At 42.4% G+C, this 58460-nt stretch overlaps 1 protein-coding gene across 1 annotated transcript; it reads right to left on the bottom strand.

Annotated features, from left to right (window-relative positions):
- Positions 1-23039: 23039 nt before the first annotated feature.
- On the bottom strand, positions 23040-47110 carry LOC143100197 (zinc-binding protein A33-like). Its single transcript, XM_076263167.1, has 6 exons — positions 46571-47110; positions 46035-46130; positions 45557-45787; positions 30999-31021; positions 30793-30911; positions 23040-24645 (listed from the first exon to the last, which is right to left on the bottom strand). Exons 1-6 carry the CDS (start codon positions 46961-46963, stop codon positions 24104-24106), a joined length of 1404 nt encoding a protein of 467 aa, XP_076119282.1. The 5' UTR covers positions 46964-47110; the 3' UTR covers positions 23040-24103.
- Between the last annotated feature and the right edge of the window lie 11350 nt (positions 47111-58460).

The following is a 58460-nucleotide window of genomic DNA, read 5'->3' as shown; positions in this document are numbered from 1 at the left end:
GTCAAGATATAGGACATTATCCTACATAATTGTCATTCAATGCAGACATGCACTAGACACATACCATAATGCTCTTTTCATGAGATTTGTTTGTTTTTAAATCACACACACACAAGGTTTGAGTAAATTATTGATCTGTTCCGATCTAAAATATAACACTATGCAAAGGCAATTAGGAAATATGGTTATGGTTATGGCAGACAACTTCATCCAAAGTGACTTATCATAACAAGAGACATGAGTAAGCATGGAAAGTGAATAGAGAATGGGCAAGCAAATTTAATGTGTTTTTTAACCGATTTGATGCTGCCCCCCCTTTCATCCCAAACCCAGTTCACCAGAGTCCAGACCAGTCGGTGCTACTCCCCCCCCCCCCGTCTCCCTCCACTGGGGCCCCACTGCCACCAGTTACAACCCCCCCACACACACACGCACACACTACCCTACCCCCTTACACTATATGCACCCCCCCCACACACACACACTATCCCCTTACACTATATGCACCCCCCCCACACACACACACACTACCCCCTTACACTATATGCACCCCCCCCACACACACACACTCACACGCCCACACACACACACACTACCCCCTTACACTATATGCACCCCCCCCACACACACACACTACCCCCTTACACTATATGCACCCCCCCCCACACACACACACACTACCCCCTTACACTATATGCACCCCCCCCCCACACACACACACACCCACACACTATCCCCTTACACTATATGCACCCCCCCCCACACACACACACACACACTATCCCCTTACACTATATGCACCCCCCCCCACACACACACTACCCCCTTACACTATATGCACCCCCCCCACACACACACACACTACCCCCTTACACTATATGCACCCCCCCACACACACACACTACCCCCTTACACTTTATCACCCCCCCCCCCACATACACACACACACTATCTCCTTACACTATATGCACCCCCCCCCCACACACACACACTACTCCCTTACACTACTGTATATGCACCCCCACACACACACACACACACTACCCCCTTACACTAGATCACCCCCACACACACACACACACACTACCCCCTTACACTATATGCACCCCCCCCCCACACACACACTACCCCCTTACACTATATGCACCCCCCCACACACACACTACCCCCTTACACTTTATCACCCCCCCCCCCCACACACACACACACACACACTATCTCCTTACACTATATGCACCCCCCCCCCCCACACACACACACACACACTACTCCCTTACACTATATGCACCCCCCCCCCACACACACACACACTACCCCCTTACACTACATGCACCCCCCCCCTACACACACACACACTACCCCCTTACACTATATGGCATATAATCGATGCTCTCTCCCACCGCCCAGCCTTCATGAGTCTCGCCACAGCCCCCCTCTCCATAACAGCAGAACAGGGGAGAGATGAGCTTAGGAACACAAAAGCAGGAAAGGCTACGGGCCCTGGCGGTATCAGCTCCAGGCTGCTCAGGGACTGTGCAGATCAACTCTGCAGGGTTTTTGCACACGTATTTAACTTTAGCCTCAGGCTGGGGAAGGTCCCAACCCCGTGGAAGACCTCCTGTGTGGTTCCTGTCCCCAAGACGGCGCACGATAAGGAGCCCAACCAGTTCAGGCCGGTAGCTCTGACATCCCATCTGATGAAGAGCATGGAAGGGATCCTTCCCATCTGATGAAGAGCATGGAGAGGATCATTCCCATCTGATGAAGAGCATGGAGAGGAGCATGTAGAGGATCATTCCCATCTGATGAAGAGCATGGAGAGGATCATTCCCATCTGATGAAGAGCATGGAGAGGATCATTCCCATCTGATGAAGAGCATGGAGAGGATCATTCCCATCTGATGAAGAGCATGGAGGGGATCATTCCCATCTGCCCATGTAACACCACCGACTACCTCACTAACAGACTGCAGTATGTGAGACTACGTGACTGTGAGTCGGATGTGGTAATCTGCAGCACAGGGGTCCCACAAGGTACAGTACTCTCCCCCTTTCTCTTCACCTTGTACAAATCCAACTTCAGATACCACACTGTCAAAAGTAAATCTTCAGTTCTTCTGGTTCAGTGTAAAGAAATTGAAGTAATTAATCATATTGGCTATTCGACATTCACTCAACATTTAAAAAACAATCAGTTTAAATGTATTCTTAAACTCTATACAAACTGTTTTCTGAAGTTGGGACAAACTATCTTTTTAATTGGCCCAATTTAAAAATACGACTTGTCATCATTCATTCAATGTAAATAATCCATTCTCATCAACTTGAAATACTTACTCCATGCAAACCAATTTTAGAAGTTTGAAGGTTATAGCAAACAAATTATTTGAAATGGCCTCAATTAAAATAAAAAAATAATTAATCATTACTTGAAATTTATAACAAATTACATTCAAACAATAATTTAAATCTGTTTGATAAATGACGCACTATTACAAAAATTTTATATATTCTAAATGTATTTGATTGTGTTGAATAATCATCTCATATCATATAAAATATTGTTAGTGTAGCAACCGCAAATATTGTTTTTGTTAAAAATGTTGATTGTTTGTTCATGACAGTAGAAAGGGTAAAATTACAAATAGTAGAATGGATTAGGAAAAGAAAGATTACTAACCTGTAATAGAACAAGGGGAAAATATTTATTTTTGAAAAGTACTTTCTGACCTATGACCTCTGTGGGAACGTCAACTGTGCTTCACTCCTGCGCTATTCAGATACATAGCTGATGGAGATTGGAGTGAGCACGATTTATTCACCTGTTGCCATTTTCATATATGTTCACAGGTAAGGGGCTTGAAACCATGTTAGAAGTCAATAGTAAGTAGATAACTAGATGAGATACAGATAAATACTCATGGTTGTTTTGGTTGTTGCTATATTTTGAGTTTAATGCAGGTGGGAAATGCACTGTGTTGACATGACTAAGTGAGATTAGACGGTAAGGAATATGTTGTTACCAGCGTGTCCGCTAGCATGTAATATCTTCTAGAAGCAGGTATATGTACTACTATTGTGAGGTTTCACTCTTTCTCTTATGTTATTACCGTTTCTGTTACAATTTGTATAAATGATTAATGAGTGTCCTGTATAGAAAATGTGAATAAGCTCGCGTGAGTTCGCTACTAAGCATGCTATTCCAGTAGCCCACTATTAACGTTACTTGAAGCTACAACGGTAGCAACGTGGTGTGTGCTATAAGTGCCATGTAGCTTACACTCGCACTACACGTGCAGGCCCACGCACACACAGACATGGTACACAATAATGTTATGATGTTTGACTGTTTTCTTTATGTCTTGGATATGGGCATTAATAACTAGGCTACTGTAAGATGTTAGTGTAAATGATACAATGCATAGCGTTATGATGCAAGGGGATGATTTGGATGACTGTACTGAACTTATCAGGTCTAGTACCTTTGTTCTACACACACACGCAGGCACCCGTGTGCACTCATACATGTGCACGTGTGCACATATACACACGCACGCGCACACACACACACACACACACACACACCCACACAGTTTAATGACAGATATGCAGTTTAGTTTTGTGTTTGTAGGATTGCATATGTTATGATTCAGATGCATAGCTGATGGAGATTGGAGTGAGCACGATTTATTCACCTGTTGCCATTTTCATATATGTTCACAGAATAAAAGAAGTAAATGTGTTGCCGCCTCCTGTGAGTCATCCTTGGGGTAAAAGTGTAACATATTTTGGTGCCGAAACCCAGGAAAACAACTGACAAGATGGGCCTTGCTGAACTCCAAGATGAAGTGGGCATGAAGCTGCGCACCCTGAAGAGAGAGAGCGTCATTCAGGTATGCTTGCATGCTAAATGCCTTGTGGATGAGGATGAGGCAAAGAGCAAAAACAACTTTACATTGCTGAAGCTTCTTGATAACAAAGTGGTTTCAGTATCAGAGGCCGAAGAGACTGACAACGCATGTCAATTCATTGTTGATTTGATCGCTATCATTGACAAAGAGGCAGGTCGGGCTCCTTCTAAAAATAAAACTGACCCGAGTAAACCCTCCCCTAGTCCCATGCCTGAAGTGACGATAAAAAAAGATTACAAGATCTGGGGACAAATTGGTGACTGTGCACAAAAAGATAAGTTGTCATACACAAACCTGCTGCACCAAATTAATGCTGGATTGCGAAAGGGATACTCAGAGAATGACATTGTTGAAGCTGTAATTAGGGCCATAACGCCTGGGCTGCCATTGAGGAGTATGCTTGAGACAAAGAGTAATCTGACTCTAACTGAGCTAAAGACGATCCTAAAGGGCCACTATAAAGAGGAAAACACATCAGATTTATATCAGCAGCTTGTTAATCTGTCACAGGACACCAGAGAAACAGCCCAAAGTTTCCTCTTCAGAGCTATTCAGCTTAAAGACAGGCTTCTGTTGGCTTCAGAGGATGAAGAAATAGAGCAATACAAACCTGAGTTGGTAAAAAAGAAGTTCCTTCGCACAGTATTCACTGGGCTACTCAGTGAATCACTGAAAACACAATTACGAGAGGTCTTAGCTAACCAGTCAACTAGTGATGGGCAGCTGATTGAAAAGTTAAATGAAGCTACACAGTTAGAAGATGAATGTAGTCAAAAAATGAAGTCAAGCTGAAGGACAGACAGAGTGGCAAGGTAAACAGAGGGAGCCAGCCATTAACAGCACCAGTAGCTCCACCCAAGTAAATGAAAAAAAAGAGAGGAAAGAAATGGAGTCTATCCGAGAGAGTCTACTGGAACTCAGGGAAGAGATAAGAGCGGAACGCAGAGCAGAACGTGCAGAGATGGCAGAGCTGAGAAAAATGGTTGAAGCCTCCATGCACATGGGTTTTGCACGGCCACAACAATCAGCAATCAAAGCATGCTATACATGTCAGCAAAAGGGGATGGAAGTTACCTGTCAACATTGCTTTAAGTGTGGCCAAGGAGGTCATTTCTCCAGGGGATGTCTGGGGCAGATACAGCAACATGGAACAGAGGCACCAGGGACGAGTGCTCAAACTAGCAGCCCCTACCAGATACCCCCAAGGGATAGACCAAACACTGCAAAAAGAACAGACAACCACCAACCCAGGCCTTCAGGAACACAAAATGTCACCTTATCAAAGGTAGGATATCTGGGACCAAAGAGCCAAAAGAAACTGTTGAATGTCATTGGAGAGAGATGCTTGGTCCAGTGCTACTTAGATAATGTCCCTACAGCGGCACTATGGGACACTGGTGCCCAGGTGAGCATAATCAATGAGGAGTGGAGACAAAAACACTTACCAAACACAGCCGTCAGACCATTAGCAGAGCTGTTAGGGTCCTCTACGGTGAGTGGGCAAGCTGTAAACCAAACCGAAATCCCGTTCTGTGGGTGGGCGGAAGTGATGTTTAAGTTGGAACCAGAACCAAAAGCGCAAAGACTGTTAAAGGTCCCCATACTTGTCTGTCCTGATCCAAGAGTAGCTGAGGAGCCCATTATTGGCTACAATGTCATAGCAGAAGTGATCCGACATTGTGCTGAGAGTGGAGAGCCAGCTTCAGCAAACCAGTTGGTGCAGGTGTTAAGCTTGGCTTTCTCCCTGAATAGGGAAGGCGCTGAGACATTGATACAAGTGGTAGAAGATGATGGTAGCAGCGTGTCAACGAAGACAGTGAAAGTTGGCAAGGTAAGCGTACGTCTTCCACCAGGGCAGATCACCTTGGTGCCTGGCCGCATACACACTGGGACACAAGAGAACGACAAAGTGATGCTGTTCATCCCTGAGCGTAGACTAAACTGGCCAGAAGGTATAGGTGTGGATGAAGTGCTGATAACCCTACGGAAAGGTAACTCATGTCGCACACTTATTCCCATTGTGAATGACACCAAACACGAGGTTGTGCTGGAGAAGAGGACTCCATTGGGATACCTGGAAGCATTAAATGGGGTCTACCCAGCTGACAGGGAAGAGGAAAAGTGGAACAAGCCTCATGTACATAGCACTAAGCTGCCAATCGAGCGTCAGGAAACTACTGTGGGGGAACACATGCCTGTTGAGGAATGGGACCCACCAGTACCTCTAGACCACCTGACAGAGGAACAAAGAGAAAAAGTGAAGCAGGTACTAAGAAAGGAATGTAACGCGTTTGCTCGAGACGACTATGATATTGGCTGCATACCCTCTCTACAAATGCGCATCACCCTCAAAGACCCAGCACCAGTGCAGCGAACATATATATCAATACCCAAGCCACTACACCAGGAAGTGAAACAGTATGTTCAAGACCTGCTCAACAGAGGATGGATCAGGAAGTCAAGGTCACCATACTCTTCGCCAGTGGTGGTGGTAAGGAAGAAAGATGGGGGACTGCGACTATGTTGTGATTACAGAGAACTAAACCGGAAATCTGTACCAGATAGACACCCAATACCCAGAATCCAGGACCTCTTAGACAGTTTGTGTGGGAGTGCATGGTTTTCCGTGCTGGATCAAGGGAAAGCGTATCACCAAGGATTCCTGAATGAGGACAGCAAGCCGCTCACAGCCTTTATCACACCCTGGGGCCTCTATGAGTGGAATCGCATTCCATTTGGGCTTAGCTCCGCACCTGCCGAATTTCAGAGAAGCATGGAGGAATGTTTGATAGGACTGAGGGATGAGATTTGTCAACCATACCTTGACGACAATTTAGTCCATAGCCGGACATTTGAAGACCACCTAGTCCACCTTCAGATGGTACTTCAAAGGTATCAGTGGCATGGGGTAAAATTAACAGCAAAAAAATGTGAGGTATTCAAGAAGAGTGTGAGATTTCTAGGGAAGTGGGTGTCAGAGGGAGGCTACACCATGGACCCGGCAGATATAGAACCTGTACTGGCATTAAAAAAGAAAAGACCTAACACTATTGGGGAACTACGACAGTTGCTGGGTTTCCTGTCATATTATCGTCCATTTATTCAGAACTTCTCCAGACGTGCCAAGCCACTGTATGATCTCCTGGTAGTGAACATTCCTGACAACCAAGCAGAGACATTGCAGAAGGGTAGGCCACAGGGAAGAAGAGGCAATACCGGAGTGAAACAGGTCGGCCAGTTGTCAAGTCGAACACCAATCGAATGGTCCTCCGTACACCAGCAGACTGTTGAAGAGCTAGTAGAGTGCCTCACCAACCCGCCCATCCTCGGTTACCCCGACCTCAACTTACCTTTTGTCCTACACTGTGACGCATCACAGGAAGGCCTAGGGGCAGTCCTCTATCAGCGGCAGGAAGGGCGGATGGTGGTCATTGGGTATGGCTCCCGCACGCTGACACCTGCTGAAAAGAACTACCATTTACACTCAGGGAAGCTAGAGTTTCTAGCCCTCAAATGGGCTATCTGTGAGCGGTTTAGAGACTACCTGTTTCATGCAGAATCTTTTACTGTATACAGACAATAATCCGCTTACTTATGTGCTCCACAAAGCCAAACTGAATGCAACTGGACATCGGTGAGTGGCAGAACTGGCAGATTACCGATTCACGATCAAGTACCGCCCAGGCCGGGTAAATGGGGATGCTGATGGCCTATCAAGAATGCCTCTGGATAATGAGCAGCTGGAAAAGAAGTATACAGAAGAAGCAAACATGGATACTGTGTATGCCACATTAGAGGGAGTGTTGATGCAAAGGGAGCCCATACCAGTGTGGATCAATACCATGACACCTTCGATGCAAGATACCCCTCACCAGTTTACTGAGAATCAATCCCTTTCAGCTATTCCCCCTCAAGAAATTAAACATGCACAGGAACATGATGAGGTGATTGGATGTGTCCTAGAGTATTTAAAAAGAGCTAAACCACCATCGGAGAAGGAAAGAAAAGAAGAGGGCAGGGAAGTGCTGGCACTATCCAGAGAGTGGGGACGGCTGAGGACTGATGCACATGGTGTCCTATACAGGAAGACCCCAACCAGACTGCAATTAGTTCTGCCCCGGGAATACAGGAAGCTGGTGCTTGAGGAGCTGCATGAGAAGATGGGGCATGTTGGGGTAGAACGAACATTGACATTGATTAGGGACCGGTTCTTCTGGCCAGGAATGCAGCAGGAAGTAGAACACTACGTAATGCATGCCTGTGTGTGTCTGAAAAGAAAAAAACCGACTCGGCCAACCAGAGCTCCAATGGGGGTAATTACATCAACATACCCTTTCCAATTAGTGTCAATTGACTTTCTCCACCTTGAACACTGCAAAAACGGATATGAGTACATTCTGGTGATCATGGATCACTTTACTAGGTTTGCACATGCCTATGCAACAAAAAATAAGTCAGGTAGAACAGTAGCGGAGAAGCTATTTGAAGACTTTGTGCTCCGATTTGGGTTCCCTACAAGACTGCACCATGACCAAGGACGAGAGTTCAACAACAAGTTATTGCAACGGCTGAAAGAGTTGAGCGGCATTCACAGTTCCAGGACAACTCCCTATCACCCCCAGGGAAACGGCCAGGTCGAAAGGTTCAACAGGACACTCCTGGCAATGCTGCGAACGCTGACTGATGAAGAAAAACAAGATTGGAAGAGACATCTGCCAAAAGTGGTTCATGCGTATAACTGTACGCGGCATGAGGCCACAGGATTCTCACCATTTTTCCTGTTGTACGGGCGTTCCCCTCGACTACCTGTTGATCTGATGTTTGGACTGAACCCCAACACTGAGGAGGAGACACTTGACCAATATGTGCGAAAATGGAAGGAACGGATGAAGGAAGCCTATCAAGTAGCTGCAAAGACAGCAGCTAAAGAAGCAGGAAGAGGGAAAGCACACTATGACAAGAAGATGTTTGGAGCAGCGCTCAAACGAGGCGATCGAGTTCTAGTGAGGAACCTCCAGGAGCGAGGGGGGCCTGGGAAATTAAGGTCATACTGGGAAGATAAAGTGTATGTCGTGGCTGAGAGGAAACATGAAGGTCCGGTATATGAGGTCTGGCCGGAAGATGGGAAGGGTCGAAGAAAAGTACTTCACCGAAACTTGCTTTTGCCGTGTGACTCGCTCCCCCTTGAAAGAGCGGAAGTAGGAGAAAGAAGGCAGCCTCGATACAGAAAAAGATTGAGAAAAAAAGAGACAACAGCTGTGAGTGAGTCAGAGGAGGTAGAGGGAGACATCGTAGTAACCTATCGATTCAGGCCTCATGAGCAAGAGTGGCCACTAACACATGAAGAGTCTACTGCAGAGCTTCTAGACCCAGCGCCAGTAGAGGATGAAATGGCAAAAGGCCAGAACAATGAATCAACAAATGATGTAGTGACTGATGATGCATTGTCCACTGAAAGAGAATGTGAGAGTCTGGAGGACACCACAGGATCAGACCAGAGTATGGACGAGCAAGAGGAGCATGAGACTGGGAGGCCACGCAGAGAAAGGAGACCAACTAGAAGGTTTACATATGAGCGTCCCGGAGAGCCTTCACTAGTCAGCATCAATCAGGTGATGTTGGAAGGAAAGTTGGGAATGAGGTGGCTCTGTAGGCCTTTGGAGATCGGGCCCATAGTAACAACAACAGTTCTCAACCCGGAACTGTCCGCCAGAGACTGTTTGCTACTGGAAGCCGGGGTTCCTGGACAGCCAATGACCACATGGACTGTGGGGCAGCCATGGTCTGAGAGACCATGTGAGGCTGCTGTGCAGTCGTGGCCCGCAGAACCACTATGGACAGTTACGCAGCAGTCATGGTCCCAGGGACCATTTACAGCTGCTGAGCAGGCATTGCCTGAAAGACTAATATGGACTGTTGAGCAGCCATGGCTACAAGGACCATATTGGTCTGTTTACCAGTCATGAACTTACATGACTGTAATGGACTGTTGACCATGGACTACAGAACTGCATAACTGACTAATTGAATATGCTATCTACGGACAGCCAATGCCCTCAAGGACTGTTTAACTGCCATGGTCCCAGGGACCATGTTTGGCTGTTGGGCAGCTGCAGCCCAAAGGACAATGCTGGACTGTTAAGCAGCCCCAGTCCTAGAGACTTTAAAAAAAAAAAAAATGTCTGGGCAGTGAAAGCCCAAAGGACTACGATAGACGGTTTTGGGCCATGGTCCTGACTTGGGACTATGACTGCTTGGGGCCTAAGTGGTTCCTGAGTTTCTGTGCCAGCAGCAGGAAATAGACATTGTAACAAGTTTGTATACACATTGTCACAATTGTAAATGTCGAGGGCGCCATTTCTTTTAGTGGGGGCGAGTGTAGCAACCGCAAATATTGTTTTTGTTAAAAATGTTGATTGTTTGTTCATGACAGTAGAAAGGGTAAAATTACAAATAGTAGAATGGATTAGGAAAAGAAAGATTACTAACCTGTAATAGAACAAGGGGAAAATATTTATTTTTGAAAAGTACTTTCTGACCTATGACCTCTGTGGGAACGTCAACTGCGCTATTCAGATGCATAGCTGATGGAGATTGGAGTGAGCACGATTTATTCACCTGTTGCCATTTTCATATATGTTCACAGGTAAGGGGCTTGAAACCATGTTAGAAGTCAATAGTAAGTAGATAACTAGATGAGATACAGATAAATACTCATGGTTGTTTTGGTTGTTGCTATATTTTGAGTTTAATGCAGGTGGGAAATGCACTGTGTTGACATGACTAAGTGAGATTAGACGGTAAGGAATATGTTGTTACCAGCGTGTCCGCTAGCATGTAATATCTTCTAGAAGCAGGTATATGTACTACTATTGTGAGGTTTCACTCTTTCTCTTATGTTATTACCGTTTCTGTTACAATTTGTATAAATGATTAATGAGTGTCCTGTATAGAAAATGTGAATAAGCTCGCGTGAGTTCGCTACTAAGCATGCTATTCCAGTAGCCCACTATTAACGTTACTTGAAGCTACAACGGTAGCAACGTGGTGTGTGCTATAAGTGCCATGTAGCTTACACTCGCACTACACGTGCAGGCCCACGCACACACAGACACGGTACACAATAATGTTATGATGTTTGACTGTCTTTATGTCTTGGATATGGGCATTAATAACTAGGCTACTGTAAGATGTTAGTGTAAATGATACAATGCATAGCGTTATGATGCAAGGGGATGATTTGGATGACTGTACTGAACTTATCAGGTCTAGTACCTTTGTTCTACACACACACGCAGGCACCCGTGTGCACTCATACATGTGCACGTGTGCACATATACACACGCACGCGCACACACACACACACACACACACACACACACACCCACACAGTTTAATGACAGATATGCAGTTTAGTTTTGTGTTTGTAGGATTGCATATGTTATGATTCAGATGCATAGCTGATGGAGATTGGAGTGAGCACGATTTATTCACCTGTTGCCATTTTCATATATGTTCACAGAATAAAAGAAGTAAATGTGTTGCCGCCTCCTGTGAGTCATCCTTGGGGTAAAAGTGTAACATTAGCACAATGTAAAAAGAAAATATTTTCAATTTTACATGTTTCTTCAAATTTACTTTTTACAGTGACAACACCATTATTTGCACCACTGAACATTCAGGGAGTGGAGATTGTGGTGGTATCAGTCTACAAATACCTGGGTGTTCACCTGGACTGGACACACAACATAGATGCCCTATGCAAGAAGGACCAGAGTCGTCTCCATCTACTTAGAAGACTGAGGTCTTTCAGTGTGTGCAGGCCACTGGTAAGAACTTTTTATGACTCAGTTGTAGCTTCTGCACTTTTTTACCGTCTGTCGGGGAAGTGAGAGCTCTGAGAGGGACAGAAAGAGGCTAAACAAGCTGGTAAGGGGCGCTGGCTCTGTTATTGGCTGCTCTCTGGACTCCATTGAGGTGGTGGGCAAGAGTAGGATGTTGGATCATCCATCACGGCCAATTCTACTCTCCCCCTGTACGGGCCAGTGCTAAGCAGCTCTTTTAGCAACAGACTGCTGCCCCCATCTTGTAAGAAGGAACACTACCGCAGGTCTTTCAGTCTATCTGCCACCAGGCTCTTTAACACCGCTGTCATGAAGCACTGCACTGTTATACCACCATCATGAAGCGCTGCACTGTTATACCACCATCATGAAGCACTGCACTGTTATTATTTAGACTCTATAATACCACCATCATGAAGCACTGCACTGCTATTATTTAGACTCTATAATACCACCATCATGAAGTGCTGCACTATCATTATTTAAACTCTCTCTGTACTATTCTATTATTTTCTACATTTTATTTTGTTATTAATTTAATTTAATAATTGTTTAATATATTTATTAAAGTTTTATCTTATCTTGTAATGTCAGTGTATGGAAAGGGAATATTACCGACTTGATTAAGCTTAATATGGGAATATGAAAATCCAGCACTGCATCAACCACATTTATTGGCACCCCTGGTAAAGATAAGTAAAATACAAAACAATCATCTCTTGGTGTTTATCTTAGTTTCACAATAAACCTAAGAGGAAAAGTCCAGTTTTGAAGGGAAGCAAATGTATTCTGAGAAGAAAAAGTAGAAATATAAATCTTTGGTTTATATAGCCTACTCCACAAAATATAAAATACATTTGTTTTTAAGACATTCCATCTGAGGGTGTTTTTTGTTTGTGTACATATTTTGGGATGGGGGAACCTAATGATATGGGTGTCAGCTGCACATAGAAGTGTGTGTGTGTGTGTGTGTGTGTGTGTGTGTGTGTGTGTGTGTGTGTGTGTGTGTGTGTGTGTGTGTATGTGTGTAAAGTGACATATTATGGGATGGGGGACCATATGGGCGTCTGTGAGCTGCACACAGAGGCAGCTGAGGACCAGGAGGGGACGAGGGTGATGTGGGGACCTGGACACAACATGGGGCCTGATCAACCTGGACACAACATGGGGCCTGATCAACCTGGACACAACATACACAACATGGGGCCGGATCAACCTGGACACAACATGGGGCCTGATCAACTGATCAACCTGGACACAACATGGGGCCTGATCAACCTGGACACAACATGGGGCATGATCAACCATGGGGCCTGATCAACCTGGTGACGTGTTGCCAGAACACCGACCGTATGGACCACAGAGCAGTAGCACAAAATCAATACGTCTTACAAGGCGAAAACGCAGAAAGGCTAGATTCAGCGCTAGCTATCAAGGTAATCTCTCTGATCTAGAAAATATGATTAGACAAATTAGGAAAGAAACTGACCAGGAATTGAATCGTAATGTTAAACCAATTACTTTGCAACCTACTCTTGAATTAAGATCACCTGAAAGCGTGGAAGTGAATGAATGTGTTGAAGCAGATGTTGAACAATGTGCAGGATTACTAAACCAGATCACCCTGACCTCAGAAATAGTTGATGATTATTGAATATGAATAAAAGAATGGAAAATGAACCATAACTGCAAACGATGACCTCATAATAAATAATAAAGTGCGATGAATGAAATGTATCATTACAAGTATTTTAGTAGCCTGACCTTGCAAAGTCTAGGGAATTATGCATGTAAAGAATTGTATGTGTCAAACTGTGAAATGGGTAAAGTGCCTTAAACTGTTTAAATGGATAGCATTGTGTGAAGAGTTAATGCTGTAAGTGTTTGTAACCTGTAAGAATGTAACCGAACTTTCTTGATGACTGTAAAAGTTTATGTTGCTAAATGTAATGTGTCACATGGTTATAAATGCCATTGAATGTAAACTGTTTGTGTAACCTCTGGAAACTATCTGTAAACCTGAATGTAATGTATCATCTCCGAAATGTAACACGGAGAAGTATGTTAATGCGTGTCATCTTAAATTGTTGGGTAAGATCAGTGACTTCTAGAATGTATTAGCTGCCGTGAGAATATTCCCAGCTATATTCCCAAGCTGCCGTGAGAATATTCCCAGCTATTGTGGGAACCTACTAGAAGGTTCTAAACTGTCGTGGGAAAATAGGATTGATTTGTCTCAGGAATGTGTGGGGGAGGTCAAGTCTATCTAGTATAAATAAGGGTCGTACTAAACGAACGAGGTTGCTTCTTCTTTTTTTTCCTTCCTTCAACTCGTTGGGTTTTTGCTTTATGATGTCGCGTGCGGTTGTTAGAATTCGTCCTCCGAAATTCGTTGAGAAGCAAAGTGTTGGACGTCGTGCCAGGCTGAGTCGTGGACCGAAACTCCATGGAACCTGTTGCAGATATCAGACCTGCTACTCCGACAGAGAGTGACTGCAGAAGACAATCAGCTGACTTTTTCCCTTTTTTGAGGACTTACTTTTTTTCCTTATATTCTCTTTTTTTCCATTAGTGGATTTACTATTTTCCTATTTTGTGGATTTACCATTTTTTATTGTAATCTCTTCTCCATTTGTGGATTTACTATTTTCCTATTTTGTGGATTTACTCTTTTTACATTTTCTACAACATTGTAACCTGCAAGTGGATATTACGCCGCATTTTGTTAACATCACCAAAGTGCTGAAAAGTAAAGAACTCATTTAACCTTGGCATCCTACGGAGCCCTCCGGGTGACATGGGGAAAAAAAAAACATGGGTTAGAAAAAAAAAAAAAAAAGTAGTGGGGAAAAAAAACATGAGGAAGAAAAAAAAAACAATGCACTTTTGCGGGATCTCATTTCGGGATCTCGCAAAAAGTTTTGCGAGATCCCGCAAAAGTTTTGCGAGATCCCGCAAAACTTTTTGCGAGATCTCGCAAAACTTTGCGAGATCTCGCAAAACTTTGCGAGATCTCGCAAAACTTTTTTTCTACTTTTGGAACTTGCTGGGCTTCCTACTTGACCCCAATAGGCCCACAAACCACTACCGCCAGATGGCAATCGTATCATGATACTATGATTGCTCTATCACTGTTGCGTGTTGTGGGTTTTCTGGACACATTACATAGGCCTATGACACGAGGGAGAGGGAGACACCTGCGTGCAGACATGCACACACGCAGGCGCGTAGCAAGCGTGGGGGATGTGGGTGTTATAATGTACACAGTTTTGCTGGAACACGATTATATCCCCCACACTTTTTGTCAGATTAAATTGAAAGTAAAATATGGAAATAAACGCTCCCGTAAAGAGTTGGAACCGTATCTATAACGAACACACAGAGACACAAATAGGTCTGTTGATTTGATTGAACGGTCATCCAGCCAATCACACCAAGTTAGGTGAAGAACCAGAGCCGCTCTGATCAAATTCAAAGTGTACGTCTTTCAAGGCTGCTGCTTGGGTCTGCATTGTAACGTCTGCAGTGAGCAGATTTCAGATAGGATAGAATTGAAATGATAATTGTTACCGCATTATGCTAATTTAGTAAATCAAAATTCACTGTCTGACTGACAGTTTTTGCCACAATGCAGGGAGTCAAAGTGAAAGCGGGGTGCGTGCACCAAGGCACCTGTTTCTGCAGGAAAACCTTTGGCTACTGTTCTCAGAGCATTATGCTTTCTCTGCCTATGATCTGCAGCTTTTCTCAAACTATGGGCCTCCTCAACAATGAACCTACTACTGCTCCACGTAGCCGCGAAATTAAGTTATGCCCGGTGCTTCACACATCTGCTCATTTGCAGCATATAGTGAATGGCTACTTGCGAACGTTGTGGATTACTTGCGAACATTGTGGATTACTTGCGAACACTGTGGATACTTGCGAACTCTGTGGATTAGGCTACTTGCGGACTCTGAATTATCTCTGGACACTTACGGTCAGTCTCATAATGCTCCAGGCTGGAGCTGCTGTACGGACTAAACCAGTACTTTCTTAAAGCCGGTCATAGGACCCTGTGATCTAGCTCAGTCTATTGATTGCCTTGTTATTGCAGTCTAGTGTGGCCTACTGTGTGTGTGTGTGTGTGTGTGCGCGCGCGTGTGTGTGTGTGCGCGCTTTGAGTTTAGCCCCCGGCCGGGGTTAATGGCCAGTCCCTTCCCCTAGTTTAACTCGGCCATAGAGAGGGCTAGTTTAAGCGGGTTGTATGAATGCGGGGTGGTTGTGTGTGGGAGGTAGTGGTGTATTAATTAATTCTTGTGAATAAACTGTGAAAAGTAAATCCCGAGTTGTGTGTGTGTGTGTGTGTGTAACTCCTCCTCCGACTACCAATAACATAATTACAATACTTATTCATTTGGTGCCATCAACTATATAGACATAGCCCAGTCAGCACACATACAGTACGTCTCCAAGACGCTTGGAAAGGAACAGCTTACATCGCGTTCCATTTAGAACGTTTTATTTGATCTGATCTTACAAACGGCGGCGTCAAGACACATTTGAGTTCTACATCGGAGATAGAACGCTTATGATCGATCATGCAATGTGTGCGTCCCTGCAGCAAGTGAAACTGGAGGTAACGTGGGCTAGAAGCAACACTAGTTTAAACAAAACGTGGCTTCCTGTAACTATCAATGGAAAAATACATAGAAACTGCTAATCATAATCTTTAAATTGACATTAATTAAGCTGGCTATATGCAACACAATTTATATATATTCCCTTTGCATATGTTTGGGTAGACTTCAAACGTTTTTGAATTTGAGCTTACAGTTCTGTGTCCTTTACATTTATTTAATAGGTATTAGTGATACCCAGGGTGCGATTTTGTGTAAAAAACAGAGGGGGGGGATTTTGAATATGTTTGTAACCCCCACCCCCCCCCAAAAAAAAAAAAAATGAACGAACGAATAATTTCATAGCTAATAATAGCCTATATTAATTTTGCCAACTTTGTAACATTTACCTTTAGCTTAGTTTTAGTTTACCGTTGTGTATGACTTTAAACAGCGAGTGTGCTCAGCTCCTCTAATGCAGGGTTGGACTACGTTTTGAGAAACATACAAATTCACCTTGTTCTTGACCCATCTGAAATGACTCCTCTACTTTTGCTGCCTCCATCCTTTCTGTATTTGTTATGTAAAATGTTGTATATGATGACACTGAAGTCTTGAGTTAGTGAATTGGCTAACAGTGTTAGTTGGTATACAAATAGCCTACACATTGCGCTACACGCTGCGTAGGCTGCGTGCATTCTCTCTCCTGCAGATTTGCGTTCAGTAGCCAAGTGCGTAATATTGTAAAAGTTGAAAAAATAAATGTGTTTATTGAAGCCTACAGAAAATAAATAGCTTACTATCATACTGTCAGTTAATTGGCTACAGTGCAGTGAAGAGTTTGGAGAGAAGTTATAGGGCAACTTGAAGTTTTATGAAAATAATTTACGAACCAGAATATATGGGCCATAAGCTTCTATTTCTTGCAGCTGTTAAAACACCCGCTAGATAGTTTAAATACCCGCCACCAACATTTGTTTTTGCTGTACAGATTATTTCTGTAAGTTATTTGTCTACTAGGCCTAGCCTACTGGCTGATTTATCAAACGAGTGCTTTCTCGTTCGTCCTCCGCAAACTACTAGGTGTTTAAAGTAAGACGATATGCTGCTCTGAGCGCGTTTCATGTTTGGTTCAGCGCTGTTTTCCCTGCGGAAGTTCCCGCACTAAAATGTTGAGAGGGACTGAAAATGTTACAATGTTTTTGTGTTCGATGACATTCAGAAATGTCGTCTGCCCGAATGCTACTGAATAGCCTACTCTGATGTATTGACACTGAAGATCGCTAGATTTCAAGAGTTTAAGTAGGCTAGCAGTTAAGTTGCATTCATCGCTATCAAGGGGTTTAATCCTTGTCCCCACCAGAGATAAAAATAATTTAGCAGAGGTAGGGATAGGAAAACCAGAGTTGGGGAAATCCTCACCATCCCCCCCTACAAATCGCACCCTGGTGATACCTCGAAATTAGGCTGCTGTCTGTTAGGCAATTTATTGTAGCCTGCTGTGTGTGCGTGTCTGCACTCAGGTGTCTCCCTCTCCCTCCCTTGTCATAGGCCTATGTAATGTGTCCAGAAAACCCACAACACGCAACAGTGATAGAGCAATCAGAGTATCATGATACGATTGCCATCTGGCGGTAGTGGTTTGTGGGCCTATTGGGGTCAAGTAGGAAGCCCAGCAAGTTCCAAAAGTAGAAAAAAAGTTTTGCGAGATCTCGCAAAAGTTTTGCGGGATCTCGCAAAAGTTTTGCGGGATCTCGCAAAAGTTTTGCGAGATCTCGCAAAACTTTTTGCGAGATCTCGCAAAACTTTGCGAGATCCCGCAATGAGATCCCGCAAAAGTGCATCGTTTTTTTTTTCTTCTTCATGTTTTTTTTTTCCCACTTTTTTTTTTTTTTTTTTTCTAACCCATGTTTTTTTTCCCCATGTCACCCGGAGGGCTCCGTAGCATCCAATTCTTCAAGCAGTATTTTTTGTCTTTTCTAGGTTTTTCTACGAATTCCCGCAGGAGGGTAAGATAACTGGTTTCTTCTGTGGTTATTCATCTGCTCTTTCTAAGACTTGGGTTAGTTGGACTTGTGTGCTGCTGGACGGTAACAAAATCTCCATCCTTATAAAACCTGAGCAAGAAGTAGCCTATAACCTGTGTCTCTAGATAAATTCTAGGGTCAAACATCTTCGCACGTTAGCCAACTGTTCTAGACCTAGGCGTAGTCGCTCCTTATTTTATAAACATCTCAATAAATCCACCACGGAAGCCTGATCAACTTCCAAGGGGGATATTTAAAAATAGGAGTAAATAGGTTATCTGCGCCGCAGAGGGAAGACGTGCGACTTCACTCGACAGTAGGTCCCTGCTATCTACAATAACCTCAAGGGGGTATCGTGGGTCTTAACCAAAGATTGTTAAGGCGGAGCAAGATACTTCGTCGTAGTTCATGTCTATGGGCGCGAAATTGGGATTGAATCCTGTCTGCATAAAGAGGCGTGTCAATGACGTATTGATGAGTGTACGTTGCAAACTGCCAAGAGCAGCAGCATAAATAACCGGCCACACCTGCTATAAAGTCGATTTTCTCCAGACTGGAATGCTCAAAAATGCTACAAATGTACCTGAAATGTTCACAAGAGTTTGAGGATCATGAAAACGTGCCCGAATTTGACATTCCTAACTCTATAGAACTAAGACCTTAGCATATGTGGTAAAATTCTGAGCTATGCCTATAGACTTCAATGGAGCAGTCGCTGCCTCTGCTCTGCATAAAGGGGGATTTTGAGCCCCCCCTCGTGCGATCCGGGTTCCCGGAAGTGTCTCCTGATGAAGTATCTTGCTCCGCCTTAACAATCTTTGTCTTAACTGCCTAGGCCTGGGGTTACGTCTGAGAAACGGCTGACATTGACTAGGTTCTGGGGGTTACCTGCAGGGGGCAACACACTGGACACAACATGGGGCCTGATCAACTGATGAATCTGGTGCCGTCATGAGTGTGCCGTCACTTGCCCCGCACATCAGCTCGACATAAAGACCCACACCACCTCATGGTCTAATGGCTTAAATGTATCTTTACACCTACTTCCTTATTTTTGAAATTGGCATCCATCTTGTCCCGTCCCCTCTCCATGCCCTGCTCCTGCTGCTGCAGCTGATTGGCTCTTGTTCTCCCTTAAGTTGGCCTACTCAGCGGTGGCAAAGTGCTGTGTGAAGTTGTACTGAAAACAATGGAATCTGATGCAGTCAGACATTGAAAGTCCAGTGCAGCACACTTACATCACATCAGCTCTCATGTGTGGAGGCCTTTACAGCCTCTCAGCACACTCACATCAGCACTCATGTGTGGAGGCCTTTACAGCCTCTGCAGTGCACCACACACACATGAGGCCTTTACAGCCTCTCAGCACACTCACATCAGCACTCATGTGTGGAGGCCTTTACAGTGCAGCACACTCACATCACATCAGCACTCATGTGTGGAGGCCTTTACAGCGTCTCAGTACACTCACATCAGCACTCATGTGTGGAGGCCTTTACAGCGTCTGCAGTGCACCACACTCACATCACATCAGCACTCATGTGTGGAGGCCTTTACAGCGTCTCCAGTGCACCGTTTGTCACTTTCTTTTACAAAGCAGGTGAAATTGATTCCCAACTGGACAGATTAATATCCCTGAAGTGTAATTGACTTGGTGTTATAATGTGATGATGAAGTCATGTGTTCCCTTTATTGTTTGAGCAGTGTAGCTACATAGTGCACAAAATGCCTCCAGTCCTCCTGTCAATGAAAGCAAATGCAGCTTACGTCTTTCTAGCACAAAATCATGCCCAGAATGTGTTGTGCCCAGAATGTATAATGACCAGAATGTATAATGCCCAGAATGTGTAATGCCCAGAATGTGTAATGCCGAGAATGTGTAATGCCCAGAATGTATAATGTCCAGAATGTGTAATGCTCAGAATGTGTAATGCATCCAAAGTACATCCTGCTGCTCTTAGTGCCAGTACTACTTTCCAACATGACACAGGTTCTCACGTCCTTCATGCCATAATGCTAATACGAATAGTCCTATAGGACTATTTAATATTAAATATTACTTCAAATTAGACCTTTAAGGTTCAGAACTCAAACATACCCAGTTCATTTTCCATATCCATGGCTACCTGGTTTAGGTTAATCTTTTTTAGGATGAACAACACAATATTGTTAGAATTGTTCAGGGTGTATGCTTGTACAATTAGGTCTAGAGTGTCGTCAGAATCACTTTTCTCCAGATTGCCCCTTGGGATTTTGCCCAAGTCATTTAAATGGTACTTGAACTTCTTGAACTGGGCGACTGTGAGCTTTCCCAGAGATTGTCTCAGTATATTCAAGATTGACTCCATCATAGTCTGGTATTTAAAATGAATATGCCATTGTTACGTCAATGCATATGTCAATGGTTCGCATCATACAATTCAATAATATCAAGATTGGAGGGGAGGGGGGCTCACTTGGAGGTTTTCTTTCCTATTTGTTCGTACAGCACTAACTGAGGAACCAACAAAAACATTATTTGCTTCACTTGACAGTAGATGAGATGACATTGGCATATTATAATATATTCTGTAAACAAAGGCACCCATGCATAACTTGTCTTAAAGGTACCAACCTTTGCGCAAACTAACCACATTGTCAGTAAGGAAACAATTAATATAAATACATAAATTGAAAACAATAAACAAGTTTGACGAAGCCTACTCACAATAATAGTTCATGGCAGACTCTTATAAACTGACCGAATAATATGTCAACAACTCCATTTTGCCAGTCTTTCTTGAAGGAGGATTAGCCAGGTGATGCAAATCACCTTTTATATCTTACAGCCCTAGTATGCTAAATTGAACTCGGAAGATCCATTTCCATTTAACCATAAAACGCCTACACTAAACATTGTCTCAAAAGGGTTTTACAATGCCCCAAATCGCTTTAAAAATGGGAATAAATCACCCTGACAGGTAATGACAAAAACATATTGACTCATAAATCTAGATGATGCAGTCAGGCATAACTATGTGCACCATCAACATACGTCATGTACAATGCACAACTAATTATCAAAGTAGGATTCCTAAGCTGTTATCATGATATTCACAGCACTTTGAAATTTAGTTTTTTTTTTTACATTTTCCCAGAAGTGTTGTGAGAATTGCTTTAAAAAAGCTTAAACTGTTTACCATGTTGTTAGTCGCTTTGGCCAAAAATGCCAAATGTCAGCCAAATGTAATGTCAAAACTGTACAAAGAGGGCATTAGACAACTGCACCCTTGAAAACCTCTAGAAACTTGTAGTTATTCATTACACATGCACAAACATTCGAAAACTTTTGTGTGACCTAACATGCAAATGGAAATTTCTACTCATCTGTGTATCTTTTCATTCATATCTTTTTGCTTTATCTCTATAATTACATATCCTATTTAGGATTAAACCCTAATTCAGTTTCTGCCTCCTGAGTCTTTCTGGTGGACTAAGTAGACATAAAGAACACTGTACCTGATCACCGTGATCCACACGTCTGAGTGTTCTGAATCCTGTAACAATGTGACAGACAATTGTGGAGAAGAGCAATAAAGCAACTGCGACCTCTCTCAGATTTGTACTCTCACATCTGACTTCATCAAGTGAATTCTTATGTTGTAGAAGTCCAGGTTTATATAAACAAAGGCACTTCCTCCACCCACTTCTCTTTTCACTTTGTCATGGTCAGAGCCTAAAAAGGTCATTCAAAGACAATTTAAAGGGTCATTCAAAACCATTCTTTGACATTTGAGATCCAGCCCTGGACTTCTCCCCTGACAAGCTGAAAGTCTATCTGCAGCAGGGTGACCCCTAAAGTCTTCAATTTCCAGTTATTTTTATTTTGATAGTGAGTGTCCATCTAGTGAACTACATCACTGAGTGTCCATCTAATGAACTACATCACTGAGTGTCCATAATGAACTACATCACTGAGTGTCCATCTAAAGAACTACATCACTGAGTGTCCATCTAACGAACTACATCACTGAGTGTCCATCTAGTGAACTACATCACTGAGTGTCCATCTAGTGAACTACATCACTGAGTGTCCATCTAATGAACTACATCCCTGATCACATCACAGATCCTATACGGCACACACTCTTTTGAACACACATTACTACACTTCATTCATCGATTCAATTCCATTATTATTCTGCTACAACTGTGTTGTGGGTGTGAAGACTCTCCTATTTTTACATTTCCTCTGATCACTGGGTGTGAAGATTCTCAACAACATTTGTTGCAAGAACATCATTTGTTTTGTGTTCTGAGTGGAAACGCTGTGGAAGTTGCCACCAGAAACATTCCCTCACCCTCTCAATCCTTTTGAAATATCATCCAAGGAGTTTATACATTTACAAACTCTGTATGACACTCTGTATGACAGAGCTTGTAAATGTCTCACAGAGATAAATGTATCACAGAGTATGAACACATGACTTATGTGACTCCTACAAATACTGATTTGGTTTTAATCACTGATGAATTCCTTATGAAGACATATTCAAGTAATAACGATATCTAGTCAATCTGACATTGTATCAGTGTATATTATGAATAAAAACATCATTATTGTATTCTGTTGATATTTCCATAAATTATCTTGTGTAATTGTGCTGATCTGGGTCGTGGTATCAGTAATGTTGTTTAATGTCTCTGTGGAAAACTCACAGTTCTTTTTGGTTATTCATCCCTCACATCACGTTTGGCTTCAGTAGTCCAAACCTTACTGCACTAAATTACAGCTTTCATCTGGTTATAAAGACAGACACTTACAATAATACATACATGCCGTTTTATTTGATTTATGTAATAATCAGTGTTGACTAGTGCAGGAGTTTGTGTTTACTGCAGTGATCTCAGTCTCTATAGTGCTGTTTAATCTCCAGCATTTCTGACCTCAGATCAGACAGCAGCAGCAGAACCAGCTGCACCTGTGCTGTGTTGCTGCTCTGCTACTGGAAACCTCACAGGTGAGAGAAGAGTGTAGTTACACAATAACCACCACTAGATGGCAGTATTGATACTGAGACTGTGCTGTGTTGCTGCTCTGCTACTGGAAACCTCACAGGTGAGAGGAGAGTGTAGTTACACAATAACCACCACTAGATGGCAGTATTAATCTCTCAGTGACATCTTTAAATGTAACTCATATGAAATGATGTACAAGTGTGCACAGCACAGGTGTTACATATACATAACCAATTTGCAAATAATTAAATAAAAGAAAACTAAATACATTTTATTTTAATGTATATAGCCAAATATCACTTGCGAAGTTCTAAACAGGAGAGACCAAGCAGAAATTTCCACATCATTTACTGAACTGGTATTCTGATGTGCTTGTGGCAAACAAACCATCATAGTGTAATAAATGATATAAACAAAAGCAATTATTTCAGAGGATTCTAAACACAGAACATCAGAAATTCAATTCAAGTACCCAGAAGACGATGCCTCACAGAACAGCTTGTTGCAGCAGTGCAGAAAAAACATAAATGGACAACACAGCAAAACCATCATCAAAATGTCTGCATGCATAAAACCAGCAACATAGAAAAACTGGCATGAAGTAATAAATGGCAAAACACCAGCAATTGACTGCAGTTACTGTGTGAGTGACTCATGACTGAACCCCACATGTCTCCATCCATCTCTGCATGTGGGCTCTTGTTCAGACAGAGACAGTTTCTGCTCTAACTGGGCTGCTCTACTGACACAGAGGCCTTCACTGCTACAATACTCAGAGGAGAGAGTTTACTGACATTAAAGTATGGAAACACTCTCTCAGTGAAAGTGTGTGTGAGTGTGCGTAGGTGTGTGTTATTATCAGGGTCAGAGAATGACAGCTCTCCTCTGTCCCAGTCCAGCTGCACTCTGATCCTCTGGAGTTTCTGCTGCACTGTGAGGAGAGTGGAGGGCTGTGGGGGAGCACATGCTCCATATTTACCATCGTTATACCCCACAGTCCACTCTCCACTCACATAACCATACTCTCCCTTCCTCGGGGCCGACTCTGCCTTCACCCCCACATTCCACACTCTGTTCTCTCCAACCTCCACATCCCAGCAGTGAGTCCCTGAGTTAAAGCCCTCAGAGCCCAGGACACTGGCATACCTATCAAATCTCTCTGGGTTATCAGGAAGCTGCTGTCTCTTATCACCAAGTCTCACACTGGTCAGATCCTCAGACAGGATGAGTATTGGGTGTGCAGTGTTGGGATCCAGAGTCACAGGAGCTGCAGAGAGAAAGAACACACACATGAGCTGAACACTGAGTGATGTGTGATGAGGATGTGAATGATGGTCATTATTAATAGTGGTGTTAGCAAGTGTAATGGCAGGAGAAGTAGTAACAGTGAAATGCTCTTTAGTCATCAGGATGAAGGATCACAGCTGTACAGGAGTGTACTCACAGGAGAGGGATGTTAGTGGAAGGGAGGATCATCACTGACCATTGTGTGTGTGTGTGCCTGTGTGTGTGTGTATGTGGTGTGTGTGTGCGTGTGTGTCTGTGTGGTGTGGTGTGTGTATGCATGCATGTGTGTGTGTGCGTGTGTGTGTGTGTGTGTGTGTGTGTGTTTGTACATGTCTGTGGGTGTGTGATTATGCCTCTGTGTGTGCATGTCTGTGTGTCTCTGTGTGTGTGAGTGGTGTGTGTGTGGTGTGCGTGTGTATGTGTGTGAGTGTGTGTGTGTGTGTGTGTATGTGGTCTGTGTATATGAGTGTGGTGTGTGTGTGCATGTGCATGTGTGTGTATGTGGTGTGTGTGTGTCTCTCTGTGTATGTGGTGTGTGTGTGTGTGGTGTGTGTGTGTGAGAGAGAGAGTATGCCTGTGTGTGTGTGTGTGTTTGTGTGTGTGCTTGTGCGGTGTGTGTGTGTGTGTGTGTGTGTGTCTGTGAGAGAGAGAGAGAGTCTGCCTGTGTGTCTGTGTGTGTGTGTGTGTTTGTGTGTGTGCTTGTGTGTGAGAGAGAGAGAGTCTGCCTGTGTGTGTGTGCGTGTGTGTGCTTGACTGTGTATATCTGTGTGTGGTGTGTGTGTGTATGTGTGTGTGTGTGTGTGTGAGAGAGAGAGAGATTGTATGCCTCTGTGTGTGTGTGTGTGTGTGTGTGTGTGTGTGTGTATGTGTGTGCTTGTGTGGTGTGTGTCTGTGTGGTGTGCTTGTGTGCCTGGGTGTGTGGTGTGCTTGTGTGCCTGTGTGTGTGTGTGCGTGTGGTGTGGTGTGGTGTGTGTATGCATGTGTGTGTGTGTGTATGCGTGTGTGTGTGCACGTGTGCCTTAATGCATGGGCTTACCTGGGCTTCAGCCCAGGGACCTCGACCAATAGAGGGCTTCTTAATAATAATAATAATAATAATAATAATAATAATAATAATAATCAATAATGAAAATAAACGGCCGTGTCCGTATTTGTGGGGTCATTACTCTTGTATAGTCCATTTTTATCCAAAGTTCTTTGTGGCAGTGAAACGATAGGCCTGGCAGGATTAACGCACCTTCTCCTTTACGTGGCAAAAATAATATTTATTGGTCCATACAGCAACGAAAGATGAATGAAAACTTGTTGTAAATTAGTCCACATCAAGGTCCTAACGAAATAACTGTTTACAGTGGTTTGTAAAAGAAAAGCGTGGTCGAAAAAATGTTTGTAACCAAGCTATCGCATTCAATGCCCCCTGACCTCAGGTGCACCTACCCCATATGCAGTCATGCCAACTACGTCACCCCTCGCTTGTGCACCCTTAAAGTGCTAAGCACAAAAATAAATAAATACATAAAAATAAATTATAATTCAAACTAAGTTATTGCAAGCATTCCAAACTAATCCAAACGAATTTCCCAATACATATAAATAATAACATTCAAGACTTTAACCAAGAAAATGGCTATAACAATTCTGGTTCAGTGTTCGAATTACTCCATCGTTTCCGGGGGGGCCCACTTGGGGGGGGGGGGGGGGGGTGAAATCTATGACATTATGAAATTCAGCCTAATAACAAAGGCTACTGTCGATTCATCCAATAGATTATAATAAGCAGGGTAGCCAGTTTATTAAAATGAAATATATGACATTATGAAATTCAGCCTAATAACAAAGGCTATTGCCAAAAATGAATCTGAGCAGAGCTAATTGTCAAATATTTTACGTGCACAACTGAACATCGCACAACTGAAAAAACTGAAAGTTAACACAAAACAGCTGTCTTTATCACGCCTACTGGAGATAGTCCCAAGGTGGCCTATTGGTCTCTTTCTGGGCATTTTTTCCCGTTTTCCAGGCAGTTGATGGACGATGCCCAGCCTTGAGCCATGATTTCACAAATGGCTCGGGTTGAACTGGACCAGGAGAAGCGCATTTAAGCTGCGCTCCCTTAAACGATTTCTGGCTTTGTCATCAATGTCATTAAGCGCAGAGAATCCTCTCTCGCATTCTGCCGAAGTAGGCTAGGTAAAAACGTGTTGCCTGCGATGACGAGTTTCTTCAGGCAGGACCCTTCCCTTGCCCCTTGCATTTTAAAGTCCCGATACTCCTCGACATACATTCCTTTTAACTTTTTCCACTGCTGCTAATTGCTTAATCGCTAAATGGCGTTTGTAACAAACGGAAGTTCGGGAGGAGCATGACGGAATTTGCCACGCCTCCTTCAATCAGACAGGTTATTTATTCGCAGTCTGCCTCTATCTGCCGAAGTTGCAGCATCGGGGTCACTCCGCTTGCAAGGAGAGCTACTCCGCGGACCATATCTTTAATTAGAGCAGAGTTGGATGTAGGATCGATTGCCCTCGTTTCGCAAGGAAAGCAGACCTACGTCGCCTTCTCCAACAATCAGTTTATCTTTCCTCTCCTACTATAGCCGATCAACCGAGCACCAGCGCCGCAGCGCGGAGCTCCGTTCCTCCGGCGTCTCCCCCTCTGTTCATGCAACATGTTTTTCAACTCCGCAAGTTATGGCAGCCCGCGTGCAGCCCTCTACCTTGTCTTCCGCTACTGCGGCCTCTTTCTCTATTCCTAAACAGCTTTCCCCCTGCTCACTCAACTCGCAAGTTATGGCAGCCCGCGTGCAGCCCTCTACCTTGCCTTCCGCTACTACGGCCTCTTTCTCTTTCCAGCTAATCAACCCTCCCCACTTTTCTCTTTGCCTACCTAGGGTGCTGGGCAACCTCCTCCCCCTCCCCCCGTAGCGACCGCGTCGCTACTTTTTCCCCTTTCCCCATCATCTCCCGACGGCGCGAACCGCGTTCGAGCCCGCGTTTTTTCCCCAGCCCTCTTTCCCTGGATTGGTGCCACCACCCTATAGGCTACCGTATCGGCATCTCATCTGAGACCATGTCTACATTTAATAGTAATACAATTTAATCTGTGGTGATCACAAAATGTATTTAAGGGAGCATCGCTTTAACTCAATGCCGGCGTTGGCCGTAAGACAGCTGATACACAGGAGCTGTTGCTCTGTCGCTTATTGTTTTTCGCCTTCCTCTGTGTTTATTGAGTGTCAGCATATTAAAGCCCTTCCCTATCTGACCAAGGGAGCACCTGCACCTGCGTGTAGCTCTGCCCTGTTCCTCTGAATCCTCTCTAATAATGTGTTGCTGCTCATCACTTCTCTTGCCGTTATAGCTACCGCAGTTAGCTACAGCAGCCTATTTTAATTGCTTAGGCCTTACTAGCCTACTAAACATTGGGGTGCATTAGATGTTGAACTTCACACCGCGCGTGTTTGGGCTGTCATTTTCAACATCTACTCTCTCCTGCAGCCCTATACAATTTGGCTAATTAGTTTTTCCATCGCATGGAAAGATCCCCCCTCCAGACTACGGACGCTCCGTTACTCGCTTTCAAACGCAGCTCAACGCTGTTCTAACGCAAATCGGAATCCCAGCAGGCCGTTACATATTTTATGGTGCAGCCACCAACGCGGCAAATAAACGGCCTGTCCGATCAAGCGCTCAAAACTCTCGCCCGTGGTCCTCCGACGCATATCACTCTTATATCAGATCAAGTCTCTCTGATCTGAGGGAATTAGCGCACCTCGCGCTCTCGCATCGAATTTGTTCGCGTGGTCCTGGCTATAGGGTCCCTCATCTTTAACGCATTTTTTGGGGTGTATTGCGGAATCCTGCACGACTCCTGCCTGCGCAGTTGACTCCTGCACGATCCCGCAAATCACTTCAGGACCCTGGCCAGAGACTTCGCCAAACATGCTTTTCTATTATGCTATATCTGTTTGCAAATTACGGATGTGAACTAGTGAAATGGCGTTTGTAACAAACGGAAGTTCGGGAGGAGCATGACGGAATTTGCCACGCCTCCTTCAATCAGACAGGTTATTTATTCGCAGTCTGCCTCTATCTGCCGAAGTTGCAGCATCGGGGTCACTCCGCTTGCAACCCACCACCTCCCCTACGCCTCCCGTCTTCCATAGTTCAAGAATAAGGGGGTGTATTGCGGAATCCTGCACGACTCCTGCCTGCGCAGTTGACTCCTGCACGATCCCGCAAATCACTTCAGGACCCTGGCCAGAGACTTCGCCAAACATGCTTTTCTATTATGCTATATCTGTTTGCAAATTACGGATGTGAACTAGTGAACAACGCTCTAGCAAAATTAATAACAACTCGATTCAGAGGAGGGTGAGATCGGACAGGACAGGGGGCTATTATGCGGAGCAGTGCCCCTGCAGTATGTGGGGGAAATACACATTGCAACCAACGGGGAAAATGTAGATTATCATAGTTACGGGTTGGCAACTTGACAATGAATGAGTGGGCCCCCTCTGACAGTGATTTCGAGCAGAACTAGTAGTGCCCTGGCCAGAACTAAGGGGGCTGGGCACTACCGGGCCCTATGGTAATTCGAACACTGCCCCCTCTGTCTTCTCTTCTAAAGTGTAACAAAATGTAACAATATCCTAATACATCCCAACTGGTGTAGAGGAGCTAGAGGAGAGGCTGAGACTGACTGACAAACTGGACCACTCTGGAGATAACGTGGGTAGGCTAGGTTAGAATGATATGACGAATGACGTGGATTCCTGTAACTGTCCATGAAAACAGAAGACATAGCAGGTAAATATAGCAAATGCCCTATGATAATGGAACACATTTATTTCACTCGTCTCGCTGGAGTGAACGCAGAACAGGGGCTGTTGTGCAAAGAAATTAATTAGTGATCTGCATCTCCGTTCACCAAAAGCTATGTTTGTGCTAACCCACTTGCACAAAACATAATGCATGAGATATGAGATATGTCTCTATATAGGGTAATTGTCGGGCAGTGAAGTTATAATGCACATGGTAGCCAATGTTCGTGTCACAAGAGCTGCTTGTTCTGTAGGTTAAAGGTAGTTTAAAAGTTTAAAAGTTCAAAAGTTTAAACACCCCTAGGACCTATGTGTAGCCCATCTATTAACTGTCTTTACAGCCAGTGTTTAAATTTAAATTTAAACGCTTTGTGTTTGTGCAGTAGCCTATTTGATAAGCGGTCATAATAATGTATAACTAAAGGCAAACTAAGCAAATGTGTTATTTCAGAAGAGCTTATCAAACTGGTAGCTTCGTAAGACTCAATACCCACAAAGTAGCTCTCAGTTCAAAAAAGGTTGGTGACCCCTTTAATAGAGTGCATACTCAACCTCCCCCTCTACACACTCTGTAGTGTGTGTGTGTCTGTGTGTGTGAGTGTGTGTGTGTGTGGGTGCGCTTGTTTGGTGTGTGTGTGTGTGTGTGTGTGTGTGTGTGTGTGTGTGCGCTTGTACAGTATGGTGTGTTTGTGTGTATGTGTGTGTGTGCTTATGTGGTGTGTGTGTGTTTTTGTGTGTGTGTGCTTGTGTGTGTGTGTGTGTGTGTGTGTGTGTGTGTGTGTATGTGTGTGTACAGTATGTGTGCTTGTGTGGGGTGTGTGTGTGTGTGTGTGTGTCTGTGTGCTTGAGTATGTGTGTGTGTGTACGCGTGTGTGTGTGTGCATGAACTTGTATGGTGTGTTTGTGTGTACAGTATGTGTGTGTGTGCTTGTGTGGTGTGTGTGTGTGTGTGTTTTTGTGTGTGTGTGTGTGTGCGTGTGTGTGTGTCTGTGTGCTTGAGTTTGTGTGTGTGTGTGTGTGTACGCGCGCAAGTGTGTGTACGTGTCAGCGTGTGTGTGTGTGTTGTTTGTATGTGTGGTGTGTGTGTGTTTGTGTGTGTGTGTGCGCACGTGTGTGCGGTGTTTGTATGTGTGTGGTGTGTGTGTGTTTGAATCTGTGTGTGTGTGTGTGTGTGTGTGTGTGTGTGTGTGTGTCTGATTACTGGAAGTTGGATCTTCTCTGTTTTTCAGAGGGATACTATCAGTGAAGGACCCCAAGGACCCTCCTAAGATTGATTATGTGTGTTAAAAACAGTAGGCTACTCACTGTACTGAACAGTCTCCTGCATCTTCTCCCAGACTCTGAACTTCAGGTTGCCCAGGTGCTTTGCCACATTGATCAGAGCTCCTGAAACCCTCTCTGGATCCTGCAGTGTGCACTGGGCTCTGGAATAACATTCAGCAGTCAGTGCTGCTGTGTGTTTGGGTTCAGAACCACAGAGAAGAGAGAGAGACAGGAGGTAGATCACTCACCTTTCCACTGTGCTCTTGTAGTTCTGGGAAATAAGAAAAGAGAAAGTAGGTTAAACGTTATTGCTATAATAAGGTCTAAGGTCTTTTGCTACATTTTGGTCAATATTGAATGTTTAAATATACTATAGCACTGTTTTTATTTTTGTTACAGACTGACCAATTGACACAATACCGAAAAGATTCTAATCAAGCACCTTCTGAGGAAAGGTTATTAGGCACACACACACACATACACACTAGGGATCGACCGATATGGATTTTTTAGTGCCGATACCGATACCGATTTTTTTCCATCAGCCTAAGCCGATGACCAATACAGGCTGCCGATTTTCTTGAGCCCATATTTGGAGCCGATACTGCTTTTATTTTGCTCCCTCAATTTACATCATACAAATGACACATAATTACACAAATGATGATAACAAATGTTATAAGTCTCAATTTAAAAAAGCAACATTGAACCTATGGATGGGTGCACTGAATATGGTTAACTGTGCAAAATGCTTTCATCAACATCTTACAACACAGCTTTGATGATGCATTGCTTGCTGACATATTATAAGACATAATTCAGGTCATCACAAAATGTCCTTTGTCAACACATTTAAATAATTTAAGAAAACAATAAGCCTGAAAATTAGCTATTGAAATAAAGTGTTTCTCAGTTTTAAAATCTCTCCTTCAGGTAGCGCAGCACTCTCATATCGCTGTGATGCGTGTGTCCCACTTAGTGAGACAGACCAGACGCACACACAAACTTCTGTTTGGTAGCTGACCAGGGCTTAATTTGAGCCGGAACACGCCGGAACATGTTCCGGCACCTCCGACGTTGGATCCGGAACCTTTTTTATTGGATCCGTCAATTAAGTCAATATAAAAAATAAATCGCCTAAACGAAAAATAAATAAATTACTGTTTTTGTAGTGTTCAATGTTGATATCTTTCTTATTAGTCTTTAGAAATAGGGGAAAGACCAAACAGGATACCACAAGCTAATCGAGGATTTGAAAGTGCTTTATCCACAATATTGGTCACAGGAGGGTGACGCGCTGTTCGGGGAGAGAGAAGTTGAGACGCTCTACCAGCAGTTTTGCATCGATAGCCCGCAGAATGTCATCAGGGCTCACCATCTCCTCCCCATTTGCCTGGTCGGCCCGCCGCTTGCCCGGTTCAACCCCTTTCCTTACGTCAGGTCATGGATTTCTAAAGGACATATGTGTAAAAAAAGAAGCAGGGTAATGGAGGCCGGGGGTCTGGATGCTGTATGGGCCATTTTGGACAAGTAGGCCTAGGCTACGGTAGGAAGAAATCGCGCTTCCACGCTGTATCTAGCTGATCATTGATTACTGGGTGTGGGTGGTCATCATTGCAATAAATAGCATACTTTAGTGCCGAGGCTATTAGCCCCGTTGGACTGTTTTGGTGGTTCCCCTGTATCTCCTGTTTTCCCGGTCTGTGTGCGCGCGTGTGTGTGTGTGTGCGCGTGAGTGTTTGTGTCTCCCGCTCCCTCTCTGTCATATTATGTGTCAGTTTCGATGTGTTTTGATTGGGGGGAGGTGTCCGGGGGGGTAGGGGTTCAGATAGGTATTCAGGTGTGTCAATCAGAAATTACTTATCCACGCTGTATCTAGTTGATTATTGATTACTGGGTGGTCATCATTGCAATATACTATAGCCTATATGTTTTTTTTTTTACATTTTACACCCATGCAGTGCAGTGTGTTGCAAGTTCTGAAGTTTGCCCTGGTGTACACACCGCGTTGTTTAGTTTTTTTTAGTCAGAGCTATGTACGCAGGTTTTTTTGTTGTTGGTCCGTAACCTCAAATCCCCGTTTTGAGTCGCCGGATCCACCCCCCCTTTGCGCTCCGGCACCTCCCACTTTACAAATTAAGCACTGTAGCTGACGAACCACCATTGAACTGGATTGATAATGATAACGTTAGCAAACGGCTCTAAACAACACGAATTAATATGCAACTACATATAACACGTCTCTCATTATTAAAGCTCTGATATCACTGCGATTGCAACTCCGCCCGCTCGAAGGGAGAGGGAGAGGGGGGGGGGAGACGCACACACCACACGCGTCCAAAACTCAGTCAGATGGTCGCTGAATAAAACTCCCACAAATACTTCGGAACAACGTCGGCATTACTTAATCATATGATTGACCACCGCTACCCCATGCATACGGATAGCCTACAACTTAGCTATTTGCAGCTCCCTAAATACAATGGCAAGCAGTTTTATAGAAGAGGGGCATTCAGGGAGGGAGACACACACCACACGCGTCCAACACTCAGCCAGGTGGTCGCTGAATAAAACTCCCACAAATACTTCGGAACAACGTCGGCATTACATATGATCAGTGTTTGTAACAGCTAGCTACAGCATGCATATGGATAGCCTAGCCTACAACTTAGCTATTTGCAGCTACCTAAATACAATGGCAAGCACTTTTATAAACGAGGCATTAAGCATTAAATAAAGTAGGGTACCTATATCATTCGCATTTTCCATTCGGACCCACAAACTTGCTCCCGCCTTCAAAGTGTATGGCAATATTTCATAAGTCAAACAGTTAAAAGATGCTTTGAAAGTTTAAAGTTTAGGCCTACTGTTGTCTTGAAGAGCAGGCTTTCAGCTCTCTGCTCTTGGGGGAGGGGCAGTCTGCACGTGAATTGCAGCGTCTCCAGCAACACAGACCTGCCTGTGGATGCCTGTATGTAAATAATGCGGGAAAAAACTATTGGCGAACGCAGCCGCTTATCTGCCGATGCCGATACACGTAAAAAGCCCAAATATCGGCCCGATATATCGGCTGGCCGATATATCGGTCGATCCCTAATACACACACACACATACATACACACACACACACAAACAAACAAGACACACAGACTCTCTCTCACACACACACACACACACACACACACACCCACACACACACACACAACAGGGGCAGCCCCAGCAGTTGAAAACATCTCGGGGCTTAGCCCATAGAGTCTAAACTGTTCTCATAATTCCCATTTTGCCCGCCCTTGCTGCTCACTTTTCATAAATGAATCCATCAACTCTAGCCTCATTTGCACCTCATTGATTGCATATTATGGAGACTAATTTTGACAATTAAAGGATGTAGTTACATGTTGTTATCTTGACATTTCTGTTTGCTATAAAAAACAAACTACTGTATATAGGCAATAGCCTATAACCACCAAGCAAAGTGGCATTTTAAATAGCAAGATGCCTCATATGGTTATGCTTAGCTTAAGGAGAAAAAATCATTGAAGACTCACTTATTCGATTCAACAAAGTATCTAAGTAGCCTAGACAGGCCAGCACTGTTTGGTCAGCTCCAAACTGTAGGCCAGTGAGTGCAGGGCAGGCTGATAACAAACCTGAACTTGTAGCCTAAATGACCAGAACAGCATTACTCCACCACCTCCTTGTTTTTGCTGCTTTTATGATTTCCTTATAACTTTCTTATACCAAATAGGAAATGCAAACCATGACATGCCCAACCCTGGAACTGACTGACTGTATCTCTTTCTCGCACACACGCATGCTCTAAGTAGCCTACATTCCAAATGATGTTTTATGGTAACGTTCAAGTTAGATCTGCTGCATGAAGGAGAGTGAGAGGACACCTGTGTCCTGCTTTTATGTTTGATAAATAGGTCCATCTCATCTCAAAGTTTCAATGCACGATCGGAATAATGGTTTCATATTTGTTAGTCAACTTTGCAAAATACATTCAGGGCTACACTCAAAACATTCAGGGCTGAAGCCCCGGCAAAATCGGCACACACACACACACACATAAACATGCAAACACACACAGACTCTCATACACACAAACACACACTCTCACACACACACACACACACACACACACACACACACACACACACACACAATGTCAGTGTTTCCCATACATTGACTTATTTGTGGCGGCCCACCACAATATCAACATTGACCACCACACAATGATTGTACTAAATTGTGCTTAAATCTGGTTAGAATCATAACCGCGCTGCACTAATTTGTTAAAAACTGTTGCATTTGAGTTAATTCTGCAAACCTACCACCACAAATAGAATTCAATTCTGTGGGAAACACTGAATGTAGTATGTCTTTATAGCACTGCTCAGATGTTGATCAGTTGTATTCGTTCCTTGATGATCACTTGCATGGATGCCAATGGCATGTGGTATCAAACACACTCTACCTGTAGTGAAGAAGGGTCAGTAAGCATATGATGAGGTATCAAACACACTCTAGTGAAGAAGGGTCAGTGTGCATATGACGAGGGGGGTTGGATGTGTGTCATGACTCTCACTTGTCGAACTCCAACCAAAGCAAAGAACTACTATTGAATCTACATCACCCACAACCCCACCTGCATTCATAACCAATCTGCATCACCCACAACTCCACCTGCATTCATAATCAATATGCATCACCCACAACCCCACCTGCATTCATAACCAATCTGCTGAAATGGTGGAGTGTTCAATAAACTAATCAACACACCCTGACAACACTGCCCCCTGCTGCTTCAATAAAAACTAACTTATACACATCACCCAAACGGCATCCAAAATAACTGGCCTCCCTTCCCCCAATCTATCAGACCTCAACAGTAAAGCCACCAATCACAGAGCACGGAGCACCTGCACACAAGCCCAGTCCCCCCTCAACCCCTTCTCCACCAATCACAGAGCACGGAGCACCTGCACATGAGACCAGTCCCCCCTCAACCCCTTCTCCACCAATCACAGAGCACCTGCACATGAGCCCAGTCCCCCCTCAACTCCTCCTCCACACGGCTCCCATCAGGGGAACATACAGCAGCCTGATATCACCAGACTCACTCAGGTGCTACAGTAGAACTACAGCAGCCTGATATCACCAGACTCACTCAGGGGCTACAGTAGAACTACAGCAGCCTGATATCACCAGACTCACTCAGGTGCTACAGTAGAACTACAGCAGCCTGATATCACCAGACTCACTCAGGTGCTACAGAACTACAGCAGCCTGATATCACCAGACTCACTCAGGTGCTACAGAACTACAGCAGCCTGATATCACCAGACTCACTCAGGTGCTACAGTAGAACTACAGCAGCCTGATACCACCAGACTCACTCAGGTGCTACAGAACTACAGCATCCTGATATCACCAGACTCACTCAGGGGCTTGGAAACGGCTACGCTACAGTAGAATTGGTGCACCTTCTGTCATAGCATCCTTAAATGTGCTCCCTGCAGTGACTCCCTTGTGCCACACAGAAGGGGGTGTTAGAACATGGGCTTGTGGTAACTGTGTGCACAATAGGCTGAATGTGTCACTGTTATGTGTTGTGAAAATCTCTCTCTCTCTCTCTCTTTCTCTCTGGTTCCTCTGTCTGTATCTTCTCCTCTCTACAGTGCTCCATCATGGCGTCCTTATCTTGTCCTCTGTACTTATCTGTGTACTCCTTACAGCTGAATGTAGCAACTCCCACAACTGCATGTAGCCACTCCCACAATTGCATGTAGCCACTCCCACAACTGTATGTAGCCACTCCCCCATTTTATGTAGCCACTCCCAGAACTGAAAGTAGCCACTCCCACAACTGCATGTAGCAACTCCCCCCACTACATGTAGCCCCTCACACAGCTGAATGTAGCAACTCCCACAAGTGGCAACTCCCACAGCTGAATGTAGCAACTCCCACAAGTGGCAACTCCCACAGCTGAATGTAGCAACTCCCACAAGTGGCAACTCCCACAGCTGAATGTAGCTATTCCCACAATTGAAGCCACAGATCTGTAAATAGCCACTCCCAGAGCTGCATGTGGCAACTCCCACAGCTGCAAGGTCATCCTCTACAATCCTCTACAATACTACCACTACAATATAACAAATCCTATTCATTCAGGCCTTTGCTGTTCTTTCCACTTATTGTGTTCCTGCTCTCCTCTCTAGAATTCCCTCAAATGAGAACATCGCCTCACACCATATCAACAGCACATAAAAGATTATTGAGGCAAACATGGCAGGTCACCTCAACTAAACAGATGTGCTATTGTTAAATTATCACTGGAATTAGAGTTAGATATCTAACACCCTTACAGCCAGATGTGCTATTGTTAAATTATCACTGGACTTAGAGTTAGAGATCTAACACACTTACAGCCATATGTGCTATTGTTAAATTATCACTGGACTTAGAGTTAGAGATCTAACACCCTTACAGCCAGATGTGCTATTGTTAAATTATCACTGGACTTAGAAATCTAACACCCTTACAGACAGATGTGCTATTGTTAAATTATCACTGGACTTAGAGTTGTAGATCTAACACCCTTACAGCCAGATGTGCTATTGTTAAATTGTCACTGGACTTAGCGTTAGAGGGCAATTCCATGCAAAGGTCATCTTTACCATGGAAAAAAAAGTTGTGCATTAGCAAATAGAACTGTTGTTAAAATCTTCATTTAGGTCTATATTTTATTGTTTGTAACTGATCTGATTGAATTTGATGGAGAATGACACTCTTTTTACATCATAAATATGGTGTGCAACCATACAGAAACAACTTTTTTTACATGGTAATATTATGCATATTTCAAAAGTGGATAAATGGACCTAATGTTCAAACAAATTGTGTCATTTGACAAATTCCAGATTGACAAGGGAATGGTAGAGCAATGTCTATGCTCAGCTTGCCTTTAAGAGCACAACTCCTTACATTTGTAAGGCTTTTGTTTTTAAGTCAGCAAGTTCCATGGCCATGACACATCCATAACGTTTTATAGGAAAAGTTTATGCTACACATACAGTGTTAATGCGACAATGTCCATAGTGTTTGTGCAAAGCTGATTTATATCAATGTAAAGTGTGATGACCAAATTGTGCCCCTTTCTTACTTTTAAAACCTTTAATGGTGCGTTATGGATGTGACGTTATGGATGTTACATAATGTGAATTTACAAGACTGGGGACTTTATTATACCTCAAAGCCGATAAAACGTCTGTTCTGGTGGCATGTCAGTTTCAACGCATTTCAACTTAGTGTTTACAATTGACATTTCAAAGATTATTAGGTTGATCAAAACCACAGGGAGGCCTTGCCTAACCATTAGCAAAACAAACATAATATTAAAATACCTCCAGTGATTAGCCTAGCCATAGCCTATTTTCAAGTGGCCTAATAACGAAAATCTGAGCGATTATCTTCCTGTAACTGTCATACTAATGTTGTACAGTAACTGGATTATCGTGTTAGCTTAGGGGTGGGCAAACTGCGGCCCGCCCGCCAAGCACTTTCATCCGGCCCGCCAAGCATTTCATTTAGTTATCAAGCTGCTCGCTATTTTTTTCCTGCGATAGAGACGACGTTGGTTAGCTTTACTACAAACTGCTTTTCACTCTCCTTAGATAACGTTTACAATGTCAATGTCAAAACATCATGTTAAATAGAGATAACATCATGTTAAACTAAGTTAACTCTTAGTTATCTCATTTGCAGCAGATCTAACGTGAACATTATGCAATCCATTTAATTGGGAACGCGTCTGCACTCACGAGAGGGAGAGAGAGCCGCAGGTTCCAGCTGGCTTGTGATTGTTGATAATTGATATCTCCTTCTTATAAGAAAGTTTTAAAAGGAAATCATGAAGGCAACAGTAGTTCCTACTACTGACCATTTAAAAACTGAGAGGGCCCAGCCGTAGGTACAGCACTAGCCATAGCGGAGCAGGCAGAAGATCATTGAGAAACTAGAATTGCGGTTCCGAGGAACTGCAAGAGTGGGTTTGATCAGGGGCATGGAACTCGGCCTCATCCAAGGATTCCAACGGTACCTCATTTATGAAAATCGGACATACGGGTCAAAAGTTACATGCACACACCTTCATATACACAGACAGCCCAGCCCAGCCCATTAGAGCTCTGCCAGGTGGCTTAGAACTCTTCCAGGTGCAAGCTTAACCCTTTGCAGACTGTGCCAAACATTCCATTTTTTCATACTCGATGACCTTATGGCACAAAAAGGCTTATTGTATGATTATGCTACATGACAGAGATACAATATACCCACCACTGTAATCAGGAGAAATAGCCCTTTCAAATGGTATAAAATATAACTAATAAGTTTGAGGAGAACATACATAATTTTTAAAAAATATCTTTAAAATTCAACCCCAAAAAACACGAAAATATCAGTTTGTCAAGATTAATCTCATTTTTCTACCAATTTCTATTGTAGATAGAGAAAAACATAGAGTGTATGGGAGATTCACAATTTTGTCCTCTACTCAGTGATAAAAACAGAATCAATGTGTCACCTTTTGTTCAAAAGTTATGATAAATTTATTAGACCTTTGCAGACGGCACGAAACATTCCGTTTTTTCATACTTGATGCCCTTGTGAGAGAAAAAGGCTTATTGTGTGGCCATGCTACATGACAGAGATAAGATATACCCACCATTGTAATCAGGAAAACTAGCCCTTTAAAATGGTACACATTGTAGTTAATAAGTTTGAGTGTAACACACATTGTTTTTAAACAATACCTTCAAAATTCAACATCAAAAAACGTGAAAATATCAATTTGTCAAGATGAATCTTTCTTTTCACCTAATGTCTGTTGTAGATATAGTGTGTAAAGGATAGCCAGTGTTGTGTTCTCCTCAGTGAAAAAAACAGAATCAATTTATCACCTTTGGTTCAGAAGTTGTGATTAATTTACTCATAACAGTAACAAGTAGAATTTTTAAAGAGTAGAATGTTTTCATTTCCCGGTTTGGCATCTGACCTAAAAATACAGATATAATGGTCATGTAAAAAATAAGATGTTTTACCATCAAAACAAGCTCAATATGGGATGTCTTACTGTACTCTGAAGAGGCTAAATCAATTGTGGGGAGGACAGATAAAGGCTGAAAGACAGACTACCTGATTGTAACTGCTTCTCCGTGCGCTTCATTCTACTATGAAAACAAAAATATAGAGACACTGGCACATGTGTTAGGTTTACGAAAGGGGAAATAAATCATTTTATTTAGAAAAGTCTTAAACAATGTGATTGAATAACCAGGAACAACAACTTCAGGTAAATAACATAAACATATGTTTACAAACATGCAGTAACTATTAGAACTACAAGAATGACAAGACAACAGTATAACAAAGATCAACAAATCTTACATGGTGAACAAAACATCAATTCATACTATCATTCACACACATATATATATATAAACAATTAAAACGTTAGAAGAAATGCAATACATTTAACAACCATATAGCATATAATTCGATACAATACATAATTATCGTTATCATTTGCCCTACACATAAGGTGATACACTAACGCCACATTCACACCAGATCTGTGGTGTGTGCATTGTCACAGCTGTGGCATGGTTGTGTGTGTGTGTGTGTGTGTGTGTGTGTCCATCTAAGCCTAGCAGACGATGGGGTGTAAATGCTATTGGAGTTGGTGTCTCTGTCTGTGTTGGAAGGATAGGCAAAGTGTATGCTTTCTACCCGACATGGGACTTGACAAAACTCAAAATAAAGAAATTGTCAGATAAGAAATATAGAAATTGAATTACAAATCTAACCAAACTATTATCACTATAATCTCTCTCATTATTGTTATAAGCAACACTCTTATCACAACCAGAAATGTACTTGCGCCCAGATGGACGCACACACATACACATACATGCTTATCCAGCTGAGGATGATGGGAGATTATCTCCTCCTGTAGCACATCATTGTCTTCTTCTTCATCCAGAAGCTACCCATCCATGTCCCATGTCCATGCCATCGTGGTCCTCGGGGTCATATTTGCCATCAGCAGTCGGCTGCTTTCACCCCAGTTGCACATACTTCTCTCCCTCCATCTAAAATAACAAAAAAAAAAAATCACAGGTCTGATAGTGAATAGGTTGTTTAGTTTTATTTTACATTACTTCCACATAATCTTAATCACCACCAACCATGACTCTTTTCACTAAAAGTATTATTGTCACTGGAGGACTCCAATATTGCTTGGAGAGGTAACATTAGTCTCAGAGCTCACTACAGTAAGTGTTATTGCCTTGGCTAAACCATACATAGCATACCAGCTTACAAGCAAAAATTGATTCATTAACATGAGTCAGGAGATATGACAGAAAACATCTAAACAGCGTATGCATACACATACACACCGTGCATAGGCTACTGCAGTTGCGTAAAGACAAAACACCCCCTTAGAAAATAATGTGTCGACGAGTAGGCTTGGGTGTATGAGCTCCCATCATAGTTAGCCACCCAAAAACCTCATAATCGTAGCAGCCAACCTTACAGCCTAGAAGCTAAACAATACTAAGACACATTTATAACAAATCTTCAGTCATGTATTCATGAAAACAGCAGTCAATGAATTAAATCCTTACGTTACACCATCGGTGATCAACAGTCTTCACGTCGGTAACGTAACATTAACGTTGTCATTCATGTCAGATGTTTCTATCTAAGTAAGCTAAGCAACTTGAGCTAAGCTAAGCAACTACAAACAACTGTAAATTGTGTTATACATATTACGAAGGAATGAAAGGTTTATTTGACAATAAAATACCGATTAGGTGTACTTGACATAAAGTTGGCAGTCATGATAGCACGGGAGTGAACTTTATCGCGACTATGCGTCAAGGACATGTTGCAGCCTCTCCTGATGCTAACGTTACCTAACTTAGCTAGTTGATGACATCAGATGACAAGCAAGCAACATCGTTAAAAATAGAACAAATCGTTAAAGTGTCAGTCTTAGTAGGTCTGTAATCTTGGTTGACATATAGTAACCCCCCAAAAATTACTGAAAATGATGAGTTTACTAAAGATAACAGTGTGCTAAAATACCAGCTGTCATCAGCTGAAGTGAACACACACACGCATTATGTTACGGCCATGCATACAAGGTGTAATTACCAGCAAAAATAACTTTTAAAAACGATTTTGAAGTAATAACATGGATAACAAGTAATAATAACATAAAAGACTTGTTTTTACCTCAGATGATCGATCCAGTAGTTTCTCCTTTAGACGACGTCAAGATCAACGATGCATAGTGCTTCCTGCTGTTTTTCCTCTAGTGGAGGGAGACGTCAACTCTTGATTTTTCCTTCACGTAGTAAAAGAAATTCGCGCCACAAATCCCTTAACCAATCATATCGCCAGAAAGCCTATGATGTGACGTTTTTGAGGAAGTTTTCATTGATAAAATTGGTTGGGGTATGGTGGAGTTATTAGACTGAACGTCATCGGTACTGGGGTACCGAAATTAGAATGGGCCGTCTGCAAAGGGTTAAGCAATTAGAGCTGTGATGTCACAATCGAAATTTGAATTCTGAACATTCCGCCATTCATTTCAATGGGCCCAAAAAACGCAGAAAAACGGGAATACCGCGAAAACGACAAGGGCCAGCGACACGAAATTAACAAGCAAGTTACACCGGTTCGGGCCTGAATTTTTGGAGTTCGAACTGCGTCGATAGCTCAAACGGTCTAGGAGCAGTAGTTCGGCCAAAAAGTGGGTGAATAAGAAGATATAAGTAAACTTAACTCATTGAATGCCAAGCTGTTTTCGGGAGCTTTGTCCTAGAGTGCCAGCAATCTAGACCATTGCTGATGATTTGTGTACAGCCACAGCATATTCTGTGTTATAGCTATGAACACGTACAATAGCTCGATTAAAAGGTGAAACTTTAAGCTCTCAGTGCGTGCAAACCGTGTATTTCTACACGCCTCCGTTCCTGAGAAATCCCAAGCTAAACAGTGGCTAGTTTTCATCAAAATCGCTGTTTTTTTCTAGAAATGGAGATAAACGTCTTTCATGAAATATGAAGTGTTGCCTGTTACTTACTCGTGTAAACATTCCGGGAAGTGATCAGTGAGACCTGGCGAGACTGCCACCTCGTGATAGACCCACGAAAATGGCCTGGTTTTGACCTGACGTGCATGCGTCACTGATTCGACCCAAAGCGGCAACCGAGTTATGATAAAATGTCCAGATAAAATGTCCAGATTCTCCGTTTTCATGAGTTTCACGATCGTCATATAGTTCATTTCTATTCATCACAGAGTTCCCAAAATCACATATAAGGTGTATTAGAGTGTCTAGTTTCGTAATTTAAAAAAAAAGCTAAAAACGTAATATTACGTTTTTGGCACTCAACGCATGGGAAGGAAAAACGTAATATTACGTTTTTGGCACTCAATGAGTTAAGAAGAACAATAGTGGGCTTGCTCTGCAAGCCCGCTGTGGTCTTGCTGGATCAAACCCACTAATAAACGTGAATTAAAGCGACTGTCTTAAAGCGACAGTGCACAATTTATACATTTGTTAAACAGCATTAAATTAGCAGTATTTTTAAGCAATTAATATTTTAAAACAAATAATTTTCATACAAAATTATAGGCTATAAAAAATGTATTTTTTTATGCGTGTGTGTGAGTGGGGGGGGGGGGTTTGGGGTTGTTGTGCGGCCCGCCGGCCAATTTTCAAAACCCAATGTGGCCCTTGAGCCAAAAAGTTTGCCCACCCCTGTGTTAGCTGGTGAAGATGGCTGACTTTGCAGCTGGAGTTAACATAGCAACCTCCTTCTGTTGCAGATCTGTTCAGCCTGCCGTTCACGTCTGCTTAACACAGTTCAATTTTAAATGTGACGCGATATGACAGCATTTGAAGTGTCAGGTCCTCTGTAGCTAATACCCACAGTGTAACATGAGTAAGGGCAGCAATAAATTAGATGTACCGCATAGCGGTACAAAATATGACCACCTCTCAGTCCTGCATATTCTCTTCGCAAAAATAAATCACGCTTGTCAATTTGTCTCCATCTTCTACTCCTGCAACTCATGTGCATGTAAATTAGTGTGTGCATATGTGAGTTTGCTTTTGTGTGTCTGTGAGTGTGTGTGTGTGTGTGTGTCTGTGTGTGTGTGTCTGTGTGTGTGCATGTACGTTTGCGTGCCTGTGTCTGTGTGTTTATTTGTGTGTGTGTGGCTGTGTGTGTGTGTGTGCCAATGTGTTTGCATGCCCACATGCGTATGCGTGCCTGTGTGTGTGTGTTTATGTGTCTGCATTCATGTGGGTGGGTGCTTGTGCATGTGTGTGTGTGTGTGCTTGCCTGTCTGTATGTGTTTATATGTGTGTGTGCTTGCCTGTCTGTATGTGTGCGACTGTGCGTGCATGCGTGTGTGTGTGTGTGTGTGTACATGTGCGTGTGTGTGCATGTGCATGTGTGCACGTGCGCGTGCATGGACTTTATGTGTGCAAATCACAAATGACTGGGTATGGGTTAGGTTCATGCGGGCTCTTGAGACTAACATACCATAAATATTTTGTCATCTTGGGTGCAACGGTTCAGGTAGGGCTAGTTATTTAAGGGAGTGGCCACCAAGTTTCATGTTCCCTGGTGTTTCAGTAACCAAAGTGACCAAAATTGATGACGGTAAAAGAAAAAAATAAATTTCTTTTTTATATTTTAAATGACTTGTTGTCCTGATTCTTCCTGTGGATCTTAGTGGGCACTGAGGAAGCAATAATTTCTTCGCTAGTTTTTCATGATTACTATTTCAATTGTTTCATATCAAAATTCACTACTTAATTATGTGTTTTATGTAGTTTGTCGAGGACTGGTTCAGACACGTCACATCCATAACGTGAAACCGTCACATCCATAACGCCAGTTTTTCCTACATAATGCATTATGAAAATGACGCATAGTTTCAAAAACACACTTTTTGTGTTCATTCAAATCTCCTTCATAGTACATATATCATAGTTTCGGCAGTTTCCTTTAAAATTCACAGAGTTTGTAGAAAACCTGTAATCTCTCACAAAAGTGTGTCCATTTCATGTCACATCCATAAAGCTGATAAAATTCCTTGTATTCTTAGGATGAAATTGATTATATGAAATTTGAGGATTTCTCAGTATTCAGAGGACAGAGGTTGCATTAAAAGTTATGCAAATTAATTCACTGATACTAATTTTGCCCCCACTCTACCAATATGAGTCCAATTGTCACATCCATAACGCTGGAACTGCCCTAGACATATAACACCTAGGGCTATCAATCGATTAAAAAAATTAATCTAATTAATTACATACTCTGTGATTAATTAATCTAAATTAATCACGTATATAATTTTTGCTGTGAAAGTATTTTAAATATTTAAATTCAAATGAATCATATGCAAACTCCTTGCTGCAGACATTGCAGAGGACTTTATTTTCAACACTTTATTTTTTTATCAAAACCATCAGGCCGTTTTTTGAAAGTAAATGTTCCAATCAATGATCCAGGCAGCACGTTTTCTTCTCTCTCCTTCATTTTACAGTCTAATTTTTACTGACTAGAACGGCTCGGGGTCAAAGGTCATACGAATCGATTAATCTGCACTAATTTTTTTAATCAGTTATTTTTTCTCAAATTAATTAATCAAAATTAATCAGTTATTTTGACAGCCCTAATAACACCCTTACAGACAGTGGATGGTTCTTACCTGCAGAAATGTGATGTCATCAGCTCCCATCTTCTCTACTAGGTCTCTGATTGTGTCTGAAAGAGATGAGATCTCTCTGCTCATCTTTTCAATCTTCTCCTTCATCATCTGGCTCTTCTGCTCCTCTTCCTCCCTCAGTGCAGCTATCCTGGCTGCCTCTTCATCTCGTAGAAACTGGTGAAGCTTCTCAAACTCCTCCTTGATCTGTTTCTCTGACTTCTGGGTTTGAATCTGAATAAAATTACATCAGCTACATGAGTGAAGTTTCACACAATGATAAAATACAGAAAATATCATTGATTAATATTACTTAAATATGATTGGGGAGGTGGCAGAGAGGTAGGAAACAAAGCACCTGATGATTCACCAGCAATATGTCACCTGACAATATGGTCTCCAGGTCATGGCATTATGAAACGACTGACAGAATCCTTGGATGTTTACAAACAGTGAACTCGTATGACACTAGAACACTGACCTTAATATACTCAGCTGTTTTATCACAGGTCACTTTAGCTTTCTCAAACTCCTCCAGCTTCTCCTGTAGAGGCTGCAGCTTGTTCTTGAGCTCCTCCTGAAATGATCACATCACTTTAGTGTGACATGCAAACATTCTCATACATACCCCAACTAGATGCCATTAAACCATGAATCATTAACCAGACCTGAGCAGACAGTCTTCAGTAAGGGGCAAATGCATAAGTAACTGTGCATTTGTCTGTGTGTGTGTGTGTGTATGTGTGTGTGTGTTTGTGTGCGTGCGTGTGGGTGTCTACTGTATGTGTGTGTGGGTGTCTATGTGTGTGTGTTTGCAAATGTGTGTGTGCTTCTATAAGTAGATTTATTTAATCATGTGACTAGATGAGACTCAAAATTATGTAATTATCCAGCAAGTGGTGCAAACTGCATAATGTTAAATCTACAGAGTGCCTCGAAATGGCTGGACAGTAAAAATGTCTCCTGAGAGGAGCACATGCAAGAAGGTGCTGCCAGTCTGTGACTGAAGAGTCTTACCTTGATCTCAGAGGCAGCTTCTCCAGCAGGACTGAAGTTGTGATGTTTGTGTAGTTTTGAGTCTCGACACACCAGACACACAAGCTGCTGATCATCCTGACAGAAGAGCTCCAGTTTCCTCTTGTGCTCTTTGCAGAGTACAAGTGTCTGATCTCTCTCTTGTAAGAAAGTGTCAGACAGAGTCTCACACAGGTTCCTTAAGGCCAGATTTGGGGGAGGAAATTCCTTTGATGACTTTCTCCTGCAGACTGGACACTCTCTTGATCCTTTGGTTTTCCAGAACGTCTGCAGACAGACTTTACAGAAGCTGTGACTACAGGACAGGATGACGGGATCCTTGTAGATCTCAGTGCACACAGGACAGCAGAGGTCCTCCTCCAGCCTGGAGGCCATTTTCCAAGACTACAGATACAAGACTGTATAAGCTCCCCTCTCCTTATGGCCAGTTGACAGACCTTACTTTCACGTTCACAGGTTACATTGTGGTTTTTCCACTGTTGTCATAGTCATGGTCAAGTGTGGGTAAACAGTAAAAATGACGCAATAGAACCGAAAATAACTAGGGGAATATATTGTCTGTATATCAGAGAGGAGGGATGGGTATTGTTGTTCAGACTTAGTGTACCTGTTGGGTCATTCTTCATTCTCCATGATCCCTTCTTTTTAAAAACACCAATTTGACTTGTCTTATGCAAATCTTTCTTTTTTACTTTCCACCCTGAACATGGGCAAAATTTACCATTGAGATCAATGTGTTTTGTGTAGAGTTACCGCAGGTTACTCTATACAACCACAGGTGGCTCTGTGGTAACTCTAGCTATAGCTCATATAACTCTATATGATTCCTCACATACCAGAGTAGTCATTCAGCTGTAATGGAGAACAGAGCAGCCGTCTGTCACTGAGCTTCACTTCCTCCTTCAGGAAAGGTGAGTCAGAGGGCGGGATGTAGAGGAGGTGCACGCAGATTTGTCAGTCTCAACATTCCATCACAGAACCAGTAGCCTATCTAAGCACAAAAGATTCTAGAGCGGAGCTCTGTTCTAGAATCTTTGCTAAGCACTGTCTGACCCTATATGGCTCTGGTCTGACCTTGATGTTGCCCAGACTCAGGTTCAAAGTTCCAGGATGAGTAGCCTACTCTAACATGACTCTAACTCAGGCATGAACAGGAATATTTTTACTGTTTTTTCCTCTGCTCTCAACAATATGCCCGTTCAAGAGCTGGTCATTCCATGTTAATTAAACTGCTTCAACTCTGGTGCCTTTGTTTCCGTCTGAGGTTTTATGGTTTGGGTCAAATGTCCTCTTTTTCTTATATATTTTTTAAAGAAACATCACATCATCAATATATCCCCACTAGTTATTTTCTGTTTTATTGTGTTAAGGCCCTGCTGGTCATTCCCATTATCACACCTTTTCTAATGTCTGTTGGGGCTCTGCCCCTTTCGTCTGTGCTGCCTTGTTACTAATCTGCAGATCATGGAGTGTGCCTATTGGTGCTGGGAGTAATGGGTGGTCCTATAAAGGAGCTGCCTTGTTACTAATCTGCAGATCATGGAGTGTGCCTATTGGTGCTGGGAGTAATGGGGGGCCCTATAAAGGAGACCTCATGGGTAATGGACGCTCTCTGACTCTACCTCTGCTCTGACCCTCTGATGCTCATTCCTGGTTCCTGGTCACTCCGTGGCTGCTCCGCGGGGGAGAGCCTCAGCCCGTCACTCCTCACACCGACGTCGCGTTTTACACTTTTGTTTGATCACCCTTAGACATACTTTGCATTACACTATCCCTTTCATACACTACACTGACCTTATCTTTTTAATGTAAAATAAACATATATATTATTGAACATATCGCTACAGTGTGGTCTCCCATTTAATGTCACAGCTACTTTGAGCCAGGTGGTTGTGACAACTGTGTTATTTTTACTGTTTAACTTTGGCTCGACCGTAACTGACAAACGTTTTGTTTCAAATGTCTTTCCCATTATCTCACTCTGACTGCAATAGGTAAGTTGTGTGAGTTATATATTTTCTTATATTTTTATAAATGTTCAACACACACCAACATCAGTGCAAAATAATAGGTACACTAAGTCTGAACAACAATACCCATCCCTCCTCTCTGATATCCAGACAATATATTCCCCTAGTTATTTTCGGTTCTATTGCGTCATTTTTACTTGACTGTAACTATGACAACACTTTTGTTTCAAATGTCTTTTCCATTAGTCAGTGCTGCCCCAGTTACTGTATCTCACTCTGACTGCAACGGGTAAGTTGTGTGAGTTAAATGAAGTAACAGGTAAGGTGTGTGAGTTAAAGTAAGTAACAGGTAAGTTGTGTGAGTTAATGTAAGTAAAAGGTAAATTGTGTGAGTAACAGCTGTAAGGAGTTGAACTGTTGGCATATGGCCTCTTGGGACTCATGGATTAAACGCAAAACACTAAATGAGATTTCATGAGATTAATAATTGAATGATTGAACACTTCTTCTATGCATGCAAAAGTCTTACTTCAGTCAAAGTGTGTTGAACAATGTTTGTAAAACCTGTATTAGTGAGCCCTTCACCTTTACATTCAGTTCATGGGCAACAGCTCTGTAATCAGCGTAGGAACTGCACACTCCCTCATACGTTGGGACACTTTAGAGTAGCCTTTTATTGTGACCAGTCCAAGGCACATCTGTAAGATTATGTTTAAATCACCATCTTTTGATATGCCACATCTGTCAGGCAGATGGGTTATCTTTGTAAATACAAAGTTGTTTTTTAAAGTATATTTTTGAGCCTTTCTGGCTTTATTTACTCTAAATTCTCTCCTCTCTGATGGCTGTTTTTATCAGCTTTGCTTTCACAAGAAATCTATTCTCCACAATAATTTCAGCCCAGCCTCACTTTAAACCCAAACTGTTTTTTCTCATTATTCTATGAATATTCTAAAAGTATTCCTCATGAGAGCATCTACAGTAGTGGGGGGGAGAGAACCAATGTGTCACTCAACTGCACTTCCTGATCTGATGTCAGTCAGTCAGAGGGACTATACTACTATAGGGAAAGAGGGGTTCTGATTGGCCAGCCATAGTTACCAGACCAGTTCCGCTGTCGCGGTAGCTCCTGGCCCACGGCTGCCACGACCGCAAAGGGGGCCCACCTTTGGCCAAATCTATCTTGCTGAATTGTTGTATTTAACGATGCTTATTTATATACTGATTACGTTAATGATGCTTATTTATACTGATTGCAACGTGTTCTATTAATAAATGCTAGGCTATGCGACTATGCCGCTGGTCCATGCGGAAATGCTTGGGGCAGCCGTGGCCTACTGGTTAGCGCTTTGGACTTGTAACCGGAGGGTTGCCGGTTCAAACCCCGACCAGTAGGAAGTGGCTGAAGTGCCCTTGAGCAAGGCACCTAACCCCTCACTGCTCCCCGAGCGCTGCTGTTGTAGCAGGCAGCTCACTGCGTCGGGATTAGTGTATGCTTTACCTCACTGTGTGCTGAGTGTATTTCACCAATTCATGGATTGGGATAAATGCAGAGACCAAATTTCTCTCACGGGATCAAAAAAGTATATACTTATAGGCTACTTATACTTATATACATAGAGTGCGCTCACAATTGGAGCTCGTCTGTCATGCCATAAGCTGCAACAGGTACCCTCCCTCTCACATTACACTGTTGCGTTTTAAAAGTGAAACTGATGCCACAACTGTGTGGGTTTGCTGATGATGACAAATGATGACTTCTGGTGAGTTTTGTGAAAAGAGAAGGCTGGAGAAGCAACTTCATGCAGAGGCTTGGGCTTCAGGGCCCACTGAGCTCTTGGGCCCAGTAAGCCCAATTACTAAGCCATCCTTGGACCTGTGGTATGACTCCATTTGTCTCCCAAATGTATATTTTAAAATAAATTACACACTAGTATCTTTATCAACCTCTATATTACACAGAATGCAATGGTTCGTTGACCTAATACTTACACCTGAAGATTTATTTTTTAACTAAGGCTTAGACTCATAGGTTTGGACATATCGCCTAATAAGTTTCTGTCTTTTAATTTAGATTTTATTATGCTGGCGACCAGTGTTGGGCAAGTTACTTCAAAATCGAAATGTATTATGCATTACTTATTACTGCCATTTCAAAGTAATTTGTTACATTATAATATTACTGTCTCTGAATTGTAAGGCATTACACTACTATTGCATTACTTTTAAGTTACTTTCACCAAAATATCTGGAAATATGGATTTGCCATTCGATATGCAGTTTATTACGCTCAATCATAGTCAGAATTTTGTTAAAAACCGACAAAAGGTCAAAGTCTGGTAAATTGTGATATAAATACTGTAACTCTAAGGCCTAGGCCTGCTCATTAAAATCAATAGAGAGCCTACTATATTGTGAATCAAAGCTTAAAGAAACTCTACTGTATGTAAGATTGTGGCCAAAACTGGTACTGCAATCACTTTCAAACTACTGTAGAGCGATGTATCCCCTTCCCCTCCCCTCTGACTGGCGGAGCTGGCAACACGGATGCCGAAACACTACTGACTTTGTGATTAGTAGATAGGTGGAGGGTGGCGCATCAGGCCAAAACACAACATGACAACATCAATATCAGTTGAGGGCTGCAACTCCACTTTTTAAATGACAATATCTTGGCCAGACTACTGTTGTCAGTGATATAAGTATTTGAAATAACATGATTTCTTAATGTCTAGTGACATATCAGGGCCATTTATGATTAATTGAAATACATTTCTTACATACGGTTCCTTTAATAAAGACATGTCAAGATGGTGGCCTACTGACCATTTTGGTGCCCTAAGTGAGTGGTTTTGAGTGAGTGACATTTAAATGAAAACTCAAAAACCTAAAGTAAAATAAAAGGTATATTATTTACAGACCATTACTGTGTGTTTTTAAACATGCATGCTGTTTTCTTATAAATGGTGCACTGTCACTTTAAGAGCATTGATCTTTACGTTCTCATAATGCCTTTTTGCCAGCTCTTGTTTACAAGCCTTGTTTGTTGAGTTACATTGATAGCACAATATTAACAATAATATGCACAATGTTAAGTTGTTTTAAGCAGCCTTCATTGCTTCACATTTCGTTTTGCAAATAAAAGTGAATTATGAGCCTGGTATCCACCTAGCTATCTGAATGGATTATTTTTTTGTCAACTCGGCATATCATGTGCTTCATGTAAATGCTTGGAAAACGAATTATTGAAGACCCACCAATTCCATTCTAGCACTACGTGGTGGAGATTGAGAGAACCCAAAAAGTATCAAACTTGCATGTACCATGGTGTTAGTGCATTCTGACATTGTAAACGTTGATGAAGAGTGAAACGCAGTTTGCAGTAAAGCTACTATTCATTGGTTACATGTGGGTACCTGCCCCCTCTGTTCTTTGGTGCCCTACGCAAAGTGTGTGATGCGCGTGGTGACACTGCCAGGCTACACAATCTTTTTTCTGCATTTCTATCCCTTTATTCTCTTTAAGTTCAATTGTGAATTCAAGTTCACAGCTCAAAGCTGACATGCACTAGAAGTTTGTGTTTAATCAAGAATCAAAAAGATTAGCGTGGCACCACTTAAGATGTTTCATTAAATGACTTGTGCTATTTCGCGAGGCATAGTGAGATCTTTCGGTTTCACACAAAGTGCACTAACTATTATGTTCTTCATATCCTTGTCTCTGAGCGTAGGCTTATGTCCATCCCGCAAATAGAGTCCGCTGCAGCCACAGTCATCTTCAACCAGTATCAGGAGATAACGTTCTACTATTTTGCGCGGATTTTTTCTCCTCTGTTGTTCTCGCGGTGGTGTTTGCGAATATGTATCAAAACAAAACACTGCTTAATTTTTGGTTAAAATGCATTGTAACGCGCGTTACTGAAGTTTGTACCGAGTAAAATATTACCCAATTTTTTTTTGTAATGCCTTACATTACCGCGTTACCACAAACAGCAATATATTACAGTAATTACATTACTTTTGTAACGCATTACTCCCAACACTGCTGGCGACTAATCACACAATTTTAACGCAGTTTGAAAGGGACAGGATTCAGGAATAGACTACTGAGACAGGTCCCTCTTCTATCTGACACCTCACGTTACCCCATGCATGCATTACAGGCTGGTTTATATGACAGAAATTACTTGTGCCAACATGTATTATTTGGTGAATGGAGGTGCAAATTCCTTTATTTGGTTATTGTCCGCGGTTCACATTACAGTAGCTGTAGGCTATCTCCGCCTGACTGCATTGTAAAGTTTTTTCCAACTTGTGTGCGGTCGCCACATTTGGTTCCTACGTTTTGCCTGCATGGATGCGCAATTGAGTGCGCATCTAAATAACATGAAAGATGCAACAACCATTTCTGAGGCCTATAAACAGGTTCATTTCTGACATTACTACTAGCATATGAATGCATTATTTATTTTGTAAGACGTGAAAGAAATGAATGACACAGGCTCGCACAAATTCATGATTTAAAATAAAAGGACACTACGTTTCACTTTCGCTATCATTGTGAGAATAGGCTACAATATGGTAAATGCTTCAAAGTTCCCTTTTAGTCTGATCGGCTCCAAAAATTAATGGGATTTCCTTAGCCTCTGCTACACTTTTCCAAAATGTTTTGGGAGAATTGTAGGCCTACCGGTAGCTTTTGTGATATTGTTGACAGCCATAATAATGCACCACAGGGTGCATTAAATGGAAGCTTTTGATAGCGCACGCCACTAACAAAAAACCACCACAAACCACTCCGTATAGGCTACTCTCGCTGGAACCATCACTAGGTCACTAATTTGTGCGTTATTTACGTTTGATTACATTTCAGATGGTGGTGTTTGTTGGTTCCCTGTAGTATAGCGTTTTTTCTTTCTTTCTTTTTCTGTCCATACATTTTAATCGTTGGTGTCCCGCTTGTTTTGTTTGCCTTTCTCTGTATGGGGTTTGAACGAATGAATTGGGTAACCGTTATGGGTAGGCTATTTATTATTAAATAAATAGGGCAGGCTACATAAGGCCTGGACGGTTCTGTCCAAATTAGCGCACTGTTTGTCAGACTCTGTCGCTGTCAAGGCTACAGCAGACTTTGTGCATTGCGCACCGAGGCATAGGAATGACATTATCAGAATAATTGTGGGGTTAATTAGTAGGCCTAGGATATAACTTTATAGTGTTAATAGTAAAGTAGACTGCTCAGTCCTCATATACAGTGTACACTGTAGTCCTTGCTGCCAACATTGCTTAGCCGTAGTTGTGCCCTAGCTTGATCTAGCGCAGCATGGAAAAGTCAATACGACCCACGAGAGAACAAAAACAAACACATAACCTTAGAAACAGGCAAAAGCGCAGTGCCTTTTTGAATGTGCGTTAATAGAGCTGTAGTTGTACTTAGTTGTTAGCGATTGACCAGGTTGCTTTTGTAAATATGGTACGTACTGTAGAGTCTGTTGAACTTCTGTTCTCAGTGAGTGGAGTAAGGGGGCGGACAAGAGGGAGTAGAGAATAGCAGTGAAGAACAGCATTATGGGAAGTGTAGTATAACCAGTGTGATGTAAAGAACAGTAGAATGGGAAGTGTGTTATAACCAGAGCCCTACAGTAGAGAGAGACTCAGAGCCCTGGTTATAGTATTACACAGACCTCTCCACATGCACCTCCAACAGATCTCCAACAGATCTAAGGGATGGGACATGGAGGCATGTTTCCTGGTCTGGTTTATGACTCTCTTAATGGCCGATACTCATTCATATGTACAGACCTCTCCACACCTCCAACAGATCTAAGGGATGGGACATGGAGGCATGTTTCCTGGTCTGGTTTATGACTCTCTTAATGGCCGATACTCATTCATATGTAGCATGATATATGATAGCAGATTTCTGGCCACAAATATTATATTTATTTGAGGTGTACATGACTCCATTAGAGAGCATGTTAATGTGTTCTGATGTTCTGTGTACTGATCTTGTGTGTTTGATGTTCACACAGGTGACCGTATAACAAAGAGATTCGGATCAAAGTTCAGACACACACACACATACAGTACACACACACACACACAAATAGTACAGCGGCTAAGCACCAGAATCGTTCAGTTTTCGCAGAAAGCATGAAACTTGGCACAGTTATACTACTACCCCTAGTCAGTCCCTCCAGGAATTCGCGATGTTGCGATCGCAACAATTAACGCAAATTCAGCAAATCCTCGTGAATTCTGGGCGACCTCTTTTCTGGGCGAACTTTTTCGCAAATTTGGCCAATCATCATGGTTTCCCCGTGAAATTTCACCTACCACAACAGTCCCTCGCGCAGAATATGAGTCAGATGCCACACTTACCTCTGCAGTTTTGATGACAATAAATAGAAGGCTAACGTTAATGATCTGCTTTACTTGCATCTATCAACCTGGTGTTGCTAACATGCCTAGGCTATGAAAGTAAGTTAATTAAGACATACTTGGTTTACTGACATTTGAGTAGGCTATAATATGCAACCCATTGGCAAACGGAGATGTCCTTTTAGCTCGTGTCATGTTTGCTAGCTTGTGGGCTCAGTTTGTGTAGTGCTAGCAAAATCATAGAAATTAATAACATTGTAAGACATTTACCTCTTCTATGATCCAAGAATGATTTATACGAGTTATTTTTTAACATTTATTTTAACTAATGACATAGAAAACATCCCGAATTCCATCCACATACCGTAATGCACTATGCAAAGTTATTTCCAGTCATAGCCGAACACAGTGAGATGCAAGTGTTCCAATCCACTTAGAAAATGTTATTAGGCTACGCTAATAACATTTCTCACGTCCTTAAAGTGGCAGGCAGTCAATTAGACTTACACACCACCAATGTAATAACATTAAAGAAAAGTGTAGTCTACTAGTTTAAATCAATATGAAATTACTAGATGGCTATTACTAGATGACTTAGTTGGCTATTAGTAATTATGCAAGTCACAGAATATGAATTATTAAAAAGATGTGAACTTAATATGAATTATATGAATGTATTGAAACATATGACATGATGCCATCTCTTTAGGGGGCTGTCTTTTTTGGACAGTTCTACGAAAGGTTATAGGCTACTGCTTTGTGAATTACCCCAGTAAAAATATTTACTCAAATAAAGTAGGCCTACTTTGATTTTCTGTAACCCTTACTATTTGCCTTTACTTATCCTTTTTAATCAGTGATCACATCAAGATCAGTGCAATTTTGGTCGTACTAACCTTAATTACCCTCAATTAAAAAATTATAAAAAAAAAAAAAAATCGCAACTATTTTTGCAATTTTCACTACCTCTCGCAATTTCTTCGCAACAAACAGCTAAAAACACCGCAACTTCCATCGCAATTTTTTAGAAAAGTTGTCGCGAAATCAGGCATTTTAGATCGCAACAATCACAAAAAATCCTCGCGAAATCCTGGAGGGACTGCCTAGTGATCAAAAATTCAAATGGACCCCAACACATAGCGCCCCCTAGTGGCTGCCATCTTGAATTCAAATATGGCTACCATTCTTAATAGAATTGTTGATACAACTTCAAAATTAAACAAGATAAAAAAGTCTTTTAAGTTCTAACACTCAATTTTTAGGGTGAAGGAAGCTATTGACATGATTTCCAAACAAACTTGATGTTGGCCATTTTGAAATCCAATATGGCGGATACCAAATGTGAAAATATAGACCATCTCTATTGTTATTCATGATAGAAATATCATTCAAAAATAATTTCAAAGTTTGAACAGTCATTTTATCACATGACAACCTCAATAATATACGAGGCATCAAGTATAATCTGGTAAGATTCCAATATGGCCACTATGTGTAAGAATATAAGATATAATATAATTATTCTATATCTTGGTTAATTGAAGTAACTACCTGCATCATCAATAAATTCTTATTCTACCTTCTTCTCTTTCTGAGCAAACCTTAACTCTTACTATACACTGCTCAAAAAAATTATACACTTTAAAAAATAAAACACATCAGATCTCAATGGGGGAAAAACATCATGCTGGATATCTACATTACATTACATTTGGCTGACGCATTTTTAGCCAAAGCGACTTACAACCTGGTAAACAGTTTAACAATTCTCTCAACAATTCTAGAACAATTTCAAACAATTCAAAAAGGTAGAGTACAATAGGGAAAAGTGCATCAGTGAGTGCTGTTTTTATACAGTCAAGTCAGGTGGTAAGTGCTAGAATTAGCTAGTTGTAAGTAGTGCTACGAGAGGAGATATTCTCTGAAGAGCTGGGTCTTCAGGAGTTTTTTGAAGGTCTGCTCTAGTAGGAACTGGTAGCGCGTTCTACCAACAAGGAATAACATGAACAAAGTTTGGATTGACCTGAGCGTACCGCAATGGTCTGGGGTTAGCATATATGCCTGTATGAGGGCATTCGAGTAGGTGGGAGCAGTAGGTTTAGCTGGGAGGACCAGCAGTTTGTTTTTTGAAAGGTTTAGCTGGAGGTGGTGTGCCTTCATCCATGAAGATATGTCTGAGAGGCAATCCGAGGTCCATGCCGAGACCAAGGGGTCATCAGGTGGAACAGATAAAGCTATGTGTCATCTGCATAACAGTGGTATGAGAAGCTGTGCGAATAAATAATCTGTCCCAAAGAAGTGGTGGTGTGGATAGCAAAGAGAAGGGGGCCCATTAGTGAGCCCTGGGAGACCCCTGTGGTAAGATGGTGAGGTGCGGACAGCTCTCCAAGCCATGATACGTTAAACGAGCATTAGGGTACATCAAATTTGAATGGGAAATTTTAATTTCAAAATATCAATTTGGCTGGCATTGCATTTTGTTCCAATTAATATAAAAATGACTTTTGCACAGTTTTGAGTAATTCCATTGAGATTTAGGGGTGCCACCTAACATATGAACTTTGGCGAAATTTCGAAAAATGTGCAATTTTTAGTCTAATTGCCAAAATTTGACCTGGAAATGTTGAGCACAGTGAACTTTTATACAGTAACATGTTCTATAGGGTTATCAAAGTAAAAGTTGTTTGTTTGCCCTTTGGGTAACTTGGGCATTTCTCAGAATTCAACCTTTTAAGATTCTCCATTCACTGTCCTATAGACAAAATGAATGGAGGTCAATGGGACATGTTCACGTGGCCTTACCCTGAATTCTGTGCAGCAGTGATGGATGTCGGACACACATATACAATTTAATTGACTTTATTGTTAAACACAAAGGGCGATACTGACAAACTTAAAAGAACAAACCCTCTCTAGTGGCTAACTCACTGACTAACAGGGCCTAATGGTAAGAGCTGACACTAAGTAAACTCCGAACTTAACTGCTCAGTCTGTGCCAGAGTGTCTGCTCCACTGAGCAACATCACCAGGTAGAAAGAGAGAGGGAATGGAACCTGAACTCTGAACCTAGCCAGTGTGTCTCCCCCCACATATGTCTCCCCCACCCGCCACCCAAGAGTAACCGTCCTATTCAGGGATTAGCTTGGGTTTGCAGCGGCAAAGGTTTGGCTGTTGGTTGCGGTCATGTTCAACTCTCACACACACACACACACACATACACACACACACACACACACACACACAAAGACACAGACACACACACACACACACACATACAGACACAGACAGACACACACACAGAGAGAGACATACACACAAAGACACAGACACACACACACACACACACAAAGACACAGACACACACACACACATACAGACACAGACAGACACACACAGAGAGAGACATACACACAAAGACACACACACACACACACACACACACACACACACACAAAGACACAGACACACACACACACACACACACACACACACAGACACAGACAGACACACACACAGAGAGAG

Source organism: Alosa pseudoharengus, unplaced genomic scaffold (genome assembly GCF_046254945.1).
Source record: "Alosa pseudoharengus isolate Yale_2024_CS ecotype anadromous, Long Island Sound unplaced genomic scaffold, YU_APseudo_1.1 YU_APseudo_1.1_scf_3, whole genome shotgun sequence".
Classification (NCBI taxonomy): Eukaryota; Metazoa; Chordata; class Actinopteri; order Clupeiformes; family Clupeidae; genus Alosa; species Alosa pseudoharengus.
Note: the sequence above shows the minus strand (reverse complement) of the source record. Positions and strands in the feature narration are given on the sequence as shown.

Excerpts from the sequence above, each read along its gene's own strand:
- LOC143100197 (XM_076263167.1), bottom strand. The coding sequence starts at position 46,963 with ATGGCCTCCAGGCTGGAGGAGGACCTCTGCTGTCCTGTGTGCACTGAG. Across the intron at positions 45,788-46,034 it reads AAACAGCTGAGTATATTAAG|ATTCAAACCCAGAAGTCAGA; the intron begins GTCAGTGTTCTA and ends AATTTTATTCAG. Across the intron at positions 30,912-30,998 it reads TACAAGAGCACAGTGGAAAG|AGCCCAGTGCACACTGCAGG; the intron begins GTGAGTGATCTA and ends ATGTTATTCCAG.